Source organism: Suricata suricatta, chromosome 8, assembly GCF_006229205.1.
Source record: "Suricata suricatta isolate VVHF042 chromosome 8, meerkat_22Aug2017_6uvM2_HiC, whole genome shotgun sequence".
NCBI classification, from domain to species: domain Eukaryota; kingdom Metazoa; phylum Chordata; class Mammalia; order Carnivora; family Herpestidae; genus Suricata; species Suricata suricatta.
Window position 1 is genome coordinate 4,945,955 of NC_043707.1, and position 72,089 is coordinate 5,018,043.

The following is a 72,089-nucleotide window of genomic DNA, read 5'->3' on the forward strand; positions in this document are numbered from 1 at the left end:
TTGCCTTTTATGGAACAGATTTCAAGGTTTTGCAAGAGTTGAGTGCTACCTCATTTTTGACATTTCAGCAGTGAATCCTGTTTGCAATGTGATTTGAATCCAATCATCATCTTATTTGTGTAGGGAGATAGAAATAATATACAAATATTGCAGAAAAATTGCATTCCTCCTGCCCCCTCCCCGTCTTGATTCAGCTCGGTCCTGCCAGGGTAGCAGAAAACCATGCCATTCCTCCTTTAGTTCTGTCATCCATTTTTCTTCCCATATGTATTTCCCTCTGAAGGCCTGAGCAGGTTCCACTCCATCTTGCATCAGTTGCATGGGGCTTCTCGTGAGCGGGTGCTGAGGAAGAATCAGAGCTCACGTGGTCACCCCTTCGCCTTCTTGTAGGGTCTCAGGATAAGAAGGACTTTAGAGGTCATTTAATTCATCCTAGTTATGCGATCACACAGTTCTTCCTTTGAAGGAACAAATGAAGAATTTAATCTTCCAGGCCTCTTTGCGAACGTGCGAACCAGTTTATAGGTGCCTCCGTCTCATAGTCTTTGGATGTGGTGTTTTAATTAAAGACCCAAGCAGCAAGCTTAGCCGTTTTCTATGATCTGATACAGCCTACAGTTCTTACCCAACACCGTGGAGCTTTGGCTCAGCCCGTGTCCCGGGATGCTTGTTTTCTAACCGAAGAGTACCCTTCCCTTTGGGCCAGCCTGCGGGCAGCCTCTTCCTTAATTCACATCAGAGGCAGCACCATTTCCGTGCCATGTCCGAGTTTATCTTACCCTCTCTTCTGTGTGCTAAATCTCCCCCCTCCATCTCCTTATAAAAGCCTTCCCTTTCATGTTTTTTTTTTTAATTTTATTATTGAGAGACAGAGAGAGACACAATGAGCAGGGGAGGGTCAGAGAGAGAAGGAGACACAGAATCCGAAGCAGGCTCCAGGCTCTGAGCTGTCAGCACAGAGCGTGACACGGGGCTCGAACCCACGAACCGTGAGATCATGACTTGAGCTGAAGCCGGATGCTTAACCGGCTGAGCCTCCCAGGAGCCCCAGATGCCTTCCCTTTCAAAGGTATTCAAACTCACATTTACTCTAAAGTGTTAATGACTAATAATGTTCTACGTCACCATGGGTATTCATGTAGGAAGATGCTAATGGTGTGGACAAGATCACGCCAGTGAGGCTGGCTGAGCCCCCGTTCTGTTTATGATGGAAATTAGAACAGGCCGTATCATGAGTCGTGGGGAAGCACGTGGGTCTGGGTTTAAATCCCGATTCTGCCACTTACCAGCTGGGCTCATGACATTGCATTGTCTCAGTTTCCCCATCTTAGAGATGGGGCCAGCCATACACCTACCTCGTAACAGCACTGTGAGAACTCATCCAGTTAACGCACACGACGTGCTTAGAGCACAGTGACCGAAGCACTGTCAGTGTTTCAACAGTTACTAGAACAGGACAAACAAATGACCCCCTTCCTGTGAAATATCAGATTCTCATACGAGGTGGCTGAAATGCTACTTTCAAGAAGAGCATGCCCATGAGATCTCTGTACGTGACAGCTGCCCCCACTACCCATGAGAATCCCACTTTGGAACATTTCTAAACTTTATCTGCCTGCTGTGTTCGCATGCCCATAGGTCAAAGGTCAGAGTTAGTGCAGCTTCATCTGAGCGGCACGTTTTGCCCAGACACACCAATCCCCACGGGATAATTCCTGCATTCCTGTGTGGCACTTTCCTCAACCACAGAGATTATTCCTATGGTCAGTTCTTATCTACTCCTTGTAGATTAGCACAAGGAAACCCCAGTCCGTCACCATTCATTCAACTAAAGGTGACCGAACATTTGCTTTGTGCTTAAGGTAGAGATCCATCAAGCATGATTCCTGCACTTACAGAGGTTTTGTTCTAGTGGGAAGGATAGAAAAGCAACCACAGACAAATGGACAAATAACTAAAGCCATCACACGATGTGAAATATATAGGAAAGAAACTAAGGCTTCACAATGGAGCAGGAACGTCTTTTAGTATCTCTAGTCCGAATGATAGTGTCTGACACATAGTAGGTACTCAGAAAATATTTGTTAAATAAATATTTAAACAGTGGGATAGTTTAGGCAGGGAAGACCATAAGCTTTTCTGAGAAGCACTTTGAACAGAAAACTAAAAAGCCATTCATGAGAAGACAGAGGAGCCAGATAATGTTGGGAGGAAGGGCCTATTGCTGGTAAGAAAGGCAGAGAACTGGACAGGGCTTGGGTTATTTGAGGAGCTGCAGAACCAAGAATGCATGTGCTTGAAAGGTGCAGAGAGTGGGGCTCGGGGAGCGAAAGGTGGCCCAGAGATGGGGCTCAAGAAGTACACAGGGACCCGCTAAGGGGGCACATAGTTAGCTTTGGGGGAGCAGCTCAGCCATTATTTGAACGACAATGGGAAGTGGCTGAAGGCTTGTGAAATTATTAGTGACCACCTAAAGCCCAAGCTTCTTAAGGGCAGTGACCTGGAAGGCTGAACCCTTGGTCTTGAGAGTAATTCTTAGAAGTTCACCTACTGGACTTCAGTTACAGCCCTGATCATGTCACTCACCGTCCGTAGGGATCCGTATCCCTAATTCCCCTGGGGTCACAGAAGTTAAGAGGCATGCCCTCCCTACGCTATGTGGAAACCACCCATGGTGCCACGTGCCTAATTTGTCCTCGTGGGCATTTTCCTGTCACCGTGCAACTTCTGTTTGCATACCTTAGATCAGTAGATGCAAGTCTTGCTTGTTGGGGAAGACCCATCCTAGATATAACAGGACCCAGTTTGGAAAAACCTCTTAAAGAGAGAGGTATCAGACATAAAGCCATTAACATCAACTTAAACTCGAGAAATTTGGAATGGTAAATCCGCTTACAGACTCCAAAAAACAGCCAACAGCTCAAGGTTATGTGAAACAAAGAAAATATCAGACATCACACAGCTGGTTGAGGCTGCTGCTCATTGTATTATTAACCTTGCTGCACTTGGGATTCTGTTCCCCCCTAAAGTATGTATCAGAGTGCGTAGCATGCAGCTGTCGGTTCTGACGCCGGAAGTATCCCCCACCCCCGCGTCTGTAAGGGTCTTCAGTTTTCCTGCGGAGATCTCCTCCGCCACTGTCAGTCCCTTTGACTTCTGGTAGAGCTCCCACATCTCAACCTCAAGGGAGGAAGTGTGTGATTTACACCTGGCCAGTCCAAGCAGCATATACGCCGGTCCCTGGTCACCATGCTCTTGGAAGCTGAGCGTGTGTGCCCATCAGAACCAGTGACACGAAGTCTGGGATTTTTACAAATTACGTGAATTTGGCAGGACGTAGATCTGAAGCTACTTGCAGCCACCCTGGCACCGTGTGGAACCTAAAGGTGAAGCTCACATTCAGGATGAGCATGGGGGGAGAGCACGAGCACAAGACAGAAAAGCCAGGACCCAGTGACATCACTGAGAAAACGATTCAGCTAACGTTGAATTCCTTTATGTCTTGAGCTACTTATTCAGCTACCTGAACTAGTAAACTTGCCCTTTGTCTATTTTCTCTTAAGCCAGCTTGGCTTTGCATTTTTTGCCAATCGCAATCAGAAGAGTTGGGACTGTCCTGGAGGGCTCGTTAGTACTTTGAGATCACGAAGGGAAACTCTCGGGCCGCGCACACTGCGATGACTTAGATGAAGGACTGCCTTCATTCTTGACTGTGCCTGGGCGCTGGGAGGAAGGGGGAGTCGGTAATGAAAGAGCACAGGCAAATGTGCGTGTGACTCTGTAGAGGGGGTGTGTGTTGTCACGTTGGGCTGTGTGCCCCTGGGTTGTCACCCCATAGCCTTTGCTCTTCGTGTAAGAGACGATTCAATCATTGAACCACGTCTTATTTTTATTTTCCTTGATGGTGCTCAAGAAAATGAGATCATTAAATACATCATCATGAAAGGGAAGTACCTGGCTTTTGAAATATTCGATTTCTTTGCTTCCATCCCCACTGTGGCTCGGTTCCCGTAACTTTAAAATGAAGGCCCACTTAGTCCAATTATGCTTCTAAGAACCTGTGATGTTTTGATCTTGGATTCCTCTCTCTAGGCTATGGTGAAAGGGTGGTGTATTAACAAGCATCTAAAATTGAATGACAAAAGTAAATAGGAGATAGGTTTTTCTCTGTGCTAATCAATGATGGCCCTCCTGCTCAAAAATTCAGCTCAGGTTACAGCTGCCAAACAAATGAACGTGGGCCAGAAAGCTCCGGGACTCTACGGCATGACGCCGTACCCAGGAGAAATCAGGCTGTGGATTGGAAGGCTTGTAATAAAAATTGATGCTGCCTTCCCAAGCTCTGGGATCCTGGGATTGTACCTCTGCAGGCGTCCTACATGTATCACCATCTGAGTCTCCATTGCACATTTCTGGAAGAAATGCAGCGTTGCTGGCAAAACTTGCCACTGGATGGCTCTTAGCCGATTCGGGAGGCCAGACGATGCGTGCTTCGGCTATCCTGGCTTTTCAGGCAGAAGCTCCATCTTCTCGTGGCTGTGACAAGAGGGGTGCATGGGAAAGGCCTGGCTGAGAGCATTGTCTCCTCTCTTGTTTTCTAAGTGGACACTAACCCACTAATTAGAAGCTTTGCAGTAACCATTAGCACTCTATGCCTGTGTACATTAGTGTTCCTGCTTATGCACATGCATTAGATGTGTTCTCACATCCATAAACCTGAGTCTTTCCATTTGACTCTTAGAGGTGCCATTCTGATTTTCTCGCTCAGACGTGGAGAGTCAAAATCTGCCCCTGCCCCGATTCTAATGTTGAGTGAAGTTGAGGTAATAATACTGACCTGAGGGACAGTGCACGGACCTAGTGTTTTCTTTTGAGCAAATCATTTATTAATACATCTGTTAGTTAAGAAAAAAAAAAAGTATTGAGTGGCTCAAATCTGCCAGGAGCTTTGTTAGTCTTTGGGAATAAAATAGAGAACAAAAGAAAGAGACCTTTTCCCTCCTGGGACTTATAATTTAGTGGGCGATCAAAATAAGCAAATAGGCATGTAAGAAGCAGGTGGTTATGATTTAAATGAAATTAAAACAAACTGTGGGTTAAGACTAGTTTCTGTGACAGTATGTGGCTAGGAGGGTCCTTAGGTTTGGGTGGGAAAAGGTGGCATATACTATAAAGACATAACCTTTAGGCTGAAATTCCACAGGAAAGGGAGAACTCATATAATTATCTGGGGGAGGCATCTTAACCCCAAGGAACAATTAATGCAGGAGCCCTAGGGTGGGAGCACGTTTGGAATGATACAGGAACCAAGAACTTGGTTGGCCTTTAGGGGACGATAGGAGATTAGGGTGAGATCTGGTTGGAGACGTGAGTGGGGAGAGAGCCCGCAGAGCAGGCGTCTCCGCCTTGGCAATACCGAGGCTGGACCATTCTCTGGGGGGCGGGGGGCTGTCACACACGTGTGTTCAGCTCCATCCCTGGCCTCGACCCCCTAGAGGTCACTACTCCCTTCCTCCAGTTGTGACAACTAAAAGTGTTCTCAGAGTTGCCACATGCCCTCTCAGCTCAGAATTACTGGCGTTGGATATGCAGCCCTGCAAGAGGGTTCTGTTTTGTTTTGCATTCCGTGGAAAGACATGCACATTTTAAGCAGGGGAGTATCATGATTTGATTTATATTTTTTAAGGATCAGTGTCTGCTGTGAATGAATGGGTTGTAGGAGGTCAAAGCAGAGGAAAAGAAATCGTCCCCCCCAAAGCGAGGTTGTAATGTAATGATGGAAGGTGATAACCATCCCAGCAAAAAACTGTGGGCAGGTTTGTTTTGGGATAAGTTGGCGGAACTTATTTATGGGCTGGATGGGTGGGCAGGAAGGAAAGGAGTACGTGAAGGAGAATATGCCCATCCCGTCCTTGAAGCCCTTGCACTGCCGGGAGGAGAAACAAATATATATAGATGGCTCTCATTACAGCGCGTTCTGATGTGCGCATGTGTCGATGTGGGGCCGTGCAGAGGAGAGAGCGCCTGATTCTTTCAGGGGAACTCACGGGAGGTCGCTCACAGGCTGTAAAACTTTTGAAGAATGGGTAGGATTTTTCCAAGTGGAAAAGGAGCTCAAGCTCCTGGCTTATAAAAAGAGGAAGCCGTAGGAGGTACTTTCCTTCAATATTTCATACCCTTGCCAAGGCAAATTATGCCCAGAGTGACTCTGTCCTGTGTCTTGAGTAGGAAGCTCGAATGAGTGTCCTCTAAATTGTTGCCTTTGTAGAGACTTTTTTTCTAAATTTGTGGGCAAAATCAGCCTTTTAGTTAGTTGTAAGTATTTAAGATGTTCTGCATGTATTCCAAGACACTGAGTTTTATTTACTTATTTATTTTTGAATTTCAAAGGAAGCATGTGTTGTAAGAAGTGCAGTTACCCAGTATTCTAGACAATTGCTTTTGTCCTGTACCCTAGAGTACCTTCAGTGCATCAAATCCTATAGTTTAATAATAGTCCTGTGGCCTTACCAAGAAACTAAGAGGTAACAAATTTCAGATTATTCCTTTAAACCTCTAGAGCAATAACTGCTGTTTCCACTGGTGTAAATGCAAATATATAAAGTGAAAGCTAAATGTCATCATAATTCTGTGCGGTCTGAGAGATCAAAATATATGATCCTGATGGGATATGGTCATATCCCTCTGCTCCTCTCCGGCTCTGCCACAGAGCTTTCCCCGGGGACTCCCAGACCCCCCACCTAATGGAATGCAGACAGTGACTCTGAGTCGATGGAGTCCCATAAATACTTGGGGGCACTCCAGATTGGGACCTTGAGGACTAGATAGTATGTTAAATTCCCGCCTTCCTTTGCAGAGATTAAAAAACATCTCTCAAATTGACAAGAAAATTGGATAATAAATTAATTGTTTACAGTTTAGTTAATATATGCACAATTGAAGTTACACGTCATGGGTATATTGTTATCAGCTGAAACACTGGATGAGGGATGAACCATCTGACCTCCCCCTTTTGCCGGAGGGAAAACAATGGGCCCACGTCTTTCATAATTGCTTGTTTGAAGACGCTCACTAAATCAGGCAACTCCTGTCTTTTGTCGTTAAGGGGTATTGGGCCATAGACACAGACACAACCAGGGGGGGACAAGAGGGAATTGAGCTCTCTGCCTCTCCTACACTTTCTTTGGATTCATATTTGGGAGTTTTAATGATGGATAGTATCGACACAGTTGCTTTTTGACTCATCGAATTGGTTATGAATTTCACCCCACCATATATAGATGCAGAGCATGTCAATTTTATTTTTCTAAATCAGATTAAATGGTTCTGTGTATACAGTCACCAGAGTTTAGAGAAATTCCATCACAGTTGCCTGTGGGGAACCAGGATGGACCTTGCTGCCCTCGCATATATTAGAGGGACACTTGTACATGGGGCTTGTGACTTCTTGGAGCATAAGGAAGGGCTGTAGTCCGTGCGGCATTATGGGCCTCACTGGGATGCTCATTATGCCATCCTGCCCAGTCCATTTGAAAGGGATAGCTTTGCTAATTTTGTGCCACAGAATGGAGCAAGAGATCGTTGTTAATGCTTGGACACTCACTGCTATGTACACAGACTCCCGAGCACTCACCACCAGAACCTTTTTGCCCTCTTCAGTCTTAGGGAATCTTCCCTTTCTCTGAGTTCACTTAGGCCGATCGCCTTGTGTTTGTTTGCTTCAATTTCCTCCTACTTTCTTACCATCCCACATAATCTCTGCTCTCTGCTTCTTTGGACATACAACACTGCCCTCTTTTTTTGTGTGTCTTGGGTTTGGGGAAAGGAAACAGCTACATTTAACCTAACAGATCATGTTATGCTAGTGGTCCAGATGCTTGATGAGTAAGACAAGTTCACTCATGGTTTTAACTGGAACAGTGTTGAAAGTAAATGGGGGCCTCATTTTAATGACTCTGCTCGGAAACTGGCTTAATTGGAACTGTCGTAGTCAAACTGGGAATGATGAATACCTTATGTAAGGAAGAGGAAAGAAGTAGGAGAAGCAGGCTCTTATATTTCTAACAAGAATCCTGGGAAATGACTTCATTTTGGAAACTGTTTACAAGCCTGTACTGAAACGTCACTCCCCATTACTAACACGCAGAGTGTCGGGACATGCAGACACACATGACTACGCATGCCACATGCTTTCAGCATGTATTGAACATGCTTGTGTTTCTATCCCCAGCCTTGAAAATATGGGATTCTGAGTTCAAATTAGGCTCAGATGTTGACTCCTTGTTTGGCCTTGAACACTCTGCTTAATTTCATAGTGTTTATTTGCTCATCTGGAAACAAAAGAGGATAATGCTGATCCAAGCATATTGTGGAGATTAATTAGTTACTGAAGTGCTGAGATCAACAGATGAAAGGCTTTGAGGAGGAATTATTTTGTTTTTAAAGGAATTATTGATGGGGGTGATTGAAAGAGAACTCACTGAACTGAATTCCAGGCACTTGGCAACTGGTGGGAGTGGGGGAGGAAGGAATATTGCTTCTTGCAAAGAACCCTAACTTCACCCCCAAAATAGCAGTGGGAAAATTACTTTTTTTGTGATTCTGAAAGGATGAGAAATTATGCAAAGGAGAAGAGCGAGAATAACAAGAATATATGTGGTTATGACACATTTCAAAGTAACTTTCCTTGATAAACACCTAGGTACCAAAAAAAAAAAAGGAAAGAAAAAAAAAAAACACGCTCTGCCAGTCTTAGGTCGTTAGCCAAATGCTTGTAAACCAAACTGGGCTCAGCCAAGATCCCCCAAAGAGGCCTAATGGCCCATATGTCCTTAGTGGGAAGATCAAGTTAGGAATGAAAAACTATCCATTTGAAAATCCAACTGTTCACCATAGCAAGATAACTCACACTTACCAAGTGTATCACTCTTTAAAACCAGTTTTACTCTTATTACATGTGGTCTTCTCTCAAATAAGTGATGAGCATGAGAATCAGGGAAATTAAATAAACAGTCAAAAGCCATTTGTTTAGTTAAGTGGTACAGTAATGTTCTGACCAAGGGCTTCAACTCAAAAGATTTTGATCGGTCCACTAGAATGAAAAAGTTGACTAAAACTGTGGGGATATCTAGACAGCATGCAGAAATGAATTATTTCATAAGAACCACAGAAGAATTGGAATGAACATAAGATATTTTTGTCAAGGAAAACAAAATAACTATCAAACCAATGCACTTTTACAACAGAATTGGTGGGAAATGCCAACAAAATAGAATGTTAAAAGTCATGTAAAGTTTCCCATGACAAATGAAAATTCTAAATTGTATTTCTTCTTTGTTTTTTATGCATACATTTTTATAATATACTTATAGTCATGTTATTCCAAATTCTTTTCAAGTCTGGATTTAATGGCTCCATAACTTTATACCTTGCATTGTTATCATTTCTTACCTTATTTTTTAGAGATTCAGTGTCCTGCATGAATAAAATTAATGAATAAATAAAAAGTATTTGATTTAAAAGAAAAAGAAAAATATCACTCATAATCATGAGAAAAAAATAATTCTGATATGAAGAAGGTATTGAAATTAACAGACAAGGACTTTAAAATAGTTACTATAAATTTAGATAGGAACTTAAACGGATGCACAGTCATAAAAAAAAAGTGAAAATCTTAGAATTAAAATAGAATATTTGAGATGAAAATGTCACTGGGTGGGTTTGGAACCAGAATGGAGACAGCAGCAAAAAAATAAAAAGTCAATGGAATTAATATAGATTAATATAAAGTATTCAATCTGGAGAACAGAGAAATGATTAAGTTATTAACAGAAGACCAGTGACCAGTGGACAATACAAGTGATATAGCCTATGGATAATTAGAGTCCCTGAAAGCGGAAAGACAAGGTAACATCTAAATAGTTGTTGAGTTTTTCCCAAATTTGGTGCAATACTTCAACGTTAACCATATTAAGAGGCTTAGGAAAATTCAAGCAGGGTAAATACAAAGAAACCCATGTTCAATGTGATTTTAATTTTTACATAATAGTCTCAGTGAAAAAGCTTTTTAAGATTTTAAAAATATTTGAAATGAGTTTTGAAAATGAAAAATAAGAAGTGAGATACAAGAGATACAGTGCCTTCAGGGAGCCTAACCATACTTATATGGTCAGTTTCTCATCAAAAACAATAAAGGCAAGAAGACAGTCGAAGGAGTCTTTAAATGATTAAGTAAGAAAGAAATCTGCCAACCCAAAATTCTTTATCTATTAAAAGTATCATTCACAGGAGAAGGTGATATAAAGTCATTTTCAGACAAAAACAGACATTGCATCACCATTAGACCTTCACTGCTTGAAATATATAAGAAGGATTTTCACTATGAAAGGAAATGACCTTAGGTGAAATTTTTGCCTAACAGAAGGAATAGAAAGAGCATTGGGGGCGGGAGGTGGGGTGGGACAGGGAGGGAGGGGAGGGGTGCCTCGGTGGCTCAGTCAGTTAAGCCTGTGACTTCAGCTCAGGTCATGATCTTGCAGTTCATGAGTTTGAGCCTCACGTCCGGATCTGTGCTGACAGTTCAGGGCCTGGATCCTGCTTAAGATTCTGTGTGTTCCTCTTTCTGTCTGCTCCTCCCTCACTCATGCTGTCTCTCTCTATGAAAAATAAGCATTAAAAAAAAAAGAGAGAGAGAATTGGACATGATAAATATATAGATAACTACAGAGGCTAATAGTTCTCTTATTTTTGAAAATCCATATAACTGTTTAAAGGAAGGGTGATGTTGCTGTTTTGGAAGTTTTTAACATACATAGACACAAAGGATGAGAGTGCTAAAAAAAGTTGTTGAAAATTCTTACACTTGGCAAGAAGTTATTATAGTTTTAATACTAAATAGACCATGCTGTGTTAGGGAGACATACTTAATCCCCAGAGCAACTGCTGAAATAATACAAAGATGTATATTCTTTGGTAGTGGAGGAAATAAAATGGGGTAATACAAATATGAACCCAAAATAAAATTAAAAAGAAGAGAGGACCAACAATAAAACAACATAGTAATAGACAAAGAGAAAATAAAGAATAAATGAAAAAGCTAGTTCCTACTGTATCAGTAACTACACTAAATGTAAATGGACTAAACACTCAGATTAAAAGAACAATATTGTCAAACCGGTTTTAAAAAGAATCAACCATATGCTGTGTACAAGATATCCACTTTAAAAATACACATTACAAAGGGCTCCTGGGTGGCTGAGTCAGTTAAGCATTTGAGTTTAGCTCAAATCATGATTATCACTGTCTGTGAGTTTGAGCCCCTTGTTGGGCTCTGTAATGACAGCTCAGAACGTGCTTCCAATTCTGTTTCCTTCTCTCTTTGCCTACTCATGCACTTGCTCTCTTACTCTCTCTCTCTCTCTCTCAAAAAAAAATTAACAAATGCACATTACAAAATAAGTAAATACACATTACAAAATAAGTAGTATGAAATAAACGGACCAAAAAACAATGTATGCTCCAAATGTAGCAAGTACAGGAAAAGCCAGAGTGGTTCTATTAATATCAAAAACATATTTTTCAAGACCATGAGTACTACTAAAAATAAAAGGGACTTTCCACAACAAATACCAAGTCATCAGGAAGATGTAATAATTGCAAATGCTTATGCCTAATAACAGAGCTTCAAATAAATGATGCCAAAAATGACAGAACAGAAACAAAGCAGTAAGGTATAAATGATATGAATGACACTATTTACCAGCTTGACCTAATGGTATTTGTAGAATAGTATACCCAGCAACTGCTGAGTACACATACTCTTCAAATGCCCAGAAAATATTGTCACATGATTGGCTATGTCATGGGACTAAAATAAATCTTAACCTATTTCAAATTTTGAAATATTGTGTATATTTTCTAGTGACAACAATGTGATTAAATTAGGAGTCAGAAAAATTAATATATCTACAGTTCCAAAGTTTTGGAAATTGAGTAGCACACTTCTAAATGACTTTTGGATTAAAGAGGGTAGCACAAGGGAAATTATATTCTGAGCCGAATGACAATGAATGACAACATAAAATTTATGGGATGCAGCTAAAGGACAGAAGGTATAGCTATAAATTATAGCTGTAAATGATATAAGTTTATTGCTTTGAATTTTAGAGTGATTTAAAATTAATAATCTAAGTTTGTACCTGAAGAACCTAGATAAAGAGAAGAAAGTTAAGTAAAAGGAAGGAAATAGTAAAGATAAAAACAAAAGTAAATAATATAAACCAAACATCTATAGTATCTAGTGATACTGGGTTGAAATTGGAGATATCAGTATGAACATAAGCATATTAATCTATATAGATAGATGTAAAAATTTAGAGAATTAGAATCAGTGACTCTCCAAAAGCAATAAGTATATCTACCATCTAGATCTTGGTCTCTAAATACCATTCATCACTAAAAAAAAACCACCAGGACTCACTGGATAAAAGACTAATGATTCCTAAATTAGAGCAGCAGAAGTATAGGATGAACCAGGAAGTTTATAATTTTATTACTTTTTTTTTTTTTTGCCAGAAAGAAAGGTAATCTTCAGAAAATAATGGGGGCATGTCAAGCAGATATAGAAATGAGCTTCAAGGAAATTTTGGTGGCCAGGTGTAGAACAATTTGAGTATCAAAATAAAAAGACAAACAGATTATAATCCATTAAGTACAATACAAATGGGTGAGTTCATACTGATATAAGTAAATTAATACAAAGTAATATGAGATGGTAAATTTCTTCCTTACAAGAAAAACCGTTCTGCCAGCTTTGAGTCCTAACCTCTAACTGGTAGTCCTGACAGTACCCTCACTGACATCGAACTGTTAACTATTTTTAAACCCACGCTAATTTGAAGGGCATACATTGATCTTTGATTCGGATTTGGTAACCTTTTGATAATTAGTAGAAGGCAACTTTTATCCATACGTTTGTAATTTATTTATTTATTTAAAAATTTTAAGTTTATTTATTTTGAGAGAGAGACAGAGAGAGAGACACAGAGAAAATCCAGGCAGGCTCCACACTGACAGAGCAGAGCCTGATTCAGGACTCAGTCTCACAAATAGTGAGATTCTGACCTGAGCTGAAATCACGAGTTGGCTGCTTAACTGGCAGCCAGTTAACCCTCTATAATATATTTTTAACTAAAGTTTGTTTATAATTTGGCCATTTAGTAGCATTTATTTGACTTGTCACTCATTTCATCATTTCTTGTATGGTAGAAGCCACCCTTGTTATTTCCAGAGTGACCTAATTATTCTAAGACATTAGAGCAGGGCCTAATCAGATGATTATTTAAAACATTTCTTGGGATATTGGTCTGAATGTCCTAAATGTCTAAAGTTGGTCTCAATTAATGATCCCAATTAAAATTTTTTTAATTCACAAAAGTCATTGTAAAAAGGAAAGCCAATGACATCTTACAGGATTTTTAAAAGTAAGGGATAATCATTTCTTGGTTGTCTGTTATGTTTATGGGATTCATTTTATATTTATCTGGCAAACTAGTCAAGAACTCCAGGGTGGAGATATCGTTATGTGTGTTTTAATGATGAGACGTAAAATCACCTAGAGAGGTTAAGATCACATAGGCAGTAGTGGCTGAGCCAGACTTCCTAAATGTGCCCTTGACCCATGGGACAAGGAAGGAAGATGGGAAGGGTGAGGTGGCATGTGAGAAGACAGCAGAAAAAAAGTATTTGCTTCTGAGCCCTTTTCTGAAGAAAAGTGACTCATTCCTCATTTGTTCGTTCCATAAATCTTCTTTGATTTCACTGCAGTGTGCCAGAGTCACCCTGGAAGTTTAGGAAGGACTCTGACATGCATCCCCACCCAGCGGTCACCGGGGCAGATTACGACGTTTCGGAAGCTTCGCGTGAGGGAAGCCCATGGGTGATGAGTGAAATCTCCTCGTTTGGTACCACATGACAGGAGACAGTTTTAGTGAACATGGGTATTCAGGTTAGTTGCATCCCAAACAAAACAAAAATAAGCAGATTTGTTCCTCTACTTTTCTCTCTCTCTCTCTTTTAAATGTGCTTTCTTTGGAATTCAGTCCATATCTACTGAAGGATGGGTGAAGTAATAAATACAGTCTTTTTCTCCAAAAGGAAGCTAAGTACTGCTTGCTGCTTAGTAGTTTTCAGTCTGTCCTTGACCTGTACATTTATATCAAGTTACTGTCCTCTGCTTCCTCGCCTCCCCACTATCTTTGCAATACCTACACACACACACACACACACACACACACACACACACACACACTCTCTCTCTCTCTCTCTCTCTCTCTCTCTCTCTTTCTCTCTCTTTCTCCTTTTCTTTCTCTCTCTTAATTATGGATAGATTCTATGCATTTGAAAAACATGGTTGGAATAAAATGTTATATTGAAATCATTTGCAGATGTACGTGTGTTTTTAATATCAAATATTATTGCTTCCTTCTTGGGTTTCTGCTTTCCGCTCAGACTGTGACTAGTTCTTCTTGCATTTCCATTCTAAAGCCCCAGGTACATGTGGGAAGAACGTAAGCAGAGCCTGGTATAATGGTGCTGGAAGCAGTGGCCTGGCGTACACAAGCGGCTAATCAAAGCTTCAGCAGACATGAACACATGGCATTTAAAAATGTCCGACCCTTACCTTCTTCTCAGCTGTGCTTGTTAATTTGCTTGGTTGTTGACTTATTTATTTAATTTATGGGCTATGGGCTCAGATGCAAGAGAAAGGCATGTAAAGAACCCCAGTTCTTGGGTCCTGGACAGGATGGAGGGCGTTCAGGCCTTCACTCTAGTTTCCGGACCAGAACCTGCAAGGTTGTTAGAAATACAGAATCATAATCTCTAATTCAGTGAATCAGAGTCTGCATTTGAACAAGACACCTAGGTCATTTACAAGCACAGTAAAGTGTGAGAAGCACTACATCAGTTTACTCTTCTTAATTAAAACCAGACCTCTCCCTCAGGTATTAACAAACACAGGCGACAAGGAGTGTTTTTCTTTTACTAACTTACCTCCAATCGTTTCCAACATTTCTGATGAGTTGAATGGATTTCTAATTTTTGGCTCTCGATGCCTACTGGGTTAGCATAGGGTTCTGTGTGTTAAGAATGGAATTGTGGGGGCACCTGGGTGGCTCAGTCGGTTGAGCGTCCGGCTTCAGCTCAGGTCATGATCTCACGATTGTGAGTTCGAGCCCCACATTGGGCTCTGTGCTCACACCTAGCTCGGAGCCTGGAGCCTGCTTCAGATTCTGTGTCTCCCTCTCTCTCTCTCTGACCCTCCCCTGCTTGGGCTGTCTCTCTCTGTCTCTCAAAAATAAATAAAAAACAAAACAAACAAACAAAAAAAGAATGGAATTGTGTCCCCACCCCACAAAATTATATTTTGAAGTCTTAATTTCCAGTGTAACTGTATTTGGAGACAGAGCTTTTAGAAGGCAATTAAGATTAAATGAAGTCATAAGGGTGGGATCCTAATCCACTAGGACTGGTGAGTTTATAGGAAGAAGAAGATCTTTTTCTTTCTCTCTGCCTTGTGCACATGTATCCTCAAGTAGCAAGAAGGCAGCGATCTGCAGACCTGTCACCAGATCCTGGCCGTGCTGGCATCCTGCTCTGACTTCCAGCCTGCAGAACTATGAGGAAATAAGACTTCTATTCTTCCAGAAACCTTGTTTATGTATTTTATATGGCAGCCTGGACTAAGTTCAGGTACAAATACTCAGTCTTCTCCTAAAGGGGCTTCACTCTAAAATAGGGCTGATAAAAGGAGTGAGCACAGTCAGGGGAGTATTTACTCCCTACCCCATACAGTGGGTTATTGGGCTTTGACCTCTGTCCTTACCTTTTTTGTGGTGACCAATGGTCCTAGTGTGGGTGAGACTGAAGGATTTTCAGGGATGTGGGGCTTTCAGTGATAAAAATGGGTGAGAATCAGGCAAACTGGGGTGGGTAATCACTTTACTCTTTTGTCACATTTGTTCCTGAGCTGTTCTTAGCCACCTTTTGAAAACTTGACTTTACCACAGACAGGAGCACATTCCAGCTGAATCTGACAGAGACCTGAAGGGTGACTCTTGAGTCAGAGCTCCTGGAAGACCTAGACTTTGAATTATTCCCGTTGTAGAAGGGATAAGCCTGGCCACCCTCCACTGAAGGGAATTCACAACTGGCAGAGGGGTCCCCAAGCAGCCTTCTTCTCCATCCCCAAGTTTCTTTTCATAACCTCAAGCTAATTCTGTTGAAAGTATCATATGGCCAGGCAAAACTTAACTGCTAAAATGTATGCCCATCACAGAGTGATTAGGAGGCTTTCGGTGAGTTTTATATTCCTCATAGTTAACTATGAAAGTCGATTTAAATTTTGTGATCTACTCTGTAACACAGAATGTTTGTCATTTCTATGAATGCTGTTGAGACTCCCCTGATGTGTCTGGGGACCACCTAAGTACAGATGGCTGGGTTTTCATCATATTTTGAGGGTGTTTTGAGGGCTGTGAATCCTCTAGAGACTTTGATTTAGAGGCTCAGTTAGTCATGTTTAGTTACATTAGGCTACAGTCACACATGGACTCCTAAATCTCAGGAACTTCATGTGACACAAGTTTTATATGTCCAGCACAAGTTACCAAGGGCTCTGCTCCAAGTAGTGATGTGGGGATTTAGTCCACAGAGACTCCACCCTCTTGGAGTCACATGATTGGCAGCACACCGCTCGCTTGTTACCATGACTGGAGAAGAAAGCATGGAGAACCAGGCACCAGCTTTTCAGTGCTTTGGCCTGAAAGTGAAGCTCAGTAGTCAGAGCTAGTCACATGACCTCACCCGGAGCTCACATCCTGCGGCCAGAAAGGGAAGAGGAAAAGAGAAACGGAAGTGAATAGTAGCCTTATCTAACCCTGAGATCCAAGGGGTGAACCCCTCATGAAAGGCAGACTGTCACACCCCTAAAGAACAAGTCATTGAGTTGGGATCTGGCCCCTTTGCACGTGAGCTACTCTTACAGTTGCTCCCAGGAGTCAGGATTTATTTAATAATGATCAATAAAACTCATATAAAATATTAGGGAGGCCACCTGCTTTTACTACAAAATGTAATGGTTTAACCTACTTTCCACAAACTAAAATGGAAAGTGCCCAAGGACAATGTGCCCCAAGTGCCCAAGGCTCTTCATACCTTGGATGGCCACATCCTAAGTGCAGGACTGTGAAAACCCGGAGCAACAAGGGATTCAGCATTTATTTGGAGAAACACAGCCCTCTTGCCTACAGCCGATGTCTCCCACGTGTTAAGGTGGAGCCCACAGGGCTCAGCGAAGCCTGCATCCCTCAACTTCTCCAAATGCAGTGGTGCTAAGGACCCGACAGTTTGCAATACTCACACCACCCAGTCCATGCTTTTTAGTGCAGTGAGATGCTCAGTCCTTGCGGCATTTCCTCGTGACCTAAGTTTCTCTTTATCAGGCAAAACCCATTAATCCTATGCAGCCCCCTGTGTCCTGTGGATCTGCGGCCCTCACTGTACTTGCTCTCAAATATAATCAAACTATAGTAACTTTTACTTCCACCAAAGAGTTTATATGTGTTCAGAAGCTGTGTGTATGCAGTGTCACACTCTGCCAAAAGAACATAAAATGTGGATGAATATAGAAGCCGTTAATGCTGTGGGGTTATTTGCTACTAAAAATGGGGAAAAATAATTCTTTCCTAGAGGAGGGGAACACATAGTAACTTTAGGGTTATTTGGTCATCCAGAGGTCAATTTCTTCTCTTTTCTCCATTTGCTAAACTATTTTTGGAAATTGAGGTTTTTTTCCCTTCTAAAGCACATTATTGATACTTGGCATCTCTGCAGTAATAGAATTTTGAAGAGCTCATCCTGTTCCCATCCTAAGCCAAGCCGTGGCTGGGTCTGAAAATGATGCTGTCGATTGACAATTCCAGGGTGCACATAATTCTGAGCATGCATTGTTGCAAAGGGTGATTGAAAGGTTATGTGGAACCTCTGTGTTAAGAGCCTTTCAGAGCTGGAGAACTTGCAAGAACTATTTGATGTTAGAAAAGAAAACAGGAGTATGGCCTGAAATTAACATTGCGTGTTCATGTGATAGCTGATTCGCACCCCCCACCCCCCAGACACATACCTCCACCGGCCATGGGTCTGTGGACACAAGAGAAACGCTGCTTCTCATGTCAAAAACAGGGATTATAATGCTTGCCCCGCTTATTGACCTTATAGGGTTGCTGAGATCCACATAAGGTAAACTGCCTTGAGAGACAGTTGGAAAATGACAAGTGGTATATAAATACATGGCATTATGGTTGGATATCACTGATAGAGAAAGATCTAGCAATGGACATATGAGTGTAGCTGTTAGGAGCCACCAGTTCCTAAGCAAATACCTGTGTTATCTTTATCTATATCTACCTGTATACCATTTTCTGTATCTGTATTCGTATTTCTGTGTTTATCTCTATGTCCATATCTGTATCTACTCCCTATCCATACTCTTATCTCTGTCTATAATCTGTGTCTCTGTATTTATCTCTCACACTATCTCTATGCCCATGTCTATACCTGTATTTATATGTATAGCTTTATTTTTAGGTATATCTATATCTATACCCAGAGAAAGACAGAGAGAGTAGTTTATTCCATCCTAAGAACTGGGGATGCAACTAAAAAGGAGCCATCACAGTTTTGACTTAAAGCTCTCGGGAGAGATTTGCATTAAACAAACATATCTTGAATGAATTACAATTGTGGTCAGTGCTATGAAGGAAGAGATCAAAATAAGAGTCTCATCCCAGCAGGGATCTTCGGGGACCCCAGGAAATGAGACAGAGGTCATGGATCCTCACGTCTGTCTGTCATATGCATGGCCCATGTATGCGGACACCAACTTTTGTGAGTAGATCCCTTAAAGAAAAACCCCTTGTTTTAGAAAACTGGCTGTTTCAGTTTTAACACAAATTATGGGGGGACTTATACAGATGTCTCATAAGGAATAAGGGAGGTGCTTTTAATAATATCATTGGTTGTATCTAATTCACTATTCGTTAATATCCATCACCTAATTGTTAGTATTTTTTTGACACTCTGAAATTTCCATCAAGATAAGCTCCAGTTCTTAGTTCAGTAGGCGCTCCTGGCTCACCTTCTCTTTCCCACCCATTTTTCAGGCACATTGTGCCGCCTTCCAGAGCTGCTGAATGGGATGAAAGCCATTGCAGTCTGTTCGTGAGGGTCTCTGTGAATTGTTCACGATGCTTGCGCCTCTCGGTCAATGTCTCTCGCCCTCTCCTCAGACATTTACGAGCACACCCTTTGTGACGCTTTAACGAGTCCTCACAACAAAAAGACAAAGGATGTGGTGTTGTGGGGACCGAACTCACAGTTCAGTGAAGAGACAAGTGAGCTCAGCAAAGTGACAAGGCTTTGTTTTTGTATTTTAATTTGGCTCACCTCTAACCATGCCCCATTCTGCTGCCCTCCTCTGTCATCACACACGATATTTCTTCCTGGCTCTTGTCACAATGAATCATTACATGTATTTCTGTATTATTGTTTCCTCTTGATATCAGTTCTCTCCCACTGTCCATAAGCTCCCTGACGGTAGGGATGTTTTCTGCTTTATCCACAGAATCACATCACAACCTGGCCCATGTTTGATAGTCCATAAATACCTGTGTTTGAATAGACGAGTGGATTCATCGATGTCTCCACATGCACCACTTCCAGGACTAGTGTTTCATAATAGATGTAAACCTTAGCAAACACTTTGGACCTGGAAAATTTTAAATTGATTTTCTTTTTAAAAGTTAAGTTGCATACCAGTGTCGAAACGAGTCTGTTCCATTGCATGCTTCTCCGTATACATGTTTTACTTGATTAGAATGCTGTTGTTGTTGTTGTTGTTGTTGTTGTTGTTTTTAAAGCTAAGACACACAACTTAAAATACCCTGTGAAGTGTTTAAAAAACAGGAAAGAATTTGAATGAACAAAATAACATAGTCCTCAAATGACTGTTTTGGAGAAGAGAGGCAAAGATTTCCGCTAGAGTTTATCCAGCTACAAACTGCTATCGTAAGCCAGCAAGAAATTTATATTCTCTCAAAGCTGAAGGAAAATCAAAATCCACAAGCGACCCTTCCCTTCCCGTAGCTGTTTTGTACCCTGCTCAGTTTCTGGAGATCTGAGATAATCATTTTGTCCTTGAGAGTCTCGTGGCTGTGCTCTTAGAGAGTTTGGGTTTAAAATCTTAGGATTTGATCCAGTTCAGAAAAACAAGGCCTGAGCACCTGCGAAGCATCTAAGATGGGCCGCTGCCAGAGGCTGGCTGCCACCCCCGCCCTCCCGTTCCGGTGTGTCCTCTAGGAGGTGAGGGCAAGGAAACAAGCCTTGCTTGTGGGAGAAATGGTTTTGTTGCAGAGCCACCCTGTGTTCCTTGGGGTTTGTTTTGGGATTGAAAAATTGTCAACTTTCTTTTTTTCTTTAGCCCAGTTTAGGGCTTTAAGCATAACGCCGTGTGTGTGTGTGTGTGTGTGTGTGTGTGTGTGTGTGTGTGTATGCGCGCGCGCGCCGGTGCATATAGATGTGCTTTTATAGGTATAAGAAAATAAATCTTCCAAGCCAGCCTTCCCCGTCAGGTGTGTTGATGAAACTTTGGCTGAAGGTTTTATCTCTCTGAGGCCCTTGTGCAAGCACTGCCATTAAGACCCAAGTATGGGGACAGACAAGGATGCTGCTGCCTCTCGGGGAGGCTCGTTGGAGCCTGTGTGTCTATTCAAATGGAATTTGTATTACGTTCTGGAGCCTTTTGTTAGACCGTGTCACGGGGAGCCAGTGGAATTCGCCGTGTGGGTGGGAGAGACAGACTGGGCCGGCAGGAACTGACCAGCCCCGGCAGCCAGCGGCCCTGCCCCGCCGCCTTCGGCCGCGTCTCACAACATTCGCTTTCTCTGAGCCTGTTTCCTCATCTCATATGTGGGAACAAGATGGGTGAATTTATTAAGTGCTCATGGTTTGGCTAAGAGCTTAACGTGTGTCCCCTGCGCTGTCCCCACCGAATCTCCCCAGAGTGCGCTGGTTCCCTCATTATCACTCCCGTTTGCACAGAAGGGGACACATGGCTTGTACTGATCAGGGGACATTACCAGTGTCCCCGACGACTCTGAACCCAACCAAGTGTCCTGAAATTCAACTCCATTTTGACAGCAACCACCTGGAGTTAGCCCAGACCCCACAAGTTACCGGAAAAAGCCTTCACAAGACTGACCCTCTTTACAAGACCAACACCGCCCATCAATTTTGGATGTCCTCAAGCTGCCCATACTTTTGCCAGGCTGGCTACAAATTTGGCACCTCCTGCCACCCCTCTCTCTTTCAACATTTTCCTAAAAGTAACTCAGTAGAACTCAGGGATGTCCTGTACGTTTCTTATAAAAGTTTCGTTATAGATGATAGAAATAAACACCGCATGAAGGGTACTTGGGGCAAAGACTGGGAGGATCTTAAGAATAGGAGCTTCTTTGTCCATGCAGTCTTCCGTGTCACCTTCCTGGCACATTGAAATGTTCACCAATTGGGATGTTCTACTGACCAGTGATGTCCACAGTGTTGACTTATGTAGGTTTTATTATGTAGGTATGACTGACTAATTGATGGCCATATAATTGAATTTCATATCCAGTCTTGCTCTTCTCCCCATTGGTTGGACCGGCCCAAAGTTCTAACCTTCCAATCACATGGGTTGATTTTTCTGGAGACCAGCCCTCATCCTGGAGCTGTCTAGGGGCTCACCACAGTCCACCCCACCTACTCCGTATCTCCTTGCTCTCCCTCCATCTTCATTGTGCTTCTTCCTGGCTTCCAACAGCCAACCTGCATTTCTTCACCCACTACCTTTCTGTTACCACAGGTGGCCTTGCTCCCCAGGCAGCAGGGTGGAAGTAACGGAATTCCCATCCACTGGAGACACTTATACCAACACAGAGGCAAAGAGATTTGCTCCAATTTCACAGGCCAAATGAATAGAGCAGTGAGTATATGAATCCAGAGAGTCAGAACACACTGCACTTTGCCCGCCTGCCATATTGCCTCCTAGGTTTAATAATACCTACTCCAGTAATAAATCAGGAATGCTGCCTGGATGAGAAGACTAGGTGATGATAGCCACTGTGTATGCCATCTTTGCTCTTTTATGCTTTCAACTCATTATTCGTAATGATAGTAACTCTAAGGCCCAAGCAAAGTACCTCCTTCTTTTAGATAGCCACATGTCCAGATGTGACCCTGAGAAAGAAGCCACCTTGCATGTGCATCTTGACCAAGGTGGCAGTATGCACATTTATTACTTCTGTTTTGTGTGTTCCCAATGAACACATGCCTTTGTTATTAATTATTCATCTATCTTCCAATTTAATTTTAGATCTGGTGATAATTTCTGAATTTCTCTATTTATAGAAAACTTTGAACTTCATAAATATTAAAATGCCCTATTATCTACATGTAGACTGCTTTTTCTATGGTCATAGAAATTATGCAATTATTACCAGAACTATTAATTAAATTTGAAAATAGGTAAATAATGGATATGAACGCTGTTTATGAGTTAAAAAGAAGATGAAAATTATCCTCCATTCTCTCACCTTTGATGAATCTAGCCTACTATATGCGCTCAGCTTTTATTATTGAAAGTTTTTATGTTACTTCACATAAATAGTTGGTTATAGGACATAAGTCTTGAATGGTGATCAATTTTCAGATGGAGAGATGAATTTTTTCTTAATAAAACAATCAAAATGTGGCCATGTCACAATGGTCAAGTACTAGGTAATTTCCATATTCTGCACGTTCAAAACTTGAACCATAATGGAGAGAGAAGAAATCCCCAAGAAAATGTTTGTTGGGAATCAGCATGGGAACTTTCATAACCTTTCTGTGAAATAAATGAAATAATATACTCAGAGAGTTCCTCAGGTCAGCCTCCTGGACCTCCTTCCTCCATTTCTGCCTTTAAAAAGATGTTCTATAGTTATCTCTAGGTAGTGGGGTAACTCTTTGTTTAGTTCACGATATTCATGGACCCCCATGAGTCTTAAAATCACCACCCTATGAAAATTGTCTTTCTACTCTATACTAAATTTGAGTGTTCAAATAGAACCTTTCACAAATGTCTGTGGAATCTTTTGTTTTTTACTATGACCAATGAGAAATGCATTTTACATTATGGATCAGCCCTCACCTACAATACAGGTACCAACATTACACAAACAGTTTAGTATGTTCTAATTTCTTTCTTTATAGAAGAAAATGCTATCTATAAACAATACTATTGACTTCGTGGCTGCTGGTGTGCTGGCAGCTGGCTGATTGAGTGGCTCGGAATCACTGAGTGGTCTGATTCATTGAGCAGGAGCCTGGACTGAGAATGCAGCATGCTTACTTGTGTGCCTTCCTGCGTTTCCTGTTCCCAGAGAAGGGGGCCCACCTAGCTAGTCTCTCCTTGGATGTTTTGCCTGGAGCTATCACAAACGGACCTTTGAAAGAGAACGTTGTCACTGATGATGCTTCTCAGATACTTCAAGTTTAAAGTTACTGAAAAAATACAATGAACTACAGTATTAAGAATTTATTATCACTTAGAAATTGATCTTTGGCTTTCCTGCAGAAAAAGAAAAAAATGCTAAGTTCATGAGCAGTAGATAAAAAGAACTTGGGAAATTCTTGGTTAAACAAATGACAATTTCTGAGGTGCCTGGGTGTCTCAGTCAGTTGAGCGGCCATCTCTTGATTTCAGCTCAGGTCATGGTACCAAGGTTGTGGGATCAAGCCCTGTGTTGGGCTTTGCAATGAAGATGGAGCCTGCTTCTCTGATTCCCTCTCTTCCCCTTCTCCCAGGCTCATGCATGTTGTCTCTCCCCACAACCTCTCTTTCTCTGAAAAGAAAAGAAAAAAAAAAAAAAGAAAAGATACCAAAAAGGAAATGGAAAACAATGAAATGCCAATTTCTATAATGACCTATTAATTACCAATGAAATTTACCTTTTGTAAGGAGTTTTTGAAGAAAAAAATTATCAGTAGGCTATTCCTGCAAATGACTGATTCCAAATATCAAACCTGTGCTTTTAAGGTGAGGACTTTTACTTTCACAAGTAATTAGTGATTTGATTGGCCAAAAAGATAGTTGTGAAGGATTTCTAAACAGTGAAGGTTTCCAATGAGAGCAACTTTTTTGGAAAAAATTCCAGGACCTTTTGATGTGGCTACTTGATGTCCAGGGCCAAAAAAAGGTTTATATTTTGATTATTAATTAATTAATAATCACCTAACTGTCAGTCTCCTCTACAACTCTGCACACTCATGCTGGCCACTGACACATGCTTCTTGTAGTTTCCCAGTATATGGTGAGATCATACCTTTGGGACAAATTAGTGTTCAGTGGGAGCAGAACTGTGACTAAGGACCAGAAGAACTCAGTGGATGAAGAACTAGTGCTGAATTCCTCTGTAGGGAAGTAATGGGGAGCATGTCTTAAAGGACGTGTCGCTACACGGACACAGAGGAGGAGGGACTTATAAGCATAGGGAAAAATATTGGCACAGGCGGGAAGTATGAAAATTCGGTGAACATAAAGATTATTCAGAACAGTGTGCAAAGGGTGAGATGGACATGCAGCCTGAGAAGTCAAGTACAGGTCCTTGGTTCGACAAGGAAATTGCTGAAGGCTCTTTAAGTGGGAGATGATCTCATTTTCATCTTGTGAAACTTGCTGACAAAGTCCATGGGTGAATGGATGAGGACATTGTTTCTAATATTTTCCAGAATTTATGAATCACTGAAGACACTTGTATATAGAACTACATACTATATATGGGTTTGTGGTTTCCTTGTCCTCTTCTCAAGGACTGTGTGTGTGTGGAGTATGTGGTATCCATTCCCACAAATGTCTCCTGAGCATCTGTTGTGTTCCATTGTTCTAGACTGCACCTGCTGTGGGATTATGGCAGTGAACATGGCAAACATGGTGTAGCTCCTTATCAGTCTCATGTGCTCATGGGAGGGAGGCAGAGTTAACAAGTAACCACCTAGATAAAGAAGATAATTTCTGGAAGTGACAAGTGCAAAGAACAAATTAAGTACTGTGTAAGTTCTGTAAGGGAAGGAGTCTCATTTGATTCAAATTTCGGCCGCACCCCAAATGTCTAGCACAGTGTCTAGCAAATAATAATGGTTATCCCCAGTGAGGGTTTACTGTGTGCCCAACATTATGACTGCACAATAATGTAGTGTATTCTTTCTTCAGAACCGCTGTTTCGGGCAGGGGTTGTCAACCAGGGTCAATTTTGTTCTTAGGGAATATTTGGCCATGTCTGGCTGGAGATATTTTTGGTTGTTGCAAAATGGTAGGATGTTATTGAGTGCTACTGGCATCTCGTGGGTAAAGGTCAAGGATACTACCAAACATCCTATAATGCACAGAGTATCCCCCACAGCAAAGAATGATCTGGCCCCAAATGTCAGTGTTGTTGAGGTGAGACTCTCTGCTGTGAAGGATGATATTGTTGCCCCCATTTTATGAAAGCACAAAAGAAGATTGGGGTGACATAAGTGATGCCTGGGTGTGGAAGAGGAAGGCTTTTGAACCAGAGAGCCTGACTCCAGACCTTACATAACAGTTGCAGGCTATGTGAGACACAGGAATGCAGAAAGGTGAATGGCCCTCTGACAGCTAATGTAGGGCCTTCAAATTCTTTTGGTTTGAAAAATGAGAAACATGTATGACGATGAGTGCCAGGTAAGATGGGCTCACTTTGGGGACCTTCATTTAATGAGGAACTTGAAATTTGTTGTTTCCTTGCACTTGTCATAATATCCCATTGTTAGCACCTGCCAGCGTTGCCGTCCTAAACTGTCGCTGCTATTTTAGAGATGCACCACAACAGGTGTGCCAAATAGTGGGCCATTAGCGAGCAGTAATTCACCAGCATGAATATTTATCATCTTGTAACGAGACAACAAAAGCTGTGTCTACTTTTTAGAACAATGTGCGACAACGTCCTCAAAACCAAATTGTTTGAGTTTTTCAGTTATGCAAAGGAAGAACAGCTCCTCTGTAATTTTCCATTAGATGGTTTTATTTTCTCAGACTTCTCCACATCAAAACACAGCCCAGCGAGCATTTGATTTTATTGAGCCAGTAGGATCACCCAGCAGTTTATAGGGCTCAAGCCTCCAATTATCAAAATATTCATTCTTACATTGTTCTGGAAACCCATCGCTTCTCCGTGGAGAAATGTCCAGAATGATGGAGAGGGAACTTTTTCTTCTCACTCATAATTTTCTTTTTCCCTCTCCTTTCTCTTTTCTTACTTATTTTGTTCCTTCTTTTTTCCTCCCACCACCAAGAGAATTGTACTTCAAATGAGCAAATGAGGAAAAAATTCAGAAATACTTAAGGGTTGTAGAAAGTATCTTGTGAAGGAATGAGTGCACATATGATGTGCTCAGAATCCTGAGCTAAAACCTGTACACTTTTAGAGGAAAATCTGAGAGAGAGAGGCATGGTATGTTTGAAGCCCTCAGCACTCCTGCAGCATTTTCATACTCATTGACGTCCTCATGATGAAATACCTTACAGTATGTTTATGAAATGCACACCTAGCAATGCTGGCACTAAGTGATTTGAAGACCAAATTAGTCTCCCCAGTCTTCTAAGTATTGCCATGACTAAGGAGGAACCGATAGACTCCCAATAAGTGTGTTTGCCATTTCTTCAACTATCCTTCCTAACAGATTCCTAAGACATTCTCTTCTCTGCATACTGTATGATGATCATGTGTATAAGTGTCCTTCCCCTTGAATTTCTGCAAACCATTTTCCCTCTGACTCCAACGTAATTATGATTTTCTCCTGTTTTTGTCTATCTATAGATTCTCTCTCTATGTTGGCCAAATAAGAGTTTAAATTGGTCAAACATATATCTGTTTATTTGTTCAATAAAGGGAACAGATTTTTCACCTCTTCCATTGCTACTTTCTTCAGTTTGATGATACACACATACAAAATAAAAGTTCTTTTTTAAAATTTTAAAATGTTTTTTACTTATTTTTAAGAGAGAGAGAGAGAGAGAGAGAGAGAAAGAAAGAGCAGGGGAGAGTCAGAGAGAGAGAGGGAGACGCAGAATCCAAAGATAGCCTCTAGGCTCTGAGCTAGCTGTCAGCACAGAGCCCAAAGCGGGGCCCGAACCCATGAACCGTGAGATATGACTTGAGTTGAAGTCGGACGCTTAACTGACTGAGCCATCCAGGCTCCCCCAAAACTTCTTGTAAAACAAGATGTGTATTTTCCTGTTTAGGAAGTTTGATAAGTAATACCTAATCCATAGGAGATGTTCAAAACATATTTGCCGAATGAATGAATGAATGAATGAATGAATGAATGAATGATCCAGGTTAAATAAGGACTACAAGCCAAGATTTGAAACAAATTATACTGGGCCGGAAGGTTAACTACTCCCTGTATTACTGGGTAAGAATGATAACTACCCCTTATTAAGGACTCAGTGAGCATTGTTATGCATTATGCTTTTTAACCGCATAAGGAAGCACTTTTATTTTCTCCATTTTACAGGCTCAGAGAGACTTTGTGCCCAAATAAAGCTCGTGAGGGCCTGAGTCTGGATATAAACCCAGGTGGTCTGTCTTTTAGCCACTTTACTAAACCATCCTCGTTACGGAAACAAAGAATGGAATCTCTCAAGGAGACTTCTAGAAACTAAGGAAACATATTAGGAGCTGCTCTTTGGGGAAGGTGTCTATGAATCTGGGGGCAATGAAGGACGGGGAGAAATAGTAGCTCATTATGATGTTATCCAAGAGGGAACTGGAATTCATAATCTGTGCTTTGGGTCAGTTGGTTGTCTTTCTCAAACCTTGATAAGCTTTCTGTTGTTGGGGTTTTGTCCAGTTTTTCAATACTGCTTGCAAATCTGAAAGGATCTGTATGTGTGAAAAACTCGCATAGCAATTGCAGGAACCAGTAGAAAAGTAATTCTGGAGAAAGAATGTGGACCTAGACCCTTCCTCTCTTAGAATCTAAGATCCTTTGCAGACCTTTTCCTGTGGTTTCTCCCCAATTTGGGCATTGGACCACCCATGTCCAGAGTTATCTTTGCAATGATCAAGTCATTTCCCCTCAGCCCAAGGCGATTAAAACAATGACAGAACCTAAACTTTTCCCTAAACCTTCAATTTTCTAAAGTCTAACCCAGTCTTTGACTTCTTTTGCACGACACAACTTACATGTACCTTCCTTTTTGAAGCACTCCATGATTCCTTATACTTCCGAAGCATACGCTTATGTGTTATAAGTAAATATTTGCTATTCTTTGCTTCCTTGTGTAAGAATTATCTATTGGTGTGTTACCTGTCCCTCTGCACCAGGGCCACTCCATTAGTATTGAAGGGACAGGGGACAAGGAAAGAGCTAGGGAAGCAAGATAGGAGACAAAGAAGTAAAATTTAAGTCCAGGTACCTTTCTGCCAAGTTTCTGGAACCAAATACGTGAACAGGGGAGCCACTGGAGACTAGGAAGCTGGTGCGGGCCTCATGCCAATATCATTTCAGACAACATTCAGATTGATGCTTTCCTGCATGCTTTGGGAGCAGGGAGTACACCTGTGCATCTGGGCTAGCTTCAGGTACCACGTCCCTCTCATTCTTCATAGATGGCACAACACTTCTCAGCCATGTACTATATTTTGCACACAGTGCACACACACTAATTTTTGCCTTGTTGAGCCTTTTAAACCCTTATTATCTCAGATTATGAAGACAAGCTGTGCAGGGTATAGGCATGATCTCAAACTGAGTTAATTGAAGGCAGAGGTCAGTTCAGCTTTCCCGGACCATCCATCAGGAAAAAGTTTGCGTGTTTAATGCACAGAGTAAAAGAGTCAAAGTGAAGATGCAGGTTTCTCCTGAACCCTCCCCTTTGGGGCTGTCAGCTAGATGTTAGCTTTCCCTGAGCTGTTAAAAATCTTAATGGACCCCACTGAGCTGTTTCAGGTTGTTTGTGACAATCACTCACTTCCCTTGTTTTGCAGCTAACAATGATTTTAATCTTCATTTCAAATTAATCACCTAAAGCCTCACTGTCTTTCTCCCACTGGCATGACTGTTTAACTGTGTGTCATCAATGAACAGGAGGATTTATTCCCTTTCTCTTCAACAGTCTAGTAGAAACATACCTTCAGCAAAATTATATATACTGTAATTTCTTAAATATGTTAGAAATGCCTGGTAGCCAAGATTGGAAACACAGCAAATTTGTAATAGTGATTGCCTCTGGGTGATTTGATTACAGGGGGGATTTTTTTTTTGTTCTTCTTTATACGTTTTTAAGCCTTCATCATTTCCTATAAGAATGTATTATTTTTACAATAAGAACAAATAAATTAAAGAATTAGTGTTTGTAAACCAAGGATGAACAAAGGAAATGAAGTCTTTGTGGAGATGTTAAGCTGGGAAATTCTCAACATTGAAGAGGGATCAAAAAAATCTCCATCAAGATAAAAGAGTTGGGTTGGAAAATTAGCTTGCAACTTGAAGAATGGTCCTTATTACAGATAATGCCACCGACAGCCATGTTGATCACATTTCTCATTTTTAGTGCATTGGAGTTTGCTCACAGGAAAGTCCCCACCTTGCCTTCCTGATTCTTTCATTGCCATTTCCTTGCACCATTGACAGCCTTTGAACCAATCATGCTGCAGAGGCCAGAGAAATGGATTTCAGAGAGAGACAATTGGAGAGCCAAAGATGGGGGAGATGAAGAAGATGTATTTGGCACTCTCCAACTGCTTTATGTATGTGATGAAGCTCACGGAGTGCGGGGAGTAAACAGTATTGTCATTTCCAAAGGGGTAGACCTGCCTTCCAGGGCACTTACTTTAAGCCTGGAGGCTAGAGGATGGCAGGAGTCTTTCTTCTGCTGGTCCCTCGCGGTATGAATGTCTTCTGTCTTTGTATTTTGATTGTACTGTTCCTTAATGGCTAATTGCTAGGCAATAGAAAACATAATTTATCCTCCAATTGTAAGTCAATCAAATGAAAGCTGGGTGTCAGCAAACTTGGAGATAAGCAAAATTGGGATAAACAGAAGCCCAGCGGCTTGTTGATGCAATTGTAGAAATCCCGGGCAGCCCAGCAGCATGGGTTCAGGGTGTATCCTCTCCTTTGGGGGGTTGTGGGTAGCCCCTGAGTCTGCTCCTTCATTATTCACTGTTCTCTATGGGAAAAGGTGCCTGGAGTCCTTTGTGGACCATCGACTTGAAGAAATACACGTCTGACAGATTGCGGTAAAAGAAAGAAGTGTACTATGTGAATGCAGAAACATTTGTATGTCTGAGGATGATATGGTTTTATTCAAGGAAGTTCCACTTTTAAGGAGGTGATGAATTTTGAATCAGAGTTTTGTTGTCAGGGGAATCCTTAGAAGGAAGCAAATGTACTTTTTAACTAGATTTTCAGCAAACTTTGACACATTCATTATGGTCATGAGTATGGAGGTGGCTCAAATATATTTTGCATAATGTGGAAATAATACTGCATTCGGTTAGCTCCTGCCGCCAGTGCCACCATGAATGCCACCGGTACAGAAGGAAGCATGGGTGCCCTAGAGAACAAAACATCGACTGCGGTACACACTTGCCAACACACTCATCATCACAGAGACTTCTCCGTACATCAGTCCCTCTGCAGGTTTATCTTGGCCCTGGTTAACCTCCGTGTCAACCTCGCACTCTGGAAACCGAGCTGGACCCCGGCCCGGTGTTAACCTGTCCTGCCGCATCCCAAACCTCAGCCAGTCTGGCCCCCGCTTCCGTGCCCCTGGTGTTGAGGACCCAGCCTCTCTTCTTGTCTCACTTTTTCTTCTCCAAGGTCACTGCCATTCACTCCCCTTCTGTTTCCCCTCTCAACACCCAAGTTTCTCTGATAATAACACCGATATTTGTCATGTATATCTGACCAACATTCTCCCTTCTGATGGCTGCAGAGAAGCTTTTCAAAAATCTGGTATTAAATCATTATCCCTGTAAGAGGTACGCCTGCTTGCCACAGTCGGGGGGAGGTAAAGGCGGGGAGGGGAGGGAGATGCAGGAACGGACTGCACAGTGGAGGGCGTGGGCCGGAGGAGGCTGGCCTGTCCACACAGCCCCCGGGGAGGACACGATGGGTGTAGACACAGCACCCCGGCGGTTGTCCGAAGTCACGGCTTAACGGGGAATCAGATTGGAGGCCAAATAAGGAGCCGCGATAAGGGATCCACGCTCACTCTTAGTGACACAAAGAGAGTCAAGAACACAAAAGTCTGGGGAAGAGGCATGCGTTTGGGCAAGGCACCGAGTAGGTAGTGCTGGGCAGCCACGGTGCAGAGGTGGGGAGCGCTCCCCCGCACCTTGGTGGCCACTGTGCTGGAGTGGTGGGTTTGGAAGCCAAGTCTCAAAAGGTATTGAGACCTTGTATCTCAATACACCCAGTGTTTCCAATATTCCTGTTGTTTCAGCAGGGGACAGTCACACCCCCAGGGGGCATGCAACAATGGACAGATGTGACAGCTGTCACCACTAGGGGAGAATGCAACTGGCATCTAATGGGTAGAGGCCAAAGATGCTGCTAAACATCTCATCATGAATAGGACAGTCCCTTGTCACAAAGTATTTCCATCTCCAAATGTCAGCAGGGTCCAGGTTGAAAAACCCGGGTATATATTAAGAGGGGTGTGTGTGTGTGTGTGTGTGTGTGTGTGTGTGTGTTCATGGGAGGAGGGGTTATGACTTTGTCCAAAGGTTTGTCCCCTTAAGTTGGCACGTAGGACGAGAACGTGTTTCCTAAAGCAGAGAAGCGGGCAGGTGGGGTTAGGAGGAGGTAGCGTTTGGCTCTCGTTTTAAGTACCAGTGGCTGGGCTGGAAGAGGAATCCTCTAAAATCATCATTTCCTCATTTAAATACTCTTGATCAAATTCACACCCTCTCCTGAATGTTCCATTGAAGATCGAGTGTAGTTTTAAATTTGCTTTTCATCCCACACTCCGTTCTCAGGCCCTCTCCTGGGGTGGCCCTGGCTGGCTTGGGTGCAGGCAGTGTGTGTGTTGTGTGTTGTTGGGGGGGGTGCCCAGAGAGACTGGCATACAACTTCGTGTCCCTACAAAAGAAATATGAGTTCATATCTGTCACATGGGGTTTTCTTCCATTGTTTGGAAAATCCTTCTGTTTTAAAAATAGCGTGATGCATTCTGTAGCCGTTTCTGTTGAATGAGTGTGTTTTGTCTTGTTCGAGTCTTCCTGGTATGTGCAGACCTAATTTTCTGTGTGTGTGTGTACACATACACGTGCATATGTAGTGTGTACATGTATGCCTGTGTAGATCCAAGTACATACATACATAAGAGACAGACACACAGACAGAGAGATTGGAAAGCTCATTTCCATTTTGGAAAGGGATTCAGAGTCCCCTTCCTTCTTTACAGAAAAAGCAGATAATCACTTTAACACTTTACTTTTTGTATTGAGGTAAAAATCGTGTGTCATAAAGTTAACCGTTTTAAAGTGCATGACTCAGTGGCATTTAGTACAGTCACATTGCACAAGGAGCTCAGTGGCCACCCCAGCGGTCAGTCCCCAGCCCCCAACTTCAGCCCCTAGAGTCGCTAGGTGTACTTCTGTAGTCCGTGTTGCTGCCTTTTGGAAACTTGTTGGCATTTTTTAGTTTTATTTTAGTTTGCATTGTGGCTAGTTCTCTCTCGTCATGAGGTAGGCAAGGTGGGCACACAAGGAGGGGGATGTTTAGAGGGAGAGAGAAAGGGAGGGCTGGGAGAGAGATCAGCAAGCATAGAAGGGGAGAGAAGGGGGAGGGGGCGGGGAGTGTAGAAATTAAAGTCAGGGAGGATTGTGAAGGAGAACTCACCCCTGACACGCACCCCAGAAAGACAGAGAGATTCACATATACCCATGAGAACTTGAATCAGTCTGAAAGATCTGCTCTGAAATTCCAGATGTGCCCTATCATCGCCAGAAGGGTCATCAAAGGAAGATGAGTTAGGCCTGTCTCCACCCCTGGGAAGACTCTGGCCTGGACTCCATCTCAGGGGGCCTACGCTTCCGGAGTGTTTGCGGGTCCTCTTGTGATCTCTGCATCCTTCCACTGACATCCTGACACCAATTCCCCATTATTAGTTTGGATTTTCAATTTTTTTTCTCACTTAATAATTGGGTTTCTATGATTCCAATGCAGATGATGGGGTGAACTCCAGATAGCTGAGTTATTATAGATTCGCCCTGCTGATACTGCAAGCTTGGGAAGAGTCGATATGCTGTAGAATGACATGGAAACCCGATAACAATGGGGAATGAGACTTTCATATAAATCTTTTTAAGTGTAGTATTTCCATATTAAATCTTATAAAGTGAATGTCTGGCTACATTGATGAATGTGTCTTCCCTGACGGAGCATGCCTCAGCCCTCCTGGCAGGCTTCCTGAGGACCCCAGGTGATAAAGCCAACCAGAGTATTTCTTCATTATGATCATCACCTTACATTTACATTATTCTCCTTGTCACCGAGAACTCCAGACTCCAGTCTATAGGAAATGTTCCACACATAAGTTGAAATATGTTCCGTGGTGCGAGGGAGTAGCTCTGCACCCTGGGCACAGCCTCATTCCGATGGTTTTATGCCACTCACGTGTCGGTTAGGTTTGAGACAGGCTGACTATGCGTCAGCCTCCTTGCGGAGAAGCAAGGGGTGAAACACAGACAGGGAGCTCTTTAATTTGCATTAAACGGTCTTAAATTCTTCCTAACACCATAGTGCAAATAATAAAAAAGGTTCAGGAGGTGTGGAGCTGCTGAGTAGAGTATTTTTTGCAAACAACATTCTCACAGTGATTCAAGACCCTGACACCAAGTGCTATGAGTGCATGTCTCAGTCCACACTGTATCAGTTATGTGTCTCATAGTAAATCACTCTGTTTGTGTCAGTTTTCTCATCTCTAAAATGGGAGCAGCTCTGTTACTTTATAGGGTTGTTATGATGATTTCAGGAGTTGATATATGTTGAGTGTTTAACAAACACTTTACAATAAATTTGCTAGAATTACTATAATCATCATCATCGTTATTACTGTTCCTGTTATGTGGAAAGTGCTCAGCTTTTGAAATCTACAATGAGGATAATATTTAGTGAGCTTCACAAATGAAATGTATGTGTATGTACACATAGTTCCTTGATATAATCATCTTTATTCTAAATAACACAGGATGTTCTATTTTGGGGCCAGATTGACAATTGGAAGTCTGAATTAATTCAACACACAAATTAGCTACAATTGCTTATCCTACCAGAGATTTATTAGCTTTATCAAAATATCACGTAGGAAGTAGCTAAAGAATATTCTTCGATCACAGTGCATTTGAAACATGGCTTGGTTTATGGGCACGCCAGAGACACGCCCTTGTCCAGGAAGCATCTGCTCAGTGCAGTTCGCCGGGAAGAGTAGAATGCATGTTCCCTCCACTCTGGTTTGGCAGGCCAGCTTATGGTTGGGGGTATTAAGGAGCTTATTCAGTTATTAGTTACGAAATGTCACAGTAGCCTCCGGATTGCCAATTGTGGTTGGTGGGCTGGATTTTAATAACCATCAGGCAGGTTGCAAATGCCTGCAATATGTCTGTGGAGGGGGCTTTGGTGGAGGATGGGAGAGAAGTTGATGATGAAGGTGTAGAACTTTGGGGTCAGCCTTCCACACAGCCCTGGGATTGAGTCTGGCGCCTGATGGCATGGGCTCCAGGGGGTCCCCTGAGCGCCAGCCCCTTCCTTTATTGAATAATGTATTGTCGGGAAGTTATTTCTCACACACACTCAATTATCTGCTTCTCTCTGTATAGATTCTGATAGGTTCTGTAAGGAGCTGTAAGTTGTAGTATTTTCTCAAGAGCAGGAAAACAATTCTTCATTAATTCATGTGCATGCATTCATGTATTTGTTTATTGTTCAAGAAGTATTATTTCAATGCCTACTGATGCTAGTTAAGTTTCTCAGCACTATGCTGGGTATCAAGGAATGTGAAAAAGAGTGAGACTCAGTCTTTAAGCTTTAGGAACTCCAAATCTATTTATCAGGAGAGATAGATGTGTACAAATCAGAACTTGTACCAAAGGAAGCGGGGAGTAAAGCTGTCTGAGCTAAAGAGCTTAGGGACGCTTTATGGAAGAGGTGATGCCCAAGGCTTTGCAGCATGAAAAGGGGGTTCTCCAGGCAAACCAGGTGGGCTAACGGGGGGCAGAGGGAAGAAGGGAAGACATGGTAGCACAAGGAATGGCACATGCAAAGGGACAGAGGCAGGAAATACCATGTCTTTGGGAGCTGCAGGTTCTGCTGACGTGGGAGGGTGAGTCCAGATGCAAAAGGAAACCAGACAGGTGGGAGGAAGGTCACAAGCAAAGTGCAGACTTCACCCAGTAAGTGATAGAGAAACATGGAGGGTGTGTAAACGAAGTTGAGTTTGCATTTTTGAAAGATCACCCTGGCTACACCATGGACAATGTACCAACCAGGGACAAGGTGAAGGGTAGGTAGTTAGGGAGCTAGTGCAGTGGCTCAGGTGGGGAAAGAGAAGTGTTTGAACCAAGTTGAAGGTGATGGGTTTTGTGGAGAGAAGCAGATGTTTTTGGATAACATTTGGATGGAGAATGGAGGGTCATGGGTATGGATACAGAACAGAGAATCAAGAATAACAGCTAGTTCGGGGTGCCTGGGTGACTCAGTCAGTTAAGCGGCTGACTTCAGCTCAGGTCATGATCTCATCGTTTGTGAGTTCGAGCCCCGTGTCAGGCTCTGTGCTGTCAGCCTGCTTCTGATTCTGTCTCCTTCTCTGTCTGCCTTTCTCCTGCTCACACTCTGTCTCTCTAATATAAATAAACATTAAAAAACAAAAAAGAATGAGAACTCGTTTTAGCATGGTAAGCCAGGTGTATACTAGGCCAGCTGATGGAGGAGATGGAGAAGGCAAGCCTTCCACGGCTTATGCAGAGGCCTGGCGAGAGTGGCAGGGGTAGTAGTCCAGGCCAGTGGTTAATCCAGGAGATTCAGCAGCCAGAAAAGGTACCTTACTAAGCACAGAGATGTGTACAGGGGATTTAAAGGGAAGCAAGTAGGAAGGTGAGGTCCGGGGGTAAATAGAGGCCTTCGATGGGTGGCACATTTGGCAGGCATTGCAAGGACTTGGGCATGTAGACATGATGTAATGGGAAGTTGACCGTCACAGAGATTTGAGATGCTGGTCCACATTTTACCCATTTTCTCATCTGTAAAATGGGGTTAATATTAGTAATTTGTAGAGCTGTGACAATTTCAGAAGGGTTTAGCAATTATTTTTATATTATATTATACTATATTATATTATATTGTATTGTATTTATTACTATCTGTACTGAAATCTTCAGTGAGCACAGTATTTACGGAGGAGTGACTTGATCTCACTTGTGTAATAAGATCTCTCTGGCTGTGGTTTTGAGAAGAGAGAAGAGATCAAAGACAGAAACCAGGAACCCTGCTGAGAGCCTTTGCAATGGTTCAGGTGAGAGTGGATGGCATCTTGGGGCCCAGTGGAGCTGTGGAGGCAGCAGAAAGTGTAGGCTTTGTGTAGATACAGTGATGGAATTGGCTGGCAGGATAGACGAGGGGTCAGAGAGAAAGATAGGAGCCAGGAATGAGAATTGGGAAGCCTTGCCTTTTGTTTGGCCTTTAGCATTATACTTTGTTCAAAGGACTACTGATGGATCTTTAAAAAATGAAGTCACTGTTTCAGTTACTATTGCTGACAGACACTGCAGAGTGGCCCCATCTCCCCATTTCCCACCACTTTTCCCATGGGGCCCAGTCATGCTCAGCCAGAGAGAGCCTGCCATACTCGAGATTTCTCATCCCTCCTTTTCTGGTTTCTTCTGGCGGCTATAACGAGTGGTCACAGACTCAGTGGCCTAAAGCAGTGAGAATTTTGGATCTCAGAAATCCAAAATGAATCTTCTGGAGCTAAAATTGAGGTGGGAGCTGGCATGCGTTTCCTCTGGAGGTCCCAGGGAGGATCCATTTTCTTGACTTTTCCAGCTTCTGCACCCCTTGGCTTGTCATCCCTTCTTCTGTCTTAAGCCTCTGATTCCATTTTCACATCTCCTTTTTCTCATGTCTGACATCTTCTAAGTGCACCTGTGGTAACACTGCACCTACCTGGATCATCGGGTATGAGACCTCCGTCTCAAAGACCTCCATTGACTCACACACACAAGGTTCTTTTTCCCATAGAAGATAACATATTCACCAGCTCTGGGAATTAGGATGGGGATATCTTGGCGGGGGGTACAGTACTCTGCCTGCCGCTTTCATTGGCCATTGCATTCTTACTTTTTTGGGCTCTTAACCCACCTCTCTCTTTTCTGTGACCATCAAGACTCCTTAGCATTCCTGCAAATAGGGTCATCCCATAATTTTGTCTCACATGCCTGATTCTCCCTTAGCCTTAAGCTGAAAACTTTGATCTGTGACCTGTACGTTAATTAACCCATTTAGCTTTATTAATTGATATGCGTCATGCACGTAGCTTAGTGCTTGCCATATAGGAAGCAACTGCAAAAATAGAATTCAGTCTATTCTTGCAATCTATAAATATAATTTTGAATCATGATTCTGTCACTTTGCTTGTAAGTTAACTCCTGGTCGTACCATCTGTAAATTTTATAAACATGTCTTTCAGGTCCTCCTTCCCATTGTTGTTTAAAAAATAATAATAAAATAAAAAAAGCTCACCCAGACAGAGACACTCGTTTGGCTTTCCAATAACTTATTGCCTGTGTGTTATACTTTTCAGAGGAAGCTACACACATTGCTGCAATTAATTCTTCTCTTTCAGTCATTTGTGGCTAATCATTCATCCTTCAGCATTTTCTAAGTCTGCTATGTGCAAGGCAACCCAGGCTGATTAAATTATAAGCTACAGACATAAGAGCTGTTTTCAGGGAGCTTCGGAATTCAGTCAGAAGGTATGGGCACTACCCACATGCCCGCTCCATTTGTTACCAATCTGAGCCAGATGGGGGAATCAACCATAAATCTAAGTTATACCCACATTCCTTCCCTTCGCACAGCTGACCGAACACCATGCTACACGCAGCCTCAGCATTGCTCAACCCATCAGTCTAGAACATTCAGTCCCTAGAAGGATATGCTTGCCATCACTTTTTCCCAGTGAACCCAGTGGTTTCAAGCTTTCCATTGGCAATGTGCTGTCGAACAGGCATGAGGCATTGTGTTTATCCTTTCATGGTGGATGCTACCCACTTACCCAATGCCGTGTGGTTTACTTTCTCTCCTATTCCCTGAAATTGCTCATAAATCACTGTTCCTACTTCTACAGTCATAATGTTTGCAAGATTTTATGGTACATGGGACACAAATGGCAGGTCCAGATTATTACCTTCCTGAGCATGGGAGCTATGCCTGTATGGCCGATGGTAGTAAAATAGTAGATGGACTTGTCTCACATGTGCCGTTTATCTAATTCCAGTGTTTCCTAGGTTTATGATTTATTTATGACACAGACCATGACTTCTTTGGCCACCATCCCCCCTGCACCCTCACTACCGTCTCCACCGAACTTACCATATATGATCATTTCCATTCTCCTCATTGTTTGACGTGTGCTCTTGGGGAGAATGTCAAAAAGCCAATTAGAATGGCTACATCCTGCCCTCTCTTTGCCCCTGCAAACTTGATTTTCATGCATTAGAGAGAAACTCTTTGACTTCTGGAAACACAAGAACATGAAAATATGGCAAATGCCTTTAAAAAGAAATAAGCACTTCTTTTCTGGTTAAAAAGATAAATGTTGGTCAATAAAGTTAAGTGGATGTTCTACCTGTTTTAAGAGAGATATTGACCATAGGAATGCAAGAGCTGCCCTAATTAAAATGGACTGTTGTAATGGTAATGCAGTATCTTGAAATGCTAGTGAAATTATTTTTTCTTTTTTTTTAACACCTTCTTTCTATTGGAGTATTTTATACTACCAATAGGAATAAACACCAAAATACCCGGAACATGAAGTATACTGCCCTTCCCTGGCATCTTGAAGAAAACAAATATTTAACACCCGTCTACATGTTGAGGAATTGCACTTCTTTTAAAATACACTTTAGGGGCACCTGGGTGGCTTAGCTGGTTAAGTGTCCAACTTTGGCTCAGGTCATGATCTCACTGTGAGTTCTGTGAGTCCGTGAGTTTGAGCTCCAAGAGCATACATCAAACAATGAGGAGAATGGAAATGATCATCCCTGTACCTATTACCATAATTGCAATCAATTAGTAATTGATTTTTTTTTGTCATTACTCCCGTTAGATTCTAAGCTACTTGAAAAGAGAGTTGGTAACTCCCATCTCCCAAGCCACAGACAGCACCTGCAATATAGTGGCAACTCAATGAGTGTTTGTTGAATGAATGAAAACAGACACGAAACAGCATAGGCACTCTGAGCGGTCAGGCTATGGGAGGGTCACATTTGTGTCGGGAGTTTACAGAGGTTGTGGCATGTATGCACACTGACAGCACGGGGGGATTTATTACACATTTTCGCTCTAGTTGTGGGCTTGATCCTACTTCAGCCCTGCAAGCCCAGAAACAGAAATGTCTATTTTTGAGTCGCTATATATAGAGAGAAGAAACAGTCCTCTGAATGTGGAGTTACTCAGTATTTTTGGCTCTTTGGCTATTTTCAAGGTTCTTCATCTGGACTTAAAAACCGAATTAATAGGCTATCGTTTTCTCTCATCTTTTACACAGACACTATTTCGGGAGCAGATACATCACCCTAGCCACATCAGTGAACGGACAGGCTGTTTTCACTCTTGTAACAGGAATGGAAACCCGGAGTGTCTTCTCTCTTATGCGCCTGTAATTCCCTAACTGACCTGCATCGACTTTATTTAGTTTTATTTTAGCCAAGTAAATTTTATTTTCTAAGAGTGTGTGGAACTAAGCACAAGGCACGTATTTCTGCTTAACGCATTTTCTTTGCAGCTCTGAAGCCTAAGTTGCTCTTCGGTTTTGGGTTTTGCTTAGTTGTAAGTTTTGTTTGGTCCCCGTCCTCAGCACCAAATTTGACCACTAGACGGGCTTCATAACTCAACTGATGCTGCTTCAGTCCCATTTATTGGTTTGCCAGGAATTCTCATTCTCATGGAGCTGTAGGCCAGCCGTCTCTGGATGGTATGTGAAAGAGACTCCCCAGACAGGAAAGGGAAGCTGCCAGCCTCCTGGTCTGGACTCTTGAGTCAGGAAACAGTGTTTGGGCCCAGTTTCTCTGCTGTTAACTGTGCCGAGCGGCCGAGTTAAGACAGCTTCTGTTTATAATGATGTCTTATTAGAGACCGGGCCACTTAGGAATTCCCATCCATGTCTTTGATAAACGCAATTTGGAAAGAAATCAAAAAAGACCCCCACACACTAGTAATTGCTGGTTACCTAATAGCCAGAATATAATAAATGCCAGACACTGTGCTAGATGCGTCACAGGCATTATCTTAGTTTGATCCTTAGACAAACCTATTTGAGATAAATGTCTGTTCCCCCTTTAAAGAGGAGGAGTGTGAGGCTCATGGAGGGTGATTTTTATCTCTTCAAGCTACTCAGCCAATAAGTGGTGGGGTTTGGGATTCGTACCCAGGGAATCTGATTTCCATGCCTTTTTCCACAGGCTACTGCTTCTCAGCTTGAGGAATATGGCCAGAGCGCCATGTGAGGTTCTGGAAGTTAGTTGTTTAGACTATCCAGGTTTCATAGGAGCCTGGGATCCTTAGGAGTGACTTGCTTTTACTGTTCTTAATTAACCTTAGGACTTACCCAGTGAATCAAATTATTTACAGTCCCTTCTCCTGCTATAACTTCTTAAAACCCTCTGAGTTGAGATTGGTGTTATTTGGTCACATATGAGGGAAGTCACAATCAAGAAGTAGATTCAGGCATTCAGTAGAGATTTACTGAGCACTATACAAGGGCTTCACCTTAGGTGTAAGCAATTCAGTGATGACGACGAAGACATGGGTTGTGCCATCAAGGACCCCAGGCATCATGTCATGCTCCCCATTGTATGTGCACTTCTCAGCACTGTGCATGGATCTGGGTTGGTTATTTGTAAATATTTGCTGAGTTTTGCAAATGATGACGTGGCCAGTGGACGACTATTGGTGAAGGCCATTTTTTTTCTTTCTTTTTCCTTTTTTTTTTTTCTTTTGCTGCCTATGACTTCAAATTCTGCATCTTACAACCGTCTCAGCTTCTGTAGGTTTGTAAAGGTATCCTGGAAACTGACCCCAGATGAAAATTAATCTCGCCCTTTTTATAGGAAAGCTCTGTTATAAAAACCCATGCGTTCAAGGGCAGCTAGCTCCTACCTGAGCCCGCCAGTGCCCCTTGCAGTCTGAAGGCGGTGTTCTCATTGAGGTCAGCCACATACTAGCAAGGAGGATGAGACTACAGGACGGTCAGGGTAGATAGCACATCCTTCAGTCTCCGATGAAAGATGCAAATGGAAACTGCCGTCATGAAGGTATAATCAAACACCATCCACCCACGTTAATGTAGACTGTCAGGACAGCCAACCTCTCCTTCCCTGGGCGTCTGACAGCCGTGATTAACATGCTGTGAGCTCGGCAGAAGTCACTGTGGCTCTTACCTCGGGCTGTGCCTCCCTTTAGGCTCTGACAAAATGCCCAGGCAAGTGATGGGATTGTGGAAGAATGAGAGCCATCTACTGCCACCCTCCAGCCCCTGCCCTACGCATACTTGGCTGGCCAGGTCATCCAACATGTAATTTGGGGAGAGGGAGGCATTGACTGGAACTCAAGGAAATATACTCACCCTGATTCTTTCACAGTTTATTTCCCCTAACCACTATTCAGTTGCCAAGCAACCCAAAAGCAGCTCCAGCCCACAATATTTCATAGACGTGTAGCTGTGTTATTTGGGGGTTCTTCCCCAGTCTCCCCTTCGTCCAGAGCTACCACTTCCCAAGCTCTTGCCTTCTGTTTCATGTATTCGCCTGAATGACGGACCAATGTGAACATCATCTGATCCAAGGGCAGCTCGCTTGTCCCCCAGACCATCAGCCAATCTGGTTTCCTCTCAGAAGTTTCAGTGAAAAGATAAGAACAGTACTCAGAAAGTCTTGGACTAAAAGCACTGTGCAAACTTGGGACTCCAGTGGCCACATTCCAATACATGCATGTCGATGAGCATGCAGAGGCACTTAGCTCACAGCGTGAAGTAGGAGATTGGACAGGAGAAGAAGGAGATGAGAATCGTGGGGAGTGGGGGATATGGGGGAGGAGATGTCTCCTGTCTCCAGGAGAGTTGGGCTTCCCTGTATTTGAGCTTGTCTGGAAGAATATGGGAGAGACAAGGAAATGGAGGGCATGTGCCAGGGAGTAGTTTATGCCTCGGCCTTTGGCATTTAGGTTGAGAAGTTTGGAAAGAGAAGATACATGAAGACAGAAATTAATAGTAGGATCAAGGGTCTGGAGACATGAACAAGACTGGACAAGTGTGGTAATGTGCAGAGTGAATGACCTGGAAAGATAGAAAGTGAGACCCAGAACGTGAGATACTTCAGTTTCAGAACTGGTAAGAAGGCCAAGGGTAAGTGCATAGAGTATGTGACTTAAAGTAGACAATATTAGAATTAAAGATGGGAAAGACATAGGAGGCCAGAGTGCTGGATGACGCTCGGCTCAGAGGCACTAAGCCAACTGCAAAAGTCAGGGAGGGGGGTGACTGGGGTCGAGTGGGTGGCAGCCGTAAGTTGGGGTAGGTTTAATAAAGTCTGATGCCACTGCTTTCAAGTGAGCCGGATTCTGAAGGAGGAGGGGGAAGAGAGAGTGTAAGTGGGAAATAAATGGGACTCAGATGTCCTTAGGGAGCTGGCCGTCCCCTGTGTGTGCCACTTCCTTACAATCCTATGCTAGACTCTGTCTCTCCAATTCTCTGCCTGCCAGCTTCATTTTCTCTCATTTCTGAGTGGCTGTCTTATATAGCAGGAATGCAACCCCGGTTTTACATTTCATAGCTTTGGCCACTGGAGAAAAATGGACTCAAAGCTGTGTCTCACTCGAACACCAGGAAAGGGAGTCCTTACTCTACCAAATCAGACACATCCCCTTGACTCAGCCAACGGTGGGCAAGTGTGGATCCTATATTACCAGCTGGGTGACTCTGTCAATAGGGTTAATTCCTAGAGAGATGCTATCGGCTGACAATTTCATGTGTTTGCAGAACAGCTTTCAAAAATTGTCCAAGGAATTTACAAGGTTGGTCTGCAGGTTCTGTGGCCCCTTAAGGCTAATTATCTATGCAGCCTCTCTCATAAACTGCCAGGTGATAGAAGGCATTAAGGCTTTCCTTCCCCAAAACATCTGGTTGGGAGAGCAGGGGGTGGGGGTTGACTTAGTGTGGTGTCTTCTTAGAAAGTTTCCTCTGTGACACTTTGGTGTCTTAAGAGAAAGCATTTAAGGGAAAGTGCTTGAATATTTGTACTCATGGTTAGAAATGAAAATGCTTCTGCTCTTCTAGAAACCCTCTTAGTAAATACTTTTTTTTTTAAGATATGGAGAAGTTCCTGAAAATGAGTCTCCTTGTCTCTTTGTAGCTCCCAACAACTCAAGCTTTGTTTCCATGATGTGCTTTCCCAAACTGCCTCCCTTTCATTCGTTGCTTCATTAGGCAGACGTGGCTGCGGGCGCAGGTGCACCTTTTAACAGAGGGACTCTCAAACTTTGGAATCTGATAAAAATGTACACTCCTGAGTCCCACCCTCAGAGCTTCTGATTCTGAAATGGGTTCCAGAAACCAGTATTTGGACCAAGAGCCTGGCGATTCTGTAGGACATACTGGAAAATATTGCTTTAATACTTCATTAGAAAGGAACTTGGCAACCAGTTTTTAGTCCTGGGATTTCCCCAGAATTTTGCCACTTGGTCTTCACATAGATCCATTGGCAGGCTGTTGTAGTTTGTGTATCCACATCAAGGAAAGATGTATTCATTTCATGCCAAATCCTTTCCTACTCAGAAGAAGCCTGAAGACCTCCTTTTCTTCCTTTCCTCCTGCAGAATCCCCCCATCCTGCCTTCTCATCTCCCCTCTTATATTATCACAATCAGCAAAACGGAAATAAACAAAAATCCTCCTTCCTTTATGAAAAGGTTCCTTCTGCTGCTAACCTTGCCATCCCCCAATCCTAGTCAAGTATGTCTTGTTTAGGAGGTTTTGCATTGTTTTGATTTTTCCTTGTGAAGCATTTATCCCCAGAAACTCTCTAGTGCACAAGGACCTTTCTGAAAACCTCTCAAGGATGAAAGCTGGAGACTTAACAATGCTTGAAAATGCCCAGTGTGCTCAGTAACTTCTCTCCCACAGGTAAAGGACGTCCTCACAAGCTTGTCGATGAGAGCTTCTAACATGCACTTGTTACCAAGGACACAATTTTAATCAGTGATTTATAAAGCTGAAATGATAGGGGAAAATGTTCCTTCACTTACTAATTCATTCTTTAATTTGTGTACCCATCCATCATCCATCCATCCAACAATCCATTCTCTTATCCATCCACCCATCCATCCATTTATCTATCCATTCAGTTAATGCTTTTGAATGCCCATGTATCCTGGCTAGAACCACAAGTGATTATTTGAATAGTGTTGACACTTAAGAAGGTCCTGGTGTAGTGGTAGAGACATAGACATAAATAGATTGTGTATCATGTAGTGGTCCTGGGTAGCAGAGATATTCACAAGGTATCATGTGAAGTGAAGAAGTTATTCCTCTCTCTCAGTCTCTTATCATAGTGTGGACCACAATTAAATCAGATGTGCGTTTCTTTACTTGGTATGTCACTTTCCCCAGGCTGATTGTAAACTCCACAAAGCAAGGACAGCATCTGCTTTGTTCAACATGCTTCCCTCAGCACTAGACACAATGCTTGGCATGTTGTAGGTGCTCGAGGGCTCAGAAAGTAATGTCCCAGCCACAAAGTACAATAAGAGGAAAATGTCAAATAGGAGAAAAGACAGGTCTTTGGTGCAGAACAAACGAAGGATGTGAAGAGAGCCAGGGGAGGGACAAAACCTACCTTAATTTTATGAGGATAAAATACAGGGTAGAGACAGCAGAATACTAAAAAATTACAGTTCCCAGATGACCTGATGAGCCGAGGGTTTGCCCTTTTTGGGAGAGGAGACTCACATGAAGTCTTGAAGCAGAGGAAAGGATGGCTGGCTTTTTCATTTTCCACCTATTTCTCCGGAGGCTGAGGGGAAAATGGATCTGAGGGAGATCGAAGCCAGGAGAGAAGTCAGGAAGTCAAGGTACACACTCCAGGCTGGTAAGACTCCGAGAGACATATGTGGGATACATCCATGGCCAAGGCCGTTGAGAGTGAGGGGCCAAAAGAGCGATTTGAAATGACCTTGAGTTCCAACTTCAGGCAATGGGGTGGCTTGGGGTACATCAACAGGGAAAGTGAGAACTAGAAATATTAGCCATCAGAAATGATGAATTTGGTGTGGAATTTTCTGGATAATCATTCAGGGGCTTATGGGATATCACACACAGCTATCTGGTTAACCGCTGTGTTAATACATCAGGGAAAAGCACTCTTGGAGCTGGGGCTGTAGCGTTGACATCAGCAGGCTGGGTGGATGTGGTTTAACCCATTATCGTAGTCAGTACTACCTGAGAAGGTGTGTAAAGCCCTCTGATGGGGGCCGGGGAAGTCCAGAGCGTTGGAAATATCCTGCCGGCGTCTGAGCTTCTGAGCTCTTTGAAGGGAAGACTCATTTGATTCATCATCCTTATTATCTAATACAGCATCTGACCCATAATAGGTGCTTTAAAAATATTTGTGGTTTCTGGACTAGTAGTCAAAATTTTAAAGATTCACGATTGAATAATTTCAAGGATTCAGGACATTTGGTTTAGATTGTATTGTTTTTATAAAACAATACAGTTTCAGAACTTTAAAAAAAAGTCTTACGGGAGAGGCACACCAGTAACCTAGGAGGGTTTGGGAATATTTTGTTTACTAGACAGCTATGTATTAATGTCTTCTCTGTTCCAGCGGTGAGCGAGGCACACCGTGGGGGCAGAGCTGGGGGGCGGGAAGGATGGCCAATTACTTAAGGTTAGGGAGCTTTAGTTGGGCTGATGGATAGAAGAGGGATAAGAATGTCTACATTTTAGCATCACTTATTCTTGCTAGTTATGTTCCCTCTACAAAGCTACTTAGACTTACTATATATAATCTCCTAACTGTATTTATTTAAAGTCTGGAAAATGGTGAGGGCTGCAGGAAAACCAAACAGACAGGCATTGTGATGGGATCATGGTTACTTCACCTGTGCTCCGTTGAAAGAGCACACGCTAGAAGGGACTTTAATGAGAGCTAAAAGTGTCCTGATTTCCCAAACCATTGCCAAACTGGGAGGTCCACAGCCCCTGCCTGGAATACTAATAAGTAAGGGCTTGGTTTTTTTTTTCCTGTGGTTTTCTTTTTGCAGGAGCAAAAAATGTATTTTCACTCTTTGTCATTTTAATTAAATCAAGCCTAGGAAAACATAAAACGCGAATCACATTCCTTTTCAACGGGAGAACTTTGAAAACTGCACACCAGATTGCAAACTGTTAAAATTCATTCATTAAAAGTTCATGGTCTATTGGACTCTTTTTCCTTCAAGCATTACATTATGTACATTTCCTATCTGTGTTTATGTGACAGATTGTCTAGCAGATTTCTCGTACAGTAGAGTTCTAGAGTCTGCCAGAAAGGCCTGGTTTGGAACCCGTGGCAATCAGTGAAATGGATTTGGAAATGTCATCTTGCTATCTAGTGGATAATTTAGTAATAATGGCCTAACACATCCCTCAAGACCAACAATTATATACCTGTTTGAAGTTAATTGGACTATGCATAAATGGGAGTTATATGAATTATATGTTATAAAAATTTGGTAGGCGTTGAATGGACTGACAGCACATTCTGGAACCTACTATTGACTTTCAATCATTGTAATGTGCAGGCGGCAGTCGCCAGAATCCTTGGCTGCGGTTTTCTTTCAGGGGAAAAGCGCCCATTTTTTGGACCATGTGCTGATTCTGTGTGTAGCCACATGAATGTGCATGCGTATTATACATCTCTACATGCATGGGCAAATCACATATTTATTTACACCTAAAGTTTGCTAATACCAAGTGTGAAAATTAGAATTCATAATCCAGCTTTCTAAACCAGCCTTTATGCTACACCAAATGACTCTTAAGAGTTATGGGAAGGCTTTTATTTTTAGCAGTCAGTAAATTAAACCTTTTATTCATCATTCTGAAAGATGACGGTGAAGAGAACATCCGTTCTTTTTAATTTCAGGAAGGGGAAAAGGCAGCCCAAGTGATAGGGTCTGTTCAGGACAATGGCTTTACACATTTTTGTCACCCACCTGTGAGTTAATTGGTCATTTCTGTTACCATAATGAAATACTACTGACAATATTAGGTGTCCCCCCACTCTCTGCCCGAGTCCCTCACCCAATGTAAGCACAGTCCTTGGAGGAGTATTGTATTCTGGTTGCAGAGAAATTTCCCTTAACTCAATAATACACTGTCTGTGAGTAATTTGTTCATAAGGTGTATCTGATCAGGGTTTCTCAACCATGGCACTTTTGACATCTTGGGTGGAGACATTGCAAAATGTTTAGCAGCTCCTGGATTTTCGAACCAGTAGCCCTCCCTTTGCTGGTGAAGAACAGATGCCACTCAGCAGGCGAAAATCACCCCCGTTGAGAGGCTTTGCTGTCGACTCACAGTGCCGTCATTTAGGCTATCATTTAAAAAAAAAACTAAGTCTATATGCTTCCATTGGACGAACGCTGCAGTGTTGTGTGTGTGTGTGTGTGTGTGTGTGTGTGTGTGCGTGTATGTGTGTGTGTGTGCGTGTATGTGTGTGTGTGTGTGCGCGCACACGCCTGCCTTCAGCCTTTTCATCCTATTACCTGTTCCCCAAATGCAAAGTACATTTTTAGCCTCTATTTTCGTACTGGCTCTGTGTAACATATTTAATTTTGAGTGCAGTGAAAGCAGCCATTTACAGTCATTTTAAATTTGATAAAGATTTAATGAGAGAGGAAAAAAAGACATACATTTTCATAAACTAATTTCAGCAAATGTGTGGATGGTTTTATATGAAACTACAATGAAAGAGAAGGTAGGGAGGCATTGTTAGGACAGAAAGACGTGAAGTCCTATATTTCTGTCACTGCAAGTACACTGCGTGTTGTGCAGGCATGGAGTCAGAGGGTAAAGCATCCCTACAACCCTGCACGGATGTCCTAAGAGAAGGGGGGAAGATTTTTGTAGAGGTAAAATGCAGCATATACCTGTAATAGCTTCACTAGATGGCTGTACATTAAAATCTCAGAATGAAATTATTCTGTCGTCAACCCATTCATATAGAAACCATGTTCATTTCTCACGTCTGCCTCCCTTGCCTCGTGTGGGGCATCTGACCCATCAAAGGCATGAAATGTAACAATTATTTTGCAGCACCTGTAATGGTCTGGTTTTAGGGTAGGACATTCCGGGTTGTGAGTTTCTTTGGAGGGCCGGCATCCGGTTAGGTATTGCCAAAGGCTCTATGTAACATTTGTTTTCTGTCGATGGTGGCTAAGAGCAGAGTGGTTTTATTTTCCTGTAAACAGCTGCCTCCTGAATCAGAGGATTTATTCGCCCTTTGACTGCACACAGAGCCTTGTGATGTGTGCTGGTCCATGGATGAGCAGTGTGAGGAGGAAAAGTCCGGAGTATCAGTGTCCCGCATTCACGGTGGGTTCAACTTCTGATAGCGAATTCTAGTGTCGTTTAAGAGTGATTCTCCATGCTTTAAATTCAAGCATACGGGAAAGGAAGAGTACATGGTAGCCCATACTTAATTAGCCACATAATGTGGTTCCTATCAGGTTCTTGCTAATGAAGGTGGCTTGGCCTCACTGCCCCCTGAATCTGAAAGAAGGTGAGCATGAGAAGCAGTATTTAGGGAGGATTTTGAGAAAACTGTGTTTTCCATCCATTCCTCCAGCTATTGGAAAAGCGAGCCCTGAGGGTGCCAGCTCAGGGAGAGTTGGTGCGTGCATTGGATTGCAGTAGTTCCCACCTAGACCTGCTTTTATTACATTGTGTTTGGGTGATCCCAGGACCCCATATCCAAGGATGTGGCAAGAAACAGAAATGCCCCCTGTGCCCCTGGGTATTTACACTTCAAGTAATACAAAGCACAGGAGAGAAAAATGCAAACGCCACCATGTTACCAGACTGTCCAGGGTCCAAACCCCAGCTCTTCTTCTTAAGTAAAGCATTTCTCTTGACTCCGGTGAGAGGTTTTCTCATCCATAATAGGAGGGATGTGATAGTGGGTGCCTGTACCGTGTAGTGTGAGGCTCTCCTGACACACAGAGCTGCAGTCAGGGGTGGCCTGGGTTCTCGGGTGATAGCGGCTGTCGTATTTGTTACACGGCAAAACTTCCTTCTGCTGCTTCTTTGAATAATTATGATCAAGTTGAATCATTGGTTCATTTTCATAATATAGGTATTGTGTAATTGATAAGATTCCCCTCTGTGTTGATTAGTAGGGAAATGCAAGCAGAAGTGTTTGCTCTCACGTAGCGAACAGAGAGGCTCTTGTGTGTTCATACAAATGGAATACCTGGCATCGGTATGTTTCCTACCCTCACTTTCACTTCTTCCCTTTCATCACCTATTAACAAGATAAATACACCTATTTTATTTTGCTGCACTGTGTTTGCCAACATGAGCCCATTTAATCCCTCCTGGACCCAAGGTGGCAGGGGAATGAGTACTAAATGGATCAGAAATAAATGTAACCCCTGAAATATTGATCTGGTCTTATTCTTTATATCCCTTAAACAACAGGGGCCACAAACTCAAATATCCAGGCAGAGAGGGTCAATGAGAAAAATAGGCTCAGTTTAAGACAGCAAGACTCGGTGGTAGCTTTTACAAGCAGACAGCGTTCTCTGGCCTCCTCTGGGCTCCCCTACCCTCGAGCATCTCAATCACCCCGTTTCTGTTCTTCATTCCGCAAGCCTCCCTCCCCAGATTCAACACGGTGCTCCTTCCACTGACACGGGTACTTGCAAGTTTTGCTAAAACTGTGTATATGGTTATCTTTTTCTTTTCCTTTCTTTTCTTTTCTATTCTTTTCTTCTCTTCTCTTCTCTTTCTTTCCTTCTTTCTTTCCTTCTTCTTTCTTTCCTTCTCTTTCTTTCTTCCTTTCTTTCTTTTTCTTTCTTTCTTTCTTTTTCTTTCTTTTCTTTTCTCTTCTTTTCTTTTTTTCTTTTCTTTTCTTTCCCTTCCTTCCTTCCTCCCCTCCTCCCTCCCTTCCTTCCTTCCAAAGCAAAGGAGTATATATGGAATGGCCTAAGAATTGATCTCATACAAAGCATTCTGTGGATGTGAAATAATTATTCACGATTATGGGGATTATCAACATTAGAAATAAAGGTAGCTGACTGACTGGAGTATTAGGCATGTTCTGCTTAACTCTGTTGCATGCTTCTATGATTTTTCTTTTTCTTCTTCTACAGTTAGGTACTATTATCAGTGTGACTGTGGAGACAGAAGGAGACAGTGTCACTCACCCATTGGTTTATGCATCTGCCTCTTGGCATCTGGGTGTGATCTGACTGCCCAGGAGGGCACTGTATCTTCTGGCAGTGTGAGCACCATCACCTTGAAGGATTTCCTGGGCCTATAAACTAGATTCTTCCCGGTCACCTTTCGGGATTCAGCTCACTGGTAACACTTGCCTCGGAAACCTTCCCTGTTCAGCCCTGAGTGGATTAGACACCTCCTGTCTGCCTCTCAGCCCGCACAGCACCAAAGACAGGGCATGTGCCATAGATGGTGACAGAGCTGTGGCCCGCAGGGCTCTGCTTGCCACCCTTCCATGCTCCAATGCCACCTTTTATGGGTAACAGCTCCCGGAGGGCAGAGGAATCCACCAGGGATCAATTGATGCCCGAGGCATACCTTGGCCACAGGGGGTTAGCAGTTTGGCCTCTGCAGGTAGATTGTTTGAATGTGAATCGTACTGTTCTGCTTGCTAGCTGTGTGATCTTGGGTAAGTTATGGACCTCTTTGTGTTCAGCTGCCACATCTGTGAAATGAGAATAATTACACCCATCCCACAAGGTTACTGAGGGGCTCTGAGAGGATGACTGTAAAGCTCTTAGTGCGGGGCTTGGCACATAGACGGTGCTCATTAAGCGTTAGTTACTACTCTCCACAACTATTAGAGCTTAGGTAGTAATGTTCAGTATTGCTTAATGGGGAAACACCTCAGTTGATTACATTGTGATTCTTTTAATTCTTATTTCCTCCTTTCTTTCCACACACATCTCTGGGGGGGCACAAAATGGACAAAGCCCTTGCTTTCCAGAGCATATAATCTCCACCCTGCTGACAAATATGGCTGCCCAAGCCTCAGGTAGCTATTTACATTTACACATAAATGAATTCTAATGAAATGAGATTAAAAATTCAGTGTCACGTTTCAAGTGCTTACTAGTCGCATGTGACTAGAGGTGCCCCTATTGGACTGTATAAATGGATAGAACGTTTCCATCTTCGCAGAAAGTTCTTTAGGGCAGTGCCGGTCTAGTGGAAAAGAGAGATAATAAAAAGGTAAACAAGTGTCTGTATTATTTAAGAATGCTGATAATATGCTTCTTGAAGACATAATTTCACTTAAATGTTGTGTTATTCTGCCCTGGAGCTGTTAATACTGTCAATTTGGGAAGGTGTGGGGGGGGGGGCGGGTTCAGGAGTGACTAGGTCTCACTTCTCTCTTTTCCTTTCTCGCTCTCTGTCTTTCCCTTTTTTGTCCCCCCCCCCTTGTCCCTTTGTCCCTCTTTTCTGCTGTCTCACACTCTGCCTCCTATATTCCGTGTACTCTTCTAGGGGAATGAAGTCCTTGTTCTTACAGATTCTTAAGTCTATCGCAGGCCCGGGGTCTTAAATCCAACCGCGGCGTAATGCCAGGGTGGGAGCAGTGGAAAGATGAAACATGGGAGGGAGGTGTCATTCCTCCTTAGTGGTGATAGGAAAGGCTGCGCAGACAAGGTTTACGCCCAGCCTTGACCTTCAACAAGCCTCTCAGCCTCCTGGTGAGTGACAGGCGAAATGTAAACAGGACCTGTCTCTTAGAGGGCAGGAGTTCTATGAATGCAATTATTAATCACCGTGAAGCTGGTGTAAACTATTATCATAAAACAATGACACGCTCCTTTTATTCTCCTAGATCAATATTGCTGAAAGGCCTTCCTGTCCCAGGCTTATCGGGGAGACGGGCAACTCACATTGCCATAAATATATGATGACTTTTTCATCGAGTGTAAACGGTCTTCAGCATTTCAGAAAGCACAAAAATGTGGGTCGGTGGTACCTGTGCTTGGTGATGGCTGTATTTGTTTTAACTTTGTGATTGCTTTTATTCCATCTCTCCTTCCAAAAAGGGTACCGATTCAGTAAACCGTAAGATTATTAAAACAAAAGAAATCTTGTGAGCCTAACAATGAAAAGGTAGGAGAATAACGATAAGAAAGAAGATGATGGAGGGTAAAAAGTTATACGACGAAATCATAAGATTTCATTTACTCAAATTTATTATGAATCTTAAGGCTTTGGGATTGTGACTGATGCTGACGAGTAGGGAGGAAGATATAAATATGATTAAGACCAGGTTCTTACAGGTAGAAGAAATGGCTTGAAGGTAAAGGGAATTGTGTATTCTTGGAGTAGAAAGTGGATTGGGGTGTGTGTGTGTGTGTGTGTGTGTGTGTGTGTGTGTGTGTGTATGTGCGCACGCACATGCCTATTTGAGTTTATTGATGATGATGGGGAAAAGCCACACTCAATGAACCTAGAGATAAGTAAGGACCAGATAACTTAGGGCTCTGTTAAGGCAAGTTAAGGAGTTTAGCTTTTACTCTAAGGACAATTGGGAACCATTGAAGTGGATCAAATTTTCCATTTAGAAAGATAACTCTCCCTGCAGTGTGGAGAATGGATTGCAGTGGAAGGAGACAGGAGAAGAACATCAGTTAGGGGCTGTTGCAGGTGAGAAATGGAGGAAGCTTTGGGTGAAAATAATGGCCATGGGAGTGAAGAGAACAGGGTGGATCTATGAGATATGAGGTAGGAGAGTCAATGTACCTTGTGGATTAATTGTGGCTCTCATGTTTCATTCCAGAATGTTCTAGGTGGGTGCAGGAAACATTTAATGAGAAGCAGAAGCAAGAGGAGGAGCAAATATTGGGTCTAAGCGAGAAGACAGCAGATTAAGTTGTAGTTAGGATGTGTAAGATGTTAAGAAGACACTTGGGTAAAGTCATATGTTTGGTAGGCAGTTAACTGTATGAATCTGATGCTCAAATTGGTGGGATTTGTGCCATATTTGGAAACCTTGAAGTACACATGGGTTTTAAGTCACTGGAATAGATTGGATTATCTAGGTAGAGTTTGGAGAGAGAAGTTAGGAGGACCCTAATCCCTTTGGATTCTGATACTGACATTGAGAAGAAAGAAGTCCAAGTACTCATTAGAAGGTAGGAATATCAAGGATACTATGATACAGCCTGTCTTATGATGCTCTCGGTCCCTTGCTGGTGTAAACCATGGCGCCAGGTAGTTAACTCAAGGGGAACTCCTAGTGAAAGTAAGATGAGAGCCCAGGACTCTGGGGTCTTGCATTATTTTCAGGTGGCCTTGAATTTCTGAAAGTTGCCCTGCCATTGTTTTGGTTTGACATGGAGAGAAACATATCTTCAGTGATACACTGTGAATTACTGAATGCTTTTCCAGACATCTCAAGTGTAACTTTAATCATCTGAGTGCTCATTCTTATCACAGTTTCAGCAGTGCCCCAGGACTCATTAAATTGCTGGGGGTATCTGAAGGCCTCCCAATTAAGGACCCATTTTATGTGCATAGTCAAAATCCTGGAAATTATTGTCTCATTTGAGACGCTGGAGTAGGTGTTGAGATCTGGGAGGATGAATGATAATGTGGACCCCAGTGATTTGCTGTCCTTCATTGTTTGATCTGCTTTAATGACCAGAGTGTAAGTCGCCAATTGTTGTGTGCAGATAGCTGTTACAAATGGAGTTGTAAATTCAGTTCCTTAAAAAAAAATAGGGTGGGTATGATGTTCCCCCCTGCAGTGCCGTTTATTGATGACCCTGGGGCAAAGTGAGATGAAGCCGAGAATGCCCTCTGAGGGGTCAAGCGCATGGCCATGTACACAGGTCTGTGTTGTCAAAACTGGGGAAAAAAATCCCTTGATATGATTTCTTAGGGGAATGTTTTTAAATATAGATACAGAAATTGTTGACATCCGATGCTGGGAAGTTTGTGCAAGGGAACTCAAAGTTTTATGCCCCTGGATTTGACTTAGAAATTGTGTAGGTGACCTTTCTTTGTACAGTAAAACTCCATATCATTCTGAGCTCTGGAAATTCATTTAGAACATGGGGCTTTTAACCTGGTTGACATCACTCAGTAAGACTGAGGGAACATTCGTGGTAGTTAAGGATTTGGAGTCTGCAGAACTGTGTCCACAGCCTGACTCTCCTATTTATTATTGGCTTGACCTTGGAAAATATATACTGAATGCCTCAGTTTCTCCATCTTTAAAGCTTGCTTATTTATTTATTTATTTATTTATGTATTTATTTATTTAGAGGGAGAGAGAAAGTGAGCAGGGGAGGGGCAGAGAGAAAGAGGGAGAGAATTCCAACCAAGCTCTGCGCGGTCAGTGCATAGCCCAGTATGGGCTCGAACTCATAAATAATGAGATCATTACTTGAGTCAAAATCAAGAGTCGACATTTAATCTACTGAACCATCCAGGCTCTTTAAAATGAGAATGGTCACAGTACCAGATTCACGGACTTACTCGAATTAATAAGGGGGGGAAATGTATGGAGATCATGTGACATGACATGAGGGATATACTAGATGCAGGGCTGTTTTGGGTTGGGGCAGGGGAGACGCAACCCAGCCCATAACGTAGGTTACCACAGTTTATATGGCCAGGTTCCCGTCAGTGATCTTTGAGGGTGTTTTGAGGTTTGGTGATTCTGTTTTGTTTTGTTTTGGCAAAATGAGCAACATTTGGAAATGTAAATTCAAAAAAAGAGATACCACCACACAGCTCCTAGAATGGCCAAAATCCAGGACACTGACCACACCGAGTGCCACCAAGGATGTGAAACAACAGGAGACTTTGCTGGTAGGAAAAAAAAAAATGGCACAGCCACTTGGAAGACAGCTTGGTGGTTTCTTACCAAACTCAGCAGTTGTGCTCCTTAGTGTTTACTGAAAAAAGTTATAAACCTCTGTGTACACAGACATGGGCACATTGATGTTGACAGCAGCTTTATTCACTGTTTCCAAAACTTGGAAAGAGCCAAGATGCCCTTCGGTAGGTGAGTGGGGCATTGAACTGTGGTACATCCACGCCATGGAATGTTATTCAGCATGAAATGAAATGTGCTGTCAGGTTAAGAAAAGACACAGAAGAAACTTAAGAGCCTGTTACTAAGTGAAGGAAGCCAATCTGAAAAGGCTATATACTTTATGTTTGTGACTATATGTATGGCCTTCTGGAAAGGGCAAAACTGCAGAAACAGTAAAAACATCCATGGTTGCCAGGAGTTAGAGGGGAGGGGCGGATAAATCGCTGGAGTACAGAGGGTATGACACTATTGTGATGGGCACGTGCCATTATGCATTTGTCCAACCCCATAGAACGTACTACACCAAGACTGAGCACTCATGTAAATCAGGGACTTTGGTGATAATGATTTGTCAGCAAAGGTCCCTTGATATGACAAATGTCCCACTATGGTGGGGATGTGGTAATAGGGAAGGCTATCCATATGTGAGGATATGAGGGATGTGGGAAATCCCTGTAGCCCCCTCTCAGTTTTGCTGTGAACCTGAAAGGATGCCATACAATAGTCTAAAAATAAAATGAGAACATCTCTGTAAATAATCCACCCATAAGATTCACCTAGCTAGATAAAACAGAAATATTTTACTGTAATTTGGATTTTTTTTCTTTTTCTCAAAGTAAGGAATGACTGCTTCCACTGGGAATTTGATAACTTGATTCTGTTTTGACAAAGGTATTTAATAGAAGATTATTTTTTCCAGTGATAATCTGCAGATTAATCAGATAATTTTAGGTGAATCAAAGAACTAGGACTGTCCCGTGCAAGCTCTCTTTCTGCTTCTGGGGGGCCCTACCGTGCCCCCGTGAAAGGGTGTGTGCAATTATTTTAGCTTTGTGGTAATTATATGGATATTTTAGTTGTTCAATGCATTTAATTATGCTTTGTTAAGCAGCCCGTATTAACTTTCCGTGGGGCAAGCTCCAGCTGGATTAACACCAAGAGACTTGTACATTTAATGTTCCACACAAGAAAGGTTACAAGACCAACTACCTTTTGTCTCTGTTTTCATGTTTAAAAACGTTTTTAATTGAAAGTTTCAGAGATAGTTTTATTCTTTTAAAAATCTTTTTTTTTTAAAGGATTACATGGCTTTTGGAACCATCAATGCAACACCGAACTATCTAAAGTAGAACTGACATATGGCCTCCTCTCTACCCCTCTAAGATCACCCCTGGAAGAATGGCTACACATTGGTTTATACTCTTTTGTACTCCCTTCTGTGCTGATATAAAAATACCTGCTCATAATGTGTTTTTTCAAGATGGGCTCACACTCTACATTTTATTGAGTAACTTGCCTCTTTTCACATGGGATGGCCATTATCCTTACATGTCAATGTTAAAAAAGTTTTGATTCTCAGGCCTCCTGGCTGACTCAGTCTGAGGAGTGTGGGACTCTTGATCTCGGGGTCGTGAGTTCAAGCCCCATATTGGGTGTTGTGATTACTTAAATAAGTAAATAAAGTTTAAAAATCATCTTGAGGGGTGCCTCAGTGGCTCAGTAGGTTGAGTGATTTTGGCTCAGGTTGTGATCTTGAGGTCAGGGGGTTGAGCCCTGCGTGAGGCTCCCCGCAGAGCACTGAGGATGGAACCTGCTTGGGATTCACTTTCTCTTCCCCCTCACCCCACCTCCTGCTCTCTCTCTTTCAATTAAAATAAAATAAATCTTTTTAAAAAAGCAACTTTTGGGGTATCTGGGTGGTTCAGTCTGCTGAGTGTCGGACCTCGGCTCAGGTCATGATCTCACAGTTTGTGGGTTTGAGTGCCACATTGGGCTCTGTGCTGTCAGTATGGAGCCTGGAGGCTGCTTCCCGTTCTGTGTCTCCCTCTCTCTCTGCCCCTCCCCTGCTCCTGCTCTGTCTCTCAAAAGTAAAATAAGCATTAAAAAAGTTTTGGAAAACAAAAACAATTTTTGATTCTGATCCTTCATAATAACTGCATCATATTCCATAATATGGGCCTACCATAATTTGTTCAGCAATTGCATATTGAGAGCCTTTAAATTACTTCTGGTTTGGATTTGTTTGTTTTGTCTCTAGATAAAATAAGCATTGCTATAATAAATATTTTGTAAGTTCCAGTCCTCTTCCATTCTATTGGATAGATTCCCAGAACTGAAATAATTAGTGAAAGTTGTGCAGATTTTTAATTTCAACAAATATCACCAGATTTTTACCCCAAAACATTGGAATGATTTTCAGTCTTCCCAATACTATAAAGTAACTGGCCAATATCATATATTAGCAATCTTTAAAAATTACTGAGTGTAAGTGTGGCCTATAGTATTTTGTTGCTTTAATTTGCGTTTTCCCGACTACCTATGATATGCAATGTCTTTCTATTGCATGAGTCATTGCTTTAGAATCGTTGTCCCTTTCTAATTGATTTATCTTTCTTTTATTAATTTTTAGAAATTCTTTGTAGACTATAGCTGTTCACTTTAGTTATACTTGCTATAAATACATGCTATCATTTGCCTTTTGACTCTATCTATAGTGTCTTTTTCCATATAAATATTTAATTTTTTAGGGATCCCTTTTATTGTCGAATAAAGGAGCTATCCTTCCCCTATCCACCTTTTATAAAAGTAGCCTCCTATTTTCTTCTTATAATTTATAGTTTTATGCTTTTTCTTTAGATTTTTCAAGTTACTTGAAATTACCTTTTTCGTTTCTTTAAGTAATCTCTACCCCCAGTGTGGGGCTTGAACTCACAACCCCAAGATCAAGAGTTTTATGCTTTACTGACTGAGCCAGCACGGTGCTCCTGAATTTACTTTTTCAAAATGAAGTATGAAATCTAGCATGCTTTGTTTCTCTTGAAAAGGTTGTTCAGTTGACTCAACACCATTTATTCAGTATTTCACCATTTCCACTAACTTGTGTGTACACACACACACACATACACACACACACGGCCATTTCTTCCCTCTTTATGTTCCTTTCAAACAGTTATTTCCTATTGTGTCTTTGAGTTTTGCTCAATAATCCCCTTCAGCCTTGGCCTGAAGCTGTCAAATGACATAGGAAAGACCAGAATTTCTTACATTAAAGTGCTGGGCTAGTAATATTTTGGTTCTGAAACATTTTGAATTGATGTGCTCATTAGGTTTCTTTTGGGTATAGGTGTCAGAAACCCTACCCATGTTGGTTTAGGCAAAAATGAAGCATGTTAACGTTCACACCTGAAAACTCCAGGAATTGCTCTAAGTTTTCTAGGTCCAGAAGCTCAAACTATGTTCCCAGGACTGAGTCTCACTCACCTAGTCTTCAGGCTCTATTACCTCCCAGTTTAGATCGACTCTGCATTATAAAATGGGAAGATGATTACTCACTGTGACAGGTTTTATCTTATTCTCTGAACAGCCTCAGTATAAAACCCCGAATCACATGCACATCACTAAGACAGTCCCCATTGTCAGAGTTCCCTAGTAGGTAGTCCGGCTCACGGGTCCTACATGAGCTCTGGGGTAGGGTCAGCTCGACAGAAACCATCCCAACTAGGGCCTCATCTTCCCTGAGAGAGGGAGAGCCTCTGAGAAAACATCAGATGCTCTTACCGGAAGGGTCAGGTGGGCCCTTCATAATCCCTAGCTGGTGATGTTCACTACAGCTGATTGTTGTGGCTCACGTTTGCATATTACTTCTGCAAATTCATTCAGCCTTTATATGAGTCATTGTTTCATGTTCTCCTGTCCCTGCCCCTGGCCTTGGATCAAATGTTGGCCCTTGCGGTGAAGGCAACTCTTTCAATCCAAGTTGGAGGGGCAGCTCTGGGAGCTGTACCTAAATGTTGCTGTCCAGAGAAACACAAATGAAAACAATAATGTGGTACCATTTTTATACCTTGAATTGGCAAAGATTAACAACATTGATAGTAACTGATTTTGTGAGATAACACACATCCTCTTATACTGACGGTGGAATGTAAGTCGGTACTGCTTTTGAAAAGCCATATAAAAAGACAGTTTTAAACAGCGGTGCCTCTGTTATGAATTAGGCCTATAGCACAAATGTTTTCAATTGGTTTATCTTTTGAAAATAGTCACACCAGTGCAGAAAAGCACACATGTGAAAAGGTTTGGTTCAATGTAGCATTTTTATAATATCAAAATCATATCCAATTTAATGTATATTAGTAGTAGACGGATCACAGAATTGCTGACATTTAAATAAAGGGCAATTATACATTTGAATACCAAGAAAAAAAACCCAAAAAACAAAAAAACCTTTGAATGTAAGGAAAATAGCTCCTCAAGGAAGATTCAGCCCTAAAATCACTGCCGTAGTTAGTATTTTGCAGAGGTTTACCCTGGAGTGGGCAGGTCACCTCTCTTGTGCTTTGATTACACCTTCCATATGGATTACGGATCATATTCAAAACATTAATTACTCAGCAACAGCATTAATCACTTCACTGAATGCATTTCACCTTTTCTCCTTCCTACAGTGTTTGTTTAAGCCAAGTTGACTGGATAGCAGTGCATTAAAAAGAGGTAGTAGTATTTGGCAGGAGGAGTTCTAAGCTTCCAAGAGAAAGATTCTGGGGTCACTTGTGAAGCCGTCATTTATTAGCTCCGTTACCCTCAGGCAAGTTGCTTCCCAGCTCTGGAAAGTCCATATGCTCTTTTGCAAAACGGGCATAGTAATCAGTCTCTCAGATCGAGCCTGATTATCATGAACAGTACATAATAGCGAATGTTTGTGAAATGTTCTATAAACCAGAAAGCCCTGGCCACAGTTTGCAAGTGTGGCTCCCATGGAATTACCTTTTATGACTGCATTCAATCTCTGTCCTCTTGTTTCCCACACAAGGAGGTTTCTACCCAGGCAGAGTGGTTGTCTAACAGTGTCTCCATTTGCAGAATGAGGCAGAGCAGTTTACTTGGAAAAATAAAAAAATGGTGAAGTGAGTTCTGTTGTTGTTTACTTATTTGTTTTCTTGACAGAGAGATGAAAAGCACTCTTGCTATACCTTCTGCCCCTAACGGCACTATTCTTTTGACAGTGTAGATGAGCCAAGAGGAGTGCAGATAATGCAGTGCATTTGATTTCATTCTTTACCGGACATCTTTTATTTTCATTTCTGTCCTGAATGAGTCTGGCAGTTGAACTCAATCCTTGAGTTTCCAGGACTCAGCTTCTAACATCCACAAGGATAATAAATTGGCAGTATCTTCACCTGCGCCTTTAATGCATACTCCGATCAGAGCCTTCTCACTTATGAAAATATATATGTCCTTAAGTGACATATATTGGAACACGGCCTTGGTCATTTGTTTCCGTGCTTTTGTGCAGAAGAGCAGAGTAGAGTAGCTTGCAACAGAGGTACTGGACTCACAAGGCAGAAATTACTGACATTCTGGCCCTTTACAGAAAAAAATGGCCATGTCCTGATTTGGATAGAACTTTGAATTGAATCGTTATACCAATAAAAAAAACACAACTTGAAAACTATATATATTTGTATGTGTATAACCTTTAAACTTTCTGGCTAATCCTTACCAAAAGGAGTTAAAAGAATTTCCAAACCGTCAGTGGTTATAATCTTCTAGAGTGCATCTTGACATCATTTTATTTTTCAAACATTTTTCACCGCCTACTCTACCCCAAGGACGGTGTTAGGTGCTTTCACATATGTTATTTAATCCCCTCAGCAACCGTCTAAATTTGTTGGTATTAAACCCATTTTAGTGGTGAGGAAATGGGTGTTCTGGAAGATTTAAATAACTTGCCAAATTTCTTGGAACTTTGCTAAGCCAGAATACAAACTTAGACATGTCTGAATTTGAGCGGATGGCTGCTAGGTGGAAGGTGATTGGACATATCTTCTCTGCACTGTCCTATTGCCAATTGTATTGGAGGAATCTTTCAGGGATAAAGAACTAACCTACCATGTACTCAGAGAGGCTTAGGTCAGAGTTTCATCTTTTTTATTATCTTTCTAAGGTATTTTGAACTATGCTACACTCTTGTTTTAATGCTTATTTCTTTGAGAGAGAGAGAGAGAGAGAGAGAGAATGAGAATCTCAAGCAGGATCCACCCTGTTAGTACAGAGCCTAACGCGGGCTCTCAACCCACAAACCGTGAGATCAGAACCTGAGTCGAGATCAAGAGTTGGATGTTTAACTGACCGAGCCACCCCAGCGTCCCCAAACTATGCTAGACTCTTTGACTTTGAATCATGTTCAGTGTGGACGCTCGTGCATAGGTTCTGGTGATGTGACTGTTAAATAAGTGAAGAAAAACATAGTCTACTCCTATTGATTTCTAGGCAGAAACATACAGGAACCTGAATAGTCCCTTATTTGGGGACCAGTGTTCCCACACCTTGTTGACTTTAATATAATTAAATGCAGTTGATCTAATCATTTATATCGTTTGTATGATTTGTATTTAATAACATAATGAGGTTTAGCTCTATTTTAGTTCTATTTAATTTATAATAATAAATTATATATACATTAATGATACTTATAATAACCAATTATATGTAAATTAAATATATGTGTATGTGTATAAATATATATATGTATATATGTGTGTATATGTATTATATATGCATATATAATAAGCCACTTTATTGCGATAGGATTGACATACAAAAAGCTGTAGATCTTTAATGTACAGAACTTTCTGAGTCTGGAGATAAGTACATACCTATGAAATTATTACAATTAAGGCCATAAACTTGTACACCACCTCCAAATTTTCTTCTTTTTTTAAAAAATTTTTAATGTTTTATTTATTTTTAATACAGAGAGAGACAGAGCATGAGAGGGGGAGGGGCAGAGAAAGAAGGAGACACAGAACTGGAAGCAGGCTCCAGGCTCTGAGCTAGCTGTCAGCACAGAGCCCGACGCGGGGCTCGAACCCGCGAATGTGAGATCTGACCTGAGCCGAAGCTGGAGGCTTAACCGACTGCACCACCCAGGCGCCCCTCTTCTTTTTTATATGTATATATTTTCTTTTGTGGTAAGAACACGTTATAGATCTACCCTTTTAACAAATTTTTAACTACACAATATTGTTGACTGTAGGTCCTGCTGTATAGTAGATACGCAGCACTTACTCATATAACTGAAACTTCATACCTTTTGACCAACGTCTCCCCATTCTCCCACTTTCCTGCCGCGTCTCTGGTCGCCACTACTCTGCTCGTGAGTTTGACTGTTTACACACTTCGTAAAAGTGGGATCAGGCAGTGTTTGTCCTTTTGTGTCTGGTTTTTTTCACTTAGGTTCATCATGTCCTTGCAAATGGCAGTGTTTCTTTCCTTTTCAAGGCTGAATACTCGTCTATTGTATGTATGTGCTATATATCCATCCATGGGCATTAGGCTATTTCCGTATCTTGGCTGTTGTGAATAATGCTGAACATGGACGTGCAGATACCTCTCTGAGATCTTAATGTCAGTTTCTTTGGATATACAACCTAAATCTCTCTTTTTATAATATACTGCTCTGCAAATTTTCAAATGGAATACTCTCATAATGTTTTGAGGGACCTCCACACTGTTTTCCGTAGTGGCTGCACCAATTTATATTCCCACCAACAGGTTAAAGAGTTCTCTTTTCAACACATCCTCACCAATACTTTTATTTGTTTGTGTGTTTTTGATAATGGCCATTCTAACATGTGTGCGGTGGTATCTTGTTGTGGTTTTTATTTTCCGAGAGATTAGTGATGTTGAACACCTTTTCAATTGTTATGGATTGAATAGATGATTATGTGTAAAGTGTTGCAGCAACAGCAGAAACTCAAGTTACATTAACATGGTGCTTATTTTTAATAGTGTTGTCATTGTTAATATAATAATAATTTGTATTGCTGTTAAATACAATGGTGTACATAAATATCCAGGCAAGATGATTTTACAGTAGCTAGGTTTCCTAAACTGTAATATTTATACCCCTAGAACTATAATTTGGTTAGACAGGGCCCTTAACCACAGAGTACATAGAGGTGGTTTCCTGAAGCATCAATTTTGCTCAAAGCTTTTGGAGGGAAGGTGTTATTTTTTATATTAAAAACAAACAAATGTATAGGTAAGGGAAGGCACATGCACATAAATTTTTAAGACAAAATATGAGACATCAAACACCATTTATATGCCATTGGATTTTTCCAACTCTGCCTGTAGAACTCTGGGGATAAGGCATAGATGTCCTCTGCCATTAGTTAGTGGTATTTAGAAGGGAAAATTTGCAGAGCAGTAAATTATAACAATGCCCAAAGGTTGCTTTAATTTTTCTGTACAATTCTTATGTTTGATTGATCAAACTCTATACTTTTGTCAAGGCAGAAAAACATGATCAAAAAGATTAATAGAAAAAATCCCAGAATAAGCTTTTTTTTTCTTTTTTATTATTTGTTTTAATGTCTCTACAGGTCATCTGCTGTCCAGGGCATTCTGTATCTTTAGAGCTAAGAAAAAAGAAATACCAAAGTTTTGAGTTTATTTGTATGCAGGCCTGAGGGATGGGGGCTGGAGTTTGAAGGGTATGTGTGGGGTGGGGATGGAAGGGTATGTGTGGGGTGGGGATGGTGTTTTTCTCTGCAAAAGAATACATCTTTGAAGTCAGCTCCTTACTGTAGAAAGTAGATTTATTGCGTAAGGTAGATAGAAGCCCAATGTGTCCTGTACTGTGGGAGGGTGTAGGGATGATTAGGAACCCTGGAAGGCTATTTGGCTTATGTCTCTTGATTATGAAGGACAAATAGATTAGCTTTTATTTTTTCACTAAATAAAGATTTAAAGTAAGTCACCCAGATACAGTTGCAGAATTAGAAGATTCAGAATTGGAATTCAGCATACAGCTTGATAAACTTGTTTTCCACTGCTGGACCACACTGCCTTTTATGCACAAATTAATATTTTTTTTACAATGGCTGCAATGATTTTGTAAAGAGCACAATTATTGTTTAGGACATTGCCATCTACAGTGGGACATATGAAACTGAATTGGGTCTAGAAATCATGACTGACACATCATTGTCACTCAAACTGTGATCGGTACAGTACCTTCTGTTTTATTAACAGTTCCAATGGGAAATTATTTTGCCACAAAAATTCTCATCTGCTAATTAGCCCTTAGATGACGATATTTTTTGGTTTTGCATTTGCAAGATAAATAAAGTCATTTTATTTGTGTGTCTGTGTTAAAACATTAAAGTATTCAGCATACATTTATAAATATGCACTCATTTTTCTTGTCTTGCTCTGCAGTTGTCCCCTCCTCTTCTGTCTTACTTTTCTTATGGACCACAAATCCCAGGATTTAAACGTGACCTAAGGCATTTTCTCTTTTGCCCTTGAGAAGGTTCTCTCCTACTGCATACATGAGCAAAAAGAACTACGCATAGAACACACAGTGTATTCATCTCATCCTCAGTATGGACATCAGCTGTGTGAGGTCAATGGCAGAGTTTTGTCAAGAGGCCATTGGACATTCTGGTAGGAAAGAAAGCAAAGGGGCAAGAAGAGAGAAAAGAAAGTGCTGGGGTAAAATATAAAAAGAAGAAAATAAAATAAACAAAATCATACCTAGGAGCAGCAACATCAAATCCTAGTAACTAGTAAAATGGTTGCCCTCACATGCTCGTGAAGTTCTGAAAACATAACCATGAGTAGAGTCAGTTGTACCTTATTGACAGTCCCTTCAGAAGGTCTCAGTCAAAGCCTAGCCTGTTGTCAATGTAGAAGAACAACACAGCCAAAATTTAATTCAGCTCTGAAATGGATTTCTTCTTTGAATAGATACCATATGAGGCAATGGTTTGCTTTTAGAGCCCATGCCTGCCATGCAGAAAAGTGGCTTTAAAAGGGGGATTCACACTGTGAGAGGTGAGCTGCCTCTCCTTTGAGGGGTATCTGAGAGCCTAGAACCCAGGAGGAAAGAGTAGATTGACTTCTCTTTCATACTCACTCCACAGGATTTGTGCAGTGCCTGGAATGCCTGTGGAATTGCTCTCAGTATTTACATTGGTTTCCCTTTGTTTTCCTCACTCTCCCATGTTTCATTTGAATGTGTCCAACTTAGAAGGAATTATCCCAGAATCCTGGAGTGCTCTCATATCCGTAGGGTAAGTCATTGGGAGTTAGGAATCCTCCAGCGCCCATCTGGACCTATGAAGTAGCAGATAGGGATCTCACAATCCTACGTTATTTCTCTTGTGGACTACGCTGTTGGTAGGTGAGTAACTTCATCTTACTACTGATAAGGGTATGTGATGCCAATGGAGCTCACATTCTAGACAGCAAAGTGACCCAAAGAAATCTGTTTCCTTTTTGAACTTGACACACAGTGAGTCCTGTAGTTGGCAAACACTCATTAATCATCTACTTTGTACTTGGCAAACAGACATTTGCTTAGTGAGTAATTTATTATTCTGTACTCATTCATTTTAAATATTTGTATATAGAAACCGGATTAGACATTGTTGATAACCAAAATTCCTGCATCCAGATAGGGTTGGCTCTTTGCTCTAGAGAACATGCTGTATTGTGTGCTTCCAGAATAGGCAGAGTATGTTAAAAGAGTATATTTTGATCCAGGTGGTTATAGTAACAGTTTGTTAGTGCCTGGGTTTACTCATCTTACTAGTTGTAAACTACTCACAAATATTAAATGTGTGACTATACTGTTATATGAAAGAGTAGATATGGCACAGTCTTGTCCACTGTACATCTATTCTAATGTATTTTAGGACTTGATTAGCAACTATATCCTATTGTGTTGCTTTGGGCATTAATAGATCAAATACCAGAGTCTGTCTACTTTCCAAAATCACCTGTTCTATGTCCATGGCTCCATCTTTCACACTCAACAATTCCAGATGGTCTTCAACCTCTCCCCAGAGTCCTAGTTTTCAATCTACCCAGTTGCTGGTTGGATAGCACTATGAGCAGGTTCCATAAATATACCCCCAAACAAGAGTGGCCAAAATGAGCCTCTTCTCTTTCTCAAATCTTTATCAGATGCCCCTGAACTTGGTCACTGCTGCCAGCATTCAATCAATAACTTATAACACAAATCCAGAAATTGACATAGACTTTTTGATCTCTTTTCTTTTTCCTCTTCCTCTCCTTCTTCTCATTCCCCTTTCTCTATTCTTCTCCTTTTCTCCTCCTCCTCCACCTCCTTTTGCTCCTCCTCCTCCTCTTGCTGTCTTTTAAAGCTATCCCCACCCCTATATATTTTCTAGTCATTCAATGAGTTCTTTTCATTCTTTTTCTAAAATATTTATTGAATATTTCCTTCCTATATATGATCACTGCCATGTCTTCATTTATGTAAACCCTAATCATTGATTCACCTGAAATGTCATAGAAGAGTCTCTTAATGGATCTTTCTGCTTCCAGTGGCCCATGCCCACATTCTACCTGGAATGGCTTCATAGCCACTGACTGTTCCACTTTCCTTGTAGAGGAATGGAGTCCAAGCCCCTTAGCATGACACACAGGGCCTTTATCATCTGACCTATGCCCACTTTACGCTAGTCATTAGCTCATACCGTCCTGCCTCTGTGCCTTTACATCATTTATTTCCTCTGGTTAGATTGCCATTCTGTACTGACCATGTTCAGTGAACTCCTGTGCATCCTTTACAACCTAACTCAAGCATCACTACCTTTGTGAATTTTTTGAAATCTGCCTTCTGACCTTAGGCAGAACAAGAAGGTTCCTTTGCCAAGCAGGTGCATAGCACACTTTACTCTTTCTTAGCTATAATTATAATATGTATTCATGTATCTTATAATGTATAACCTTCATATATATATAAACTTATGATAATGTATAAAATATAATTATGCTGTTTTATAATTCATGTTTATGTTTGCCTTTTCCAGCAGACTTATTCAACTTTGTATCTCTTTGCTTGACAAGGCTTCTGGAATTCACATATGGAATTCAGTGGACTTTCACATATATAATGTTGAAAGAATGAATCTATCAATTATATTTTTGGTGACATTCTTAGAGGGGAAGATATCTTCATGCTTACAGTTAGGGAAAAAAATCCTAACAAAACCTAACCTTCAGTGTCAGAGCATTTGTATTTATTTTAGCACTCAGGTTTTAAATTGCATTTCTGAGAGGCTGGCCCACCAGCTATGCTTCATGAAAGATCATGAGACACAGGGAAGAGATTTATTCATCTCAGCATTGGGATATTTTCCTTTTCTGCAAAGCAAAGGGATTTGGGGACTCCTTTGCAGGCTGGCCATGTCCTGTGCAATCCCAACTGTGTGTAGAGATTCTAGCAGGGATAGAGAGCATGGTTGGGACTTCACAGGAAGTCGGGATGCATCAGAAGCACATGGAGAAGGAAAGGAATACAGAAGTAAGAAGAAAGCTTTCAGTGGCTAAGAAAACAACCCTCCCCATTTCTGTCTTTCTCTGTGGGCAGTCTTTCGGTTTTTCTCTCTGTCTCTCCCTACTTCCTCTCATTTCTTTCTAGAAGTCACTTCTTGATTTAGTTCTCTACTTCTCTGTGGGTTGCTTCTCTTGACTACTCATCAGACTCTACCATGAAAATCCACCCAGACTTCCAAGTCTAGCTGTCATAGTCATCACTCCATCTCTTTCCCAATTCCAGATGTCTCTAGGAGTGACTCTGCTTTGACCAGAGAGGATCAGGAGGCTGATCCTGGTCCCTGGATTGGGGATTGGTTGAGGTGAGGTCACAAGAGGAGGAGTTTCTCTAAGATTCCCTGCAAGGGTAGGGGGCAGTAATTGGCATCTCTGCGATGGGCACGGGCAGATGTTGGCTGAGCATTACACATGCCTGTGGCATCAACAGCCTTTCCGTTTCTTAAAATCTCAGGCATGTATGATTTCTACCCTCATTCTGTTCTGGGCTCAGCCCAAATTAAGTCATTGGAATTGGGAGCCTGGTGTATCTTCTTATTTCCTTTGTGGGGTGACATACAATTGAGAGTGAGAGGATTTGAGGAAATGAGTGATTTCTAATCTCATATGACTTTTTGTTTCCCCCAAATGTCTATGCAATCCTTATTTAGGATATTCAAGGGAAAATTGTTCTTTTCTAAAAAATGTTTTTTAATGTTTATTTATTATTGAGAGAGTGAGAGAAACAGAACATGAGCAGGGGTGGTGCAGTGACAGAGGGAGACACAGAATCCGAAACAGGCCTCAGGCTCCAAGCTGTCAGCACACAGCCCGATATGGGTCTTGAACTCACTAACCATGAGATTATGACCTGAGCTGAAATCAGATACCAACCAACTGATCCACCAAGGCACCCTCTGGGAAAATTGTTGTAAAGAAGGTAGTGCAACCATTTAGGGATATCTTGAAGCAAACCTCATTTGTCTTAAAAGTGTCCATGCTGGCAGAACATTCAGAAATGTCAGAAATAATGTGTGGGCCTCTCCCCATACAGGGGAGAAAAAAATCTTTTTCTTCCACACATCTTTGGTTTTCTGGCTCAGGTTCTATTGGACTCACAAAAGACAAATTAACAAGAGAAAAGCATACAGATTTATTTAATGTAAGTTTTAGGTGACACAGGAGACTTCATAAGGAAATGAAGACTTGAAGAAGTGGTTAAGTGTGAGCATTTTTATAGTTGTTTTGATGGAGAGTCGGAAGTCGTGGGGAAATGTGATATGAGCTAAGTGGTAAACGGGGGAGAGCTTAGCAAGTCCTCTCTGTGTCATCTTTGGAGACTGGAATGTTCCTTCTTCCATGTCCTGGGAGGGCATCTCTCCCGTGAGGTCGTATGACCTGCCTCAGAGTAGATGGGGGCTCAGTGAGTCCTTCGTGCACCTGCTGTGACTCAGATTCTTTCTGCTTATAATATTCAGTATGCTGAGATACCATATTTCGGAGAAGGGAGTGCTGAACCCCTTCCATGTCCACCGCAATCTGCTCCGGGCCCCAGGACACTTTATAATATCTGAAAGGTTCCTCTTACTGCCCCTTTGCCTTCATGTCTCATACCCTGCATCTTCTTTCCGACCCTACCTACTTGTCTGCTTTGTGTTCTAGTGATTACTGAACACACATCACTCTGTGAGACTCTGCTGACAGAGTATATGTCTGCCCCCCTTTGTTCGTCTTGACTCAGTCATACAAATCAGATGGCACGTGCTCAGTCAGCATTTGAAGGAAACAAGCGCAGGAAGCTTAACCATGTCCTAATAAATCCTAACAACCCAAGCCTCATGTCTAAAGCATCTACCCCAGTGACTCCCCCATGTCAGCACATGGTTTATTTTCTACATAGCAGTTACGAAAACCTGCCATTATCTTGTTTATTGTCTGTCTTACCCCCTAGAATGTAAGCTCCCTGAGGGCTAGGGTTTTGTCCATCTTGTTTACCTAACACAGTACTGAAAACAAGTAATCATTGTGGGAATAAACAAACGCAGACCAAATGAGAACAAGCAAAGGCTGTTTATTCAGGGCATGCTTTAGCAAGGGAACGCGCCCGTGTCATGGATTTTGTCAGAGACTCAACGTCAGGCAATAGGGAGAGAAAGCCTCATAGTTGAAAAATAAAGGGAAGGTTTCAGTGTGCCCTCATTGGAGGGTTTGGTGTGGGAGTGCTGCAGGCGGGCCAGGGAGAAGCAGGACCCTCCGTGTGCCTGGTTGGGCACATAATGAGCTTTCTCCGGGTTGTCCCACGTTGGAAGTGGGTATAAAAGTTAGGAACGCTGTAATTCCTAATCAGGTTGTGGCTGTTTCTGAGCCACTTGTGTTGCAGGCCATTTTGTTCTGGCTTCCTGAACTGACCACCCGAGATGGAAGTCACAAGCGGTCTGATTGGCTGTGAGTCTCATTTGCGGAGAGCAGGCTGGTGTCTCGGGCACGATGCTGCACATCATAGGCCTGAGTTCTCTCTGTGTCTGTGGTCTGGTGGCTTTGCGTTCCTATAGTCAGTCTCTCCCTGTTGATGGGAGGAAGGAAAGGAAAGAAAGGACTGTTATTCCCATTCCATTATCCAGATTTCATTTTGAATACCTTACGTCACAAAGCTGACATGGTGGCTGTCTTCTTCGGGAGCGTCCACCGTTGAATCAGAGTCCCCAGTCCGGTCCGGAGCTGGAGCCCAGTAGAGAAGAAAGAGACTCTTCCTTTCCGCCTGCCAAACGAGAGCCAAAGGCTTCTGAGGAGGCACTTAAAGAATTTTCAGTTTGCAATTGTGCAGAAGCTGTTGTTCAGGTAATTTAACATTGATTTTAGTTTAAAAGGCAATTAAGACAAAATGGGCAGCCACTAGCCACTTAGGTTAAATAAGCTTAGATTTAAATTGTTCCCCATTACCACCTTTGTTTTCTGTGTTTGAGCTGTTTTGTGCTAATTTCGAATGCAGCTGTGTGGCGGCCCAATGGGGGCAGGTGGGTTGGAGAGGACCCGAGCCAGAGCCAGGGAGATGGTTATTGAAAGAAGAACAGTTGGCCCCAAACTGCTCCCTGGGTGAGGTAGGGCCTCTTTTATCCTGTTACTTGGTATCTGGATTAGTGGAACAGTCCAGGATTCTAGTTCTTTATATCTCAAATTCTAAAAATGGCCCCACATTTTGACTCCCCGCTTCTACTTGCAAATATTTATCCTGAAATAATGAAGAGAGACAAGCTCATAACATTGTGGATAAGGATGTTCATTTTGGTAGTATTTAACATAAAGTGAAAAGAAATTCTATGTTCTTACAGTGGCATACCAAAATTGATGTCTTTTTTTTTTGCGGCAATCTTCATGATGTATTATTGCAAAGTACAGAAATAAGTTTATATGGTAAAATGTCTGATCTGTGCTCGTGGTGTTTTGTTACATTTGCAATGAAAAATGTTTGAAATGGACAGATTTGCAATGTATTACATGTGATAAAATTACATGTGACGTTTTCCTAATGCTTTTCCAAATTTTCTCAAATTTCCACAAAAACACTTAGGAGGTGCTGACGCTTGGGGGCAAGCGTGCTGAGATCAGGACTCCTAAAACAACAGATATATCCGGAAGGCTGTGGTCCAAGGTCATTTTTGCTGTTTATAAGTGAGATCTTCGGAACTAGAGGGAGCGCACAGCTCTTTGTAAAATTGAAGGTATTTATGCCTGAGATGAAGCTGAGTTCTATCTAGGCAGGAGAAGTGCTTTATGTGTACAAAGAACAACACAGTGACTCCTGGTGGCAAGCCGAAAAAGCCAGAGTAATCTAGAGAAAAGTTACTCGTGCTCATGGAAACCGTGGCGCGGCTCCTGCCAAATTCCAACGCAACCTTCCCGCTTAAGCCACAGCCACAGAATCCATGTGAGGCTGCACCCCTCAAAGATTTAAACTCCCTGGAAAGTAAATAAAGGTGTAGATTCATCAACAAACAAGAAAACCATAACGGTT